Here is a 72,089-nt window from a genome sequence, read left to right as displayed (position 1 = left end):
TCTCTCCAAAAGAAAAATCCTCAGGAGGAGAAGCAGAAGGGGTGGATTCCTCTGCATGAGAGTCCTCATAAGGGGGGATAGAAAATTCCTGATCAGAAGAGGAATCAGAAGAAATAGAAACCTGATCTGAAGATTCATAATCAGTGCCTTGCCTAGGCCTCTTAGCAGAGGGGGAGGGGTTGGGAACCCCTGATCAAGGTAATTAAATCTTCTGCCATTTTGATAATTTGTTTTTTAGGCATAGGGGCCTGAGCACGTGGCTCATGTGTCATTTTTTTTAGACATAGTAGTTGGTTGTGGCCTTGTTTTTGATGATGGCTTTGGTTTAATATACAAATCTTTAGGCCTGAAAACACCCTCAGCAGCCGGTGCCTGCTCAGCGGCTCCAGACCCATCCAAGGGAGAGACATCCACAGGTTCAATACTTAAAGAATCTCGCAGTATACCGGACTCCGAATGGGTCTCAGTAGAGGCCTGCGACTCAAAAGTAGCAGGCATCAGAGGCTGCGAAAGTGCCTCACTGAGTACCGACGAACCAGCGACTGGCTTAGGAGAAGCTTTGTCATCGGTTTTGGACCTCGACGGTCTGTCTCTGACTTTTTCTTTGCATTTTTTGTGAATTCCAGTAGTCGGATTGCTAACCGACAACATTTCAGGATAGTTAAATCTTGAACCAAAGTATTTAGAAGCAAAAATATACCGACGCTTAATAGTGCGTTGGTTAAATTTAGCATAAAACCGACAGCAAGGCACTTTGTGATCAGGGCCTAGGTAAGGAATACAGTACAAATGAAAATCCTTATGAGGTATTTGCTTCCCACAAGTAATACAATTATTAACTTTTACTGACATCAGTAAGGAGCAAGAAAAAGTTTCCTCAATGGGGTACTTAACTTTAGGTTGAAGACTTCGGTTCTGAAACTCGAAAATTAAAATTTCAGGAATCGGCCGACCGGCACTTGCAAACTGGTTCTACTTCGGACACTAAGCAGCAAGAAAGACTGATTAAAATGGCGTCAGCTGCATGTTTTATACCCCTGACAACCTGACGTCATGGAAGAGGACACACCAAATGATGCAGAACCCAAGACTTTGTTATTCAGGCCGACTGAGGGCAACCTGCCAGCAGATTACCCCAAATGTAATGACTGCAACAGTGAAACACGAAGAACATCCATGAGTAATTCCTTGAACTATTGTATATTTTCTCTAGTTAATTTCCAGATTTTCAGCCTGGTCTCTGTTCACCTTAGAGCCTTCTCTGACTACTTGCAGCTGATTGTAGCAAACAGTAGCTTATGCTGTGGGCCAACTGTTCCACTGGGGATGACTTTGCAAATGTTGATTCTACCCCGTGCCCATTCCTGGGTCTATATTATGACACCAAAATGGCTAAACACCGAACACCATATCAGCGACACATAAAAAGCGAACTAAAAGTTAAGTGAACTGCCAGATCACCGATTTTTTGACTAGGGAAAACAAAATCGCTTGGCCTTCACCATAAATGTGCCCTTTCCCCACTGTAGTGCATTCTTGGAGTTGGTATATTTAGTTAGGGTGGTGGTGGGCACAATCCCTCACATTGTGGAGGGGCAAAGCCCGCACTTTGTAATGTTTGAGCTGGTGTGTGGTGTCTGGTTGGCCTACTGATTTTTTTCCCTAGGAAAAAATTGGTGATCTGGCTTTTCACTTAATTTGTAGTTTGCTCTTTGTGTGTCACTGAAACAGCATTCGGTGTTTAGCCATTTTGGTGTCATAATATAGACCCCTCCATTCCTTACTAGGAGAAAGTCTACCTGAGTTGCACGTTGGCCACTCCTGTATGTGATCCTGTGACTGTCTCTCTTTCTGAACAATGTATTGGCTACTATCAAGCCATTTGCCAGGCAGAGGTCTAGAATGGCATCTTATATTTTCCTTTGTGGACACAGGCAGTCATCATATCATGTTCTGTCTGTCCCAATCTGTGCATTCAAGTCACCCATTATTAAAACCAATTTATGTTGTCCTGTTTTATCTAGCAGGTTCTGCAACTGCTGTCTGAATGCACTCTTGTCCTCACTGTCACAATCCTGCTGTGGGACATAGGCTGAGAGTATGAGTACTGCCCTGTCATTAGGCTGGAATCTGACTGCCATGAGTCTGTCACTGATGACATCCCTTATTGTCTTCTGAAGCCTCTCCCTCACCACAATTCCCATACCATTTCTAGCTTGTCCACCTCCTACCTATGTAGTAGACTTTGTATACCATGCCAAGTGGCTTTGCTGTACTAGTCTTTCATCTTCTCTCCTGGATACACAGGATATTGAGCCTCCTCCTTACCATTATGTCATCCACTTCCAAGCTTCATTCTGCCAGTCAGCCTACACTGAGTGTGGCAAATCTTAGTTCATGTTTGGCAGGTTGATTGGTGTTCTGTCCAGCTTTCACTTAACAAAGCTATCCCAGGTAACCCTTGTTGGGCAACTGGACACCGGCCAGCCAGTAGCTTACTGACCCCAGACTGCTGGGCTTTATGGTAGACACACACTGGCCAACTGGGGCACATACACCACTACCATTATGAGCATGAGTCCCTGGTGCAGGTCAACCCACTTATCACAGGCAAATACCCATGCCCATTTAGTGACATTAGTCAACATAGCCGACTAACCGAGAGCTATATTTTACACCACTGAGTGGCTAGCCCTAAACAGACACAACTGTACTAAGTTTATCATGTTTCACTGTTGTAGTAATAACAGTATAGGAGGATTCCCAAAGCTGAGAAAGATAGAGGGCTAGTATAAAAACAGATCAAGGCAGAGATCAGAATGCCCTGCAGGACTGTAGAGGCAAATCCAACCATGGAGTTGGACAAAATGGGCAAATTATAGTATTTGGTAAACATGTGGACTGAGGACCAAGTGGCAAACTCTACAATTTCCCTGTTAAGGACTCCTCTGAGAAAGGCACTTGTGGTAGCAATAGCTCTGGTGGAGTGAGATTTGATATGGAATGGAACTTGCTTTCCAAGATGCTTATAAGACAAAGCAATACAGCTATAAATCCATTTAGAAATGGTTTGCTGATAGGATTTCCCAGTTTCTTGCTACAAAATGGTTGGATTTCCTGTTTGCCTTGGCTCTGTCCAGGTAGTATCTGTGTTGGCTATGAATATCAAAGGAATTAAAGAATACATTCCTCCCTGTTTTGAGGGTGGGAGAAAAGGCAGGGAAGTGAATGGACTGGTTTAGTGTAAATTTAGAAACCACCTTTGGCATGAAAGAGGGGTTAGTCCTGACAGAAACTCTGTCTTGGTGAAAAATAAGAAACAGTTCAGTGCACATAAGTGCTTTTAGTTCTGAGACCACCTTGCTGATGTGACAGCCACTAAAAACCTGCTTTCCAGGACAGAAATTGAATGTCTGCTGTAACAGGCAGCTCAAAAGGAGGCAGAGTAAGTTTTTCCCAGCATGAAACTGAGATCCGAAGGGGAAGTGGAAGCTTTTCAGGGAGGTCTCAGGTGAATGATGCCTGTATAAACTCTTTCAACAGTGGGTGAGAGTAGAGAGGAGGCACTATGGGATGGCAGGTGCGGATGGCTGAAGAATTAATTTTGATGGATGAGTGAGGTAAACAATCTGATCTCTGCTGTGTTTGGAGAAATATGTTGCTGTTGGCACCATATATAAAAAAAAAAAAAGCTTTCCACTTAGAATTGTATAATTTCCTGGCACCAGGCCTTCTCATGTCTTTCAAAATGTCCAGTATGTCCTTGTCCAAGAAAATGCCTTGAGAAGCAGCTAGTGGATACCCCATGCTGCCGGTCTCAGGGTGTTTAGGTTGAGGTGTATGATGGAGCCCCTGTTTTGTGATAGAAGGTCCACTTGTTTAGGCAATAACCATGATATCTCTGCTCAGGCTGTAAGGGAAAGAAAAAAGAAGTTATGTACTCACCATAACGTTCCATCTGAGTAGATACTTCATTTGTCTGCAACCTGTGGGTGTCGGATCCGATCCGGCAGCTTTTCCAAGCTCCAAGATCCGAGCTCCTATCTCCTCCCCCTACCCATAATCCCCTACTATCAACCACATTACCTCAGATCGTTTTTTTTTGCCTCACCAACTTGAGACAGAAACCAACCCCGAATGATCAGAAAAATTCCCGACAGGTTCGGGGGATGGCAGGGGGGGGTCGGTTGCAGACAAATGAAGTATCTACTCAGATGGAACGTTATGGTGAGTACATAACTTCTTTATCTGAAGTAGTTACTTCATTTGATCTGCAACCTGTGGGACAGACTCCCCAGCTAACCTACAAGAACCTGGGTGGTCCTTACGGAAGGATATTCCGAAGCACCGCGGAGCCAAAAGAAGCCCTACTCCTGGAAATCATATCCAGCTTGTAATGAGAAATGAACGTATGAGATGAGGATCAGGTAGCTGCTGAACAAATATCGTCTACTGGAACCCTAGACCAAAAAGCTGTTGAGGTAGCTACAGATCTTGTGGAATGAGCACGGACGCCAACTGGAGCTGGCTTACCAGACGAAGTGTATCCCAGCATAATGCACTGAGAGATCCAATTTGCTACAGTCACTTTAGCAATTGCCTTGCCCATGGCTGACTTTGCATAAGAAACAAACAACTGGTCCGACTTGCGAAACTCTCTAGTCCTGTGCAAGTAAAAACGCAGTTGTCTGTGTACATCCAATTTGTGCAACGTGTATTCACCTTTGTTGTGAAAATTTGGGAAAAATACAGGAAGATTTATTGATTGATTAATATTTGATTCTGTAGCCACCTTAGGCAAGAAAGACAGATTAGTCCTGAGGGACACTCTATCCTTGTGAAAGATAAGGTACGGAGGTTTGATACACAGAGCTTGCAATTCTGAAACCCTCTTGGCTGAAGTAATAGCCACCAAGAAAGCCGTTTTCCAAGATAAGAACTTCAACGGAACCGAGGCCGCAGGCTCGAAAGGTGGTCTCGTCAAGGCTTGCAAGACCAGAGTGATATCCCATGGGGGAACCACAGTCTTTACAGGTGGTTTCAAAAGAAAAACGCCTCTTAAGAAAGTTTTGCACAACTTTGTAGATGCTAAGGAGCCTATGCCGTCCCCCACATGAAAGTGGGAGATGGCCGCCAACTGCACCTTGACCGTGGAGGCACTTGCTCCCTGCCTAAAATGCAGGGAAAGGAAGTCCAGAATAGTCGGAATAGGGACAGTAAATGGGTCCAAGTCTTTGTCTTTGGCCCAGATGGAGAAACGTTTCCATTTACTGTTGTAAAGTTTTCTGGTAGACGGTTTATGAGCCGCCACCAGAATGGCCTTAACAGAGGATGAGATACCGGGAGTCCTAGCCATTAATGGAACTGGATCAACCAAGCAGCAAGTTTGAGAGTGACCAGGTTTGGGGTATGGCATCTCACTGGATGCGAGATTAGGTCTGGACTGGGATCCAGAATCCATGGAGGAGCCATACTGAGAGACCGCAGAAAGGGGAACCAGATCTGTCGAGGCCAGAATGGGGCTATGAGGATAACTCTGCTCCCCAACTGACAGGCTTTCTGGATGAATTTCATCATGAGTGGGAGGGGGGGATAAGCATAAAGGAGTCCGGGAGGCCAAGCATGGACTAGAGCGTTTCTGGGGGTCTCCCCTCTGGGGGGAACTATCGTGAAGTACTCGCTGCATTTTGTGTTTAAAGGAGAAGCGAAAAGATCGCAGCGAGGCTGACCCCATTTGAGGAAGATCTGCTTCGCAACAGACGGATTCAGAGACCACTCGTATGGAGTGAGGAGCACTCGACTTAGCTTGTCCGCTAATATGTTGGACCGTCCCGGAATGTGCATTGCTATCAGAAAGCGGTTGGTGGAAATCGCCCATTCCCACACTCTCATGGCTTCTCGACACAGGGGATAAGATCTGGTCCCTCCTTGTTTGTTTATATACCAGACTACTGACATGTTGTCCATCTGGATTGCAATAGTCCCCAGGGGAAGAAGGTCGTGGAGAGCTTGCAACGCCAAAAGCACCTCCTCATCTCTAGGACATTGATATGCAATGCGGTCTCTAGGGAAGTCCACGTGCCTTGAACAGATCTGCCTGAACAATGCCCCCCCCAACCGAGGCGAGAAGCGTCCGTGGTCAACGTGGCTTCGACCGGGGGGATCACAAAGGGTCTCCCTTCTCTGAGTTCCTGTGCATGTAACCACCACAGAAGGGAGTCCCTGCACACCCTGCTCAGGGGTATTGGTGTGCTTAATGGGTGGATCGACAGGGACCATTGGACTTGAAGGATCCATTGTAATATGCGCATTCGCAGGCGGGCATGAAGAGAGAGACCGATCGCTGCTGACATAGACCCCAGTGCCCTCAGGACTAACTCTGCCGGAAGAGCAGGGCTCCGAAGAAGGGCTAACACCTGATATGACAAGCTGTTCAGCCTGACTGACGTTAGAACAACTCGGGAGATTCGTGTATCTAACCTGGCCCCTATGAATTCTAGGGCTTGAGTGGGGCACAGGCAGGATTTCTGCTTGTTCACTGAGATGCCTAGGTTGTGGGCCAGAGACAGAGCATAATCTCTCGCCACACAGAGCTGATGCCTGTTGGTCGCGGTGAGGAGCCAGTCGTCTAGGTAGGGAAAGACCTGAATGCCCTGGAGTCTCAGGTGGGCTGCAACCACTGCCATGACCTTGGTGAACACTCTGGGGGCTGAGCTGAGGCTGAATGGAAGAACCCTGAATTGATAATGACTGGCTCCGAGCCGGAAGCGGAGAAACCTCCTGGATCGTCTGTCCATTAAGATGTGGTAATACGCATCCTTGAGGTCTAACGAGCACATCCAGTCGTTCTCCCGCAGAAGGGGGAGAATTGATTGGAGAGTGACCATCCGGAACTTTTCCTTGGGTATGAACAGGTTCAGAGCGGAAAGGTCTAAGATGGGTCTGAGGTCCCCCGTTTTCTTTGGCACCAAAAAGAACCTGGAGTAATAACCCAATCCGGACTGATCTGGGGGGACAGGCTGGATGGCTCTTTTTCTTAGCAGCTTTGAAATCTCCAAAGCCGCTGCCTCCCTCTGATCGGGTGGGACATCGGGGAGATGTCTGGGTTTGGGGGGGAAGGTTTATGAATGGAGTGGAGTATCCTCTGGATATGATCCGGAGCACCCATCAATCTGTTGTAAGGGACTCCCAGTTTGACAGGTGCTCCGACAACCGCCCCCGACTGCCTCCAGAGAGGGACAGTCGGGCAAGCCCTCAGGGCTGTTGCGCGGGTCTGTCCGAGAAAGGTTCTCTAGACCCGAAATTACGCAGCCCCCCTCTGCCTCTGGGCTGGCGTCTACCTTTTTCTCCTCTGCCTCTAGAGGACGAGTGGTCCGCAGCAGGATGGGATTGCTGAGACTTACGGAACCACAGCTTCTTTTGTCCCCTCTGATTCCTGGAGAAGGATCTTTGGGGATTAGAGAAGTGGACTCCGACGGCAGACAGCGTCTTCCCATCCTTTTCGCTTTGGACCAGCGTGTCACGAACAGTTTTGCCAAACAAGGCAGAACCGTCAAAAGGGGCGTTCGCAAAGGACGCCTTGAAGGGATCCATGAAGTCGCAAAGACGGAGCCAGGAGAGACGTCGCAAGACGACCCCGGCTCTGTTAGCTCTAGTGGCTCCCTCCGTTGCATGGGAGAGAAGCCGCATAGATGTATTGGAGATGGATTTTAGAGTGGCCATTCGAGTCTCAAAAACTTTCTTGTCTGGGACCAACATGGACTCCGGGGGGGCTGTAGCGTATTCCTTAATCAAGTCTCGCTGTAGCCTAATGGTATGTGCCATATAGTTCAGTGCCCTTATGGAAAAGGTCGCTGAAGCAAACATCCGCTTCCCAATCCGGTCAAGCGCTCAAGATTCCTTATCCGGCGGGTGAACCGAAGAACTCTCCTGCGCGAGTTCTTTCTTGGTGGCCGCCGCCACCAACATAGCATCAACAGGAGTTCCTTTGGCCCAAGACGGTCTATCTGTGGGTGGGCTGAGGACTTTATCGAGGCGCCTAGGGATTGGCTCCACGGTGTTGGGCTCCTTCCACGCCCTGGTGGTAATTAAGTCCACCAGGGGGTCGGCCGGAGGGGACACCCAGGAGGTAGATGGGCCTGCCTCAAAGGCCTCCAGGAACACGGACTCATCAAGGGAGGGCTTTTGGGCTGACCACCCCCCTCTGATACGCAACATTTCCATGATGTCTCCAAAGGAGACATCTTCAGGGGGTGACCTTGGGGAACCCTCCGTATCATCTAAGTCTGTGTCTGTGGTAACGGACTCGGTGGAGTCCAGGTGCCTCCTTTTGCACAGATGTTTCCGAGGGACCTCCTCGGTGGGGCTGTCCAAAGAGGGCTCATCCACGGGTTGTTGTTCCTCCGCGGGAACTAGCTGGAGGGCTTGGGCAGGCTGTCCCGATGGATGGATGATGGAAGACAGACCCTCATACAGTGGGGGTACGGGTGGATCCGAAGCCCGGGTCGGGGATCTGGAGGACCTCGACAGTACCCTCTCCACTACCTCAAAAGCCAAAGGAAAACCACTCTCGCCAGCCGCTGAGAGCAATCTCCTCGGATCCGAGGAAGGGATCGGGGTCGGAGCCGATGCAGTCGGCGCCGAGGCAGAGGTGTGCTCCGACGCCAACAGCGCCGAAGACACAGCAACTCCCTCGGATCCGACGCTCAGCCCTCGGCCCCGAGAGCTCGGGTCCGACAAGCTCGAAGGTATAGTCGGCGTCAAAGAGACCACAGCTATCGGCGCCGACAATTCCCCGGGTCCGAAAGGGCCTGGATCCGATGACTCCAAGACCCGAAAATGAGTCGGAGAAGGAGTGATAAGGGCAAATATGAGGGCCGCACTCCCCCCCAGAGGGGGGGAGGCAAGAGCATCCCCATCTGCATTTGGGTCTGCAAGAACCGACTCATCATCCGATCCATATCCACTTCGGAGATGCTTCGGGTCGACCTGGATGAAGTGGTAGAGGCAGGCCGGGAGGGCCGCCTCGAAGATCTTGAGGGAGACCTATCCTCCTCCTCCGGTGAGAAACAGGGCGAACGGCGCCAAGAGGAGGGGGATCCAGAGACCCTCGAGGGAGACTTAAGCAGTTTCACTGGCGGAGCCGAAGGATGAGGTTCGGCCCGCCTTTTGTGGGACTTATGTCCTTCCTTATCCTTGTGCCTCTTCTCTCTAAGGGAAGAGGCACTAGTTTCCCCAGAGCTCAAACCCGAAGAGGGAGGTTGAGTCCCGGGTAGATCTAAGGGGATAGAAAGCGCCGAAGCTGCCGAAGCAGCTGGAGCCCGAACGGGAGAGGAAGAAGAAGCTGACTCCTGGGGGAGCTTTCCCGCCAGGATCAGCTTGTTCTTCCTATCCCGAAGTGCCCGGGGGTTAAAGGCCACGCAGATCTGGCAGGCCTCTGACAAATGGGTTGCCCCCAGGCACAAAACGCACTGAGTGTGGCCATCAGCTGGAGAAAGCTTGTGGCCACACTCAGTACATTTAGAAAAAATGGCCTTAGGCCCTTCAGACATTATTCACACACACACACCCAAACACTAGGAGGGGGAGGGGAGTGAAGGTAAGCTAGTGATTAAAATTAACAAAAAGGGACGAAAAACTAGCACAAGAAGTAGAAAAAGGGGCTAACACACACACACAATGACAACTTTGTTTGAAAAAAGTTGGTTTAAAACCAGCAATGATCTCACCCAGTCAGGAGCTCTTCACAGGGAAGCTTATTCAGCTGCGGCAAAAAACGATCTGAGGTAATGTGGTTGGTAGTAGGGGATTATTGGTAGGGGGAGGAGCTAGGAGCTCGGATCTTGGAAAAGCTGCCGGATCGGATCCGAGTTCGGATCCGACACCCACAGGTTGCAGATCAAATGAAGTAACTACTTCAGATGTAATGTTCAGTGAAAAGGGGACAATAAGAATCATGCATGGTCCCTCCTGTCTAATTTTCATCAATACCCCAGAGAAGAGGGATATGGGGGGACATGCATAAAGGAACAGACCTGTCCATTGGAAAGAGAAGGCATTCATCTTCCAGTCCTTTAGATATTTGGCCTTTGTGCAAAATTCTTAAAGATGCTAGCTGTGGTCTGAAGCAACAAGGTCTATTTCTGGCCCTCCCCAAGTTGGGCAGATGAGTTGGGAGATGTTCTTTTTTTAGGATCCAGTCATGAGGGCCCACCTCTAAGCTGTTGAGGTGATCTGCAAAAGAGTTGTTTACCCCTGCAGGTACTGGGCTAAATAATCAAGACTCAAGCTTTGTGCTGTGTCCCATAAGGACATGGTCAAGTGGCACAGAGGGTAAGAGTGCCTACCTGCTTGTTTCTGTACCATGTCACTGTGGTGGTGTCTGTATTAGAAGAGTCCCTGGATTCCAGATTTCATTGAAAGCTAGGATGCCCTTGAGAACACCCCTAATTTCCTTTAGATTTATGTACTTTTTCACAAAATTTTGCTCCCTTGGAGGCTGTTGGCACATGCTCTCCAAGCCAGATCTGAGGGATCTGTGGTTAGAGTCTGAGTTGGTTGAGGGATCCTGAATTCTACCCCTAGTTTCTTAAACTTTTATTTTAGGTGAGGTAGGAGTGGAATTATGTGGCTGAGGAATTGGTTGTGCTGACTCCAAATATTTTTCAAATACCACAGGATCTTTCTCATGTGAAACCTGCAAATAGGAACCATTAAGATGGAAGAACTTATGAACCCCATGGATCTGAGAACGTCCCATGCGGGAATAGACTGGAAAGGAAGAAAATATTGAAAGTAGGTGGTTATAAAAGCTATTTTTCCCCTGTGGAAGAAAATATCTTTGTTTGTCTGTACAGTATGGGTCCCAGAAAGAAAAGTTTTCTAGAGGGAGAGAGACTGGACATATTTTTTCTGTGCAAAGCCATTAGATGCTCCACCCAGAGTCCCCTTGGATCAAGCAATCATCAAGCTAAGGGTATATTTGAATGCTTGTGTTCCTGCTGCATACAATTACTGGAACCAGGCATTTGGTGAAAACCCTGGGTGCATTAGATAAGACAAAATGCAGAGCAGAATGTTTTTAATGATTTCCACCTGAAGTGTGATTTTGCGATAGGAATCTGTAAGCAAGCATTTTTTTTAAATCCAAGGTGAACATGTAGGCTCTTGGATCAAGCATAGTTAGAAGCTTTTGAAAAGTGACTATTTTGAAAATTTGAACCAGAAGAAATTTGTTTAGTTTTAACAAATCTAGAATGGAACTCCATGTTCCTGATTTTCTTGTGACAAGAAAGTGTATTGAGTAATAACCTTTTCCTCTTACATAAGACAGAGAGTACCTCCTTTATGGTGCCTAGATGCAGGTGCAGACCTACCTGGTTGAAAGCTCCTTTCAGTTGATTTGTAGGAAAGGAAGGAATGCCAGGAGGCTTTGGAAGGGAAGCAAAGGACAGCTTGCAACCTGACTTGAAGATACTGAGCACTCATTTGTCTTGTCCCCCCCCCCATTATTGAAGAAAAAAGTTAAACTTCCTCCTAGTCTTAGTGGAGAAGAGGAATGATGGGTAGGAGGTGCTGGGGTGGGACTTGAGGGGGAGGGGACTTGCTTAGTCATGATTGCTCTCTGCAGGGCCTCTGGGGTTTGTGTCCATTAGGCCTGGAACTCGATTCGGGCTACGATCTTTTCTGCTGCCTCAGTAGTCTAGCCCTTCTGAGCCTTTACTCTCTTTGCCTTTGCTGGGAGGGGGGCAGCATATAGTAGGATAGTTCCTGGCTGAATCTGCAGAAAGTCCTTGACAGTCTGCAATGATTAAGCCTTCTCCTGTTTCTTGAAAGCAGCCACTACATTTGGTAGAAACAAAAAGTCCTTGTCTATAGGAGCGTCTAGAATGTCAGACTTAACATAATCAGGAAGGGACTGCTCTTTTAACCAGGCATGTCTACATATAACTGACTCAGAGACAGCTGCCCTGCTAGATGCTTCTACAGCATAATAGCAACAATGTAAAGAGTGCATGCAACCTGAGAAATAGAGTTGTGGATGTCCTGGAGCTCTTTGCAGACAGCCATTTTCTACTACTTCCAGTTGTTTTTCATATGGTCCAAAAGGGTTTGCTGGTACTTAGCTATACAAAAATAGCAGTTGAGAGCTCTCACAGCTAGGACGGCAGAAGTGAAAACATTTTTGACAAAACAATCCAGAGTTCTCTAGTCTTTATCATTAGGCAATGGGTTCCTGAAAGGGTTGTCCTTGGCTCCCTTAAGATGCTGAGTCACCACTTCAAGATCAACAGATGAAATCCTAAACAAGTGTTTGAGGGAGCCCAGAACCCTGTAAAATGGTCTGGATTTCTTACAGTAAGTGGTTGTGAGTGTCATGACAGGAGGTACTGCCAGCCATGCCAGGAGAAGTAGGGCAGTGGATGTGTGATATGTGCCAGCACAGCTAGCTGGAATTTTGTAAATAATTATATGTCAATTATATATCAATCTGATTTGTACAGATGCTTATGGTGAAAATGCATCTGTGAGGTTTGCTTGTGTTAAAATGTATCAACAGTGTGCCCTGCTAGAAGGAAGAGAAATGTACATGCATTATTGTAACGGTTTAAACATATACTTTGTACCAGCATATACTGGAAGTGAAGAGGTTAATTAAATCCAACTGACTTTATGGGTTAAGACATAAAGATATTATCATAAAGTGTTGAATGAAGGCAGAGACACAACGTCTGTAAGAATCCTGGCTTAGTAGCTCTGTAGGAGGAATAGAAGTGCTAAAAGGGTTTTATGACTTCCAGGAGATCTGAGCAAAGCTCTGTGTGTATGGTAACACATAGGTGCTAAACTCCTGTCAACGTCTAGTGTTGGTAATAGCATGGAAAAGAGTCAGACAACCAGATGTGTGTGATGTCATTCTGTAAGCCAAAAATAATATTTAAATATTAGGAAAAGTTTTTGCTCTGCATTCTGTACTGTCTTTGATCTGACAGCAAGGACCAGTCACCCATCCTGTCTTGCAGTAGTAAGTAACTTAATTAGGGAACAGTAATTCTTTTAGATTAGTCAGAAATAGATGGTGAGACTAGCTAAATGCTGTTTTTCTACAACTATGTGAAACTTTCCATCTGTGTTATTTTTAATACCTCCTGTGACTGAACCTCTGGTGTTTACTGTAAATAGATATTTAGTATTTTCATGTACTTTTCATTGCGGCTGGTTCTTTTTAGAAAATACTTAAGCTTTGAGAGTATTTGCATATATTTATTTGGTGATAACTGTGGCCACTCCTGAAAGCCTTGCTGTTTGGTCAGCATTACCATTTGTATTAATATTAATTTCACTCAGTATAACTGGATACCCTTGCAACAGCCACAGGTAGCTGGCTCTGTAGTGCTTGCTGGCAGTGATAACTACCTTAAAGTCTGGGCAGAAGGGGCATAGCTAGTAAACCTGTGCCAGCCTTTCCCAGGTGTGTCTGTGTGTGCAAATGAAATCTCTAAGTGTGTGTTTGTGTCAGGTACTTGGAGCAGGAACACAAAGCACTGGTTTCACAGAAAAAGTGGTGGAGGACTTGGCTTGGGCACTCAGCTGAGGACTTAAATCTACAGCTGTATCAGTGGGGAGTCTTATAGGGGATCTGGAAGGAAACAGATATATAAACCCAGATCCCCGGCTGTGTGTTTCCCGTGTGCTCTTAAGGGAAACTGTGATGGATGCAGAGAGGTCTGCATCTGGAAATACTGAGTGCATCCATTTGTATTCCAAGTGAATGTTCCTCTCCAGTGTCAGTGGTGAGGATTCAGGCTCCTGGATTACTGGCCCTGAGTCACAGTGAGTAAGGCTGCAAAAAATGAGCAAGAAATTACATTATCTACACCTTCCAATACTGGTGGAATGGGCAAAGGTTTGTGATCAGGGAGCTTAAGAAATTCTGTAGTTGTCTTCTTAGACTGAGGGTAATCCTGCACATCCCAATGGAAATTCTCTCTCATCTTATGAAGAATTTCCCAAATATGTGAAGTCCTCAGATGGAGAAGCTGATTCTAGGATTTCCATGGAATCAGAATCAGCGCATGAACCTCTGGACAATTGGTCTACCTAAGCCAATTCATCACTGATGCCCTTTTTCTTTTTCTAAATACAAGATAAGAGACTCTGACCTATGATGAATTGTACTCTTATTAAAGGGAGCACAATTAGGATAATTTGGAACATCATGCTCCAGACCGATGCAAAAAAGGCAAAGTGAGTGAAAGTGCTAATGTGGAAACTGTTTTCCACAATCAAGGAAGATGTTAGTTCTAGTACTAATCTAAGTACACACTATAAAGAGAGAACAGTAAGTTTTCCCCAATGAGACACTTAGATTTAAAGAAGTTATGTGGATTTTGGACCAACCAACTCACTCTACAATATGGATGCTTCAGGCTCCAACCACAAAAAAAAGCTGCAAGATGGAGCTGGTTGAAGACCCTTATATCCAGATGTCCTGACCTCAAGTGCAGAGCATCCACCAGCCCAGAAAAAAGGAGTTAAATTGCAGGTACTCTGTCTCACCAAGGGCTGCCACAAGGAAAACCCATACAGTTATTACTGCAACAGTGAAACATGATGAACATTTATAAGTCCTTTTTCAACTATGTTAGGAACTTTACAAAAAATACAGCATATTATATTGAGATATAAATAATAATACCACCAACTCAATCCCTGAGTATATGTCAAATATATTAGTTGGATAAATTTAGCTCAAACTTCTTCCCTAGTCACTCCCTAGCCTCCCCAACATCATAGGTTCATAGGTAGGTACTAGGCTATCAGCCCTGGGGCCTATACAAGCCCAGCCAAAAAGGTACCCTGGCTTTTGCCACCCAAGAAAATTATTTTCCTGTGCTACTGTCAAGCAGAGCCACAGAGGTGATCCCCGGGGTGAATTTCCTATTTCCCATCCAATCATCAAGATTCTTCTTGAAGAGTGCTAATGAGGAGCTTTGTTTGATATAGATAGGTAGTTTATTCCAGAGTATGGGAAGTCTCTGGGATAGGAATCTATCCCTCTGGCATGTTCTGTTTATTGTGGTGAAAAGATTTAGGTCTCTATCTAGAGCGTGTAGCTCAGAGGGCTTGGGATTTCTTTAAGTGGAGCATGTCCAACAGCTCTGGGTTTGACATAGCTTTGTATGTTAGGCAGAGATCACCTCTGAGTAGGCGATATGCGATGGAGTAAAGCTGAAGTTTTTTGAGATGGTCTGCATAGGGCATCTGTTTGAGGCTGGTAATCCTCTTTCTGAGGTATTTCTGTGGCCTTACCAGTTGTTGTAGATGTCTTGTGAGGTACATACCAAAAGGGGCGTTGTACTCTATAATGGGTCTAATGAGTGATGAGTAGTGAGGAACAATGACCTCTTTTTTTCTGGATGAGAAACATTTTGTGATGAGGTGTGCAACATAGAAGGATTTCCTGACTACTGTGGCGATGTGATTATCAAAGGAGAGACTACTGTCCACCTGTGTCCCAAGGTCTCTTATCACACTTTTGGTGTTAAGTATACTACCGCCTATGTTGTAGTTCATGGGTACAGAGTTTTACCAAAGGGGATGACAGTGCACTTTTTGGCATTGAGCTTGAGGCCATGGCTTTGATACCAGGCATCTGTCTCAGTGAGGCCCTTTTGTAGGATGTCCACATCGTTAGGAGTTTCGATTATGGCTCCTAGTTTGCAGTCATCTATGAACTTTGTTAGCCAAAGACCTTCTGTGTTAGCCTGTACTTCAGAGAAGTAGATACCAAACAGGAGAGGACCCAGAACTGAACCCTGTGGTACTCCACTTGTCACTGGTCTGAAGTCAGATTTGGAGTCTGCTGCTTTCACAGTGTGGGTTCTGTCAGTGAGCCAGTTGGCAACCCATCTTGTGACATAGGGATTTATACCTAGTTTAGTGAGTTTATTTATAATTCCAGAGTGGGGGATGGTGTCAAAAGCCTTGCCAAGATCTAGATAGGTTGTGTGAACCACCTTACCTTTGTCTACGGCTTTGGTGACTGCTTCAAAGAAGCCTATCAGGTTTAGGAGACATGATCTGCCTTTTACAAACCTGAACTAGGTGGGGTCCAGAGTTTGGAGATTACCAATGTCTTTATTTATAAGTTCCATGATGATACGTTCCATGGCCTTGCAGACCAGGCTCATCAGGCTAATGGGGTGGTAGTTCCCGCGGTCCGTGGTGGCTCCCCCCTTGTGGAGTGGGATAACAGTCACTGTGCACCATTCAGCAAGCACAAAGCCTGAGGTGAGGCTATGACTGAACATGGTACTTAGGTGGGGTGCCAGTTTGTTCTGTAGTTTGTGTAGAACGCAGACTGGGATGTTGTCTGGTCCCACAGATGCTGTGTTCCTGGCTTTGGAAAGTGTGGTTTTTACCTGTGCAGCCTTGATTACAGGAACTTTGAATTCTTCCAGTATAGAGAAGGGCTCTTTAGAGGGTGAGAGGGGGGTAAAGTTACCACTGAACCTATCTGCCAGGATGTTGGCAATATCAGTTGGGTCTGTATATTTAGTGCCATTGTGCTGTAACTCAGAGCAGATCGGAGTGTTGCCATTGAGATTCTTGACATAGCTATAGAATGCTTTGTGGTTGTCTTTAGAATCAGTGGCGATATTGTTTTTGTAACTAGCTTTGGAGGATTTTATCAGGGATCGCAGATTCTTACTGAGGCTGACCAGGGAGCTCCACCACTCATGGGATTTTACTCTCTTTTGCAACAGTTTCTTCCTTCTGTTGTACAGTTTGTTTATCGCAGGGGACCACCAGATTGACTTCCTTGTTTTTGGAGGATAGAGTCTTGGTTCTGTTTGGGATAGCACGATCCATGCACTCATGTAAGTGCTTATAAAGTGCAATTGTGTAGGATTCAGTAGTCGTAACTGTATTGTCCATCTGCATGGGTGTCATGAAGTTCACCACTTCTGTCTTAAGAAGCATGAAGTTGGCTTTGGAGAAATTTTTTTACCATGGTTTCCTTAATGGGGGGGGGGGGGGGGCAGGATGTGGATATCTAGGGTAATTAGCTTATGGTCAGATCGGACCAATGAGGCATTGACTTCAGGTGTGGAACACCGGTCATTCATGTTGGTAATGACTAGATCTAGATAAACTCTCACCTCAGAGAATGTATTAGTCTCTTTTTGTAGGTAAAAGCATTAGCAATGTGAGGAATAGACAGTGTGCTAGGGTGTCTCCTTTCCAGCATTAAACACTACCTTACAGACCCATTCCTAAAACTGTTTAACCTCATGCTCCTAAATGGCTTTGTGCCACAGGCATCATGTGTAATCACCCTCTTTCATATGTAGCTCTACCACTGATGCTAGCAACTATAGACATACAAGCCTTACTAACCTTGACTGCAAGTCAAAGGAATCCACCACTATGGACCTCATGTACAAAACCTTTGGGAGCCTAAATTCCATAAACCCCAACCAGTTCAGGACATGAAGGCTAGTTCCTACCTGCTCAACTTAGAACATTTCTCTGAAAAAGTTACTCAAGCTAGAAATGAAGTCAAATCTGTTCATACACTATACCTCTGACACTATTCTACACTTTGGCATAACTGACAAACTAAAAAAAATGGCTGCAGCAATACCATATGCAAGTCAGAGGTATGCTGTGGCACTGGTAAAGTGACATCTGGTCAACAGCTATGAATCATGAATGAAACTGATGCATGAATTAATACACTCAGGCTATGCATTACAGTATATACACTGGCCAAACTGTGCATCAGGCATTACCTTATCCCCACAGACCAGATGGGTGGGAAGGGCACAGTCATCATCATAATTTGCACAGTTAGAATGGGTAAAGTGATAGGTGACAGCAATGCTACTGTAGAGTAAGGATGGAAGCAGTAGTCACTCAGGTGTAGCAAGTTTGGGGGAGTTAGAGATTACAGCCTCCAGTGTCAGTGTGGAAGTTGTATATAATGAACATTGGTCAGGTGTTACACCTGGTCCTGCAGTTTCATTGCTGGATATATTATGTGTGAGGGATGGTTTAACACTTCTAAACTGTGCACAGCAACCCTGATGTGGCTTCTCATATTGGTAATCAACAGAAGGACAGCTTCCATGACTCCAAAGATAGCCACAGCTGTGGAACTGCGATGATCAATATTGAATAGGGATGGTGTGGGCTTGGAAACTAGAGTGGTGGGCTTGGGCAAGTTGAGTGTAGTTGGCCATTATTATAAGACTGGCCATGCTCAGGTGTGGTGGCTGCCATGGCCAGAGATGGCAGTGGTGTAGTCCCTGGAACGGAGTGCACCATCTGTGTAGGCTTAGCCAGTGATTCTCCACCATGCACTGGGCCCTTGCAAGGCCACAGGCAGTTTGACCTGCAGAGATACAACTGACAGTTTTTGCCACGTTTTACAAATGCACCAATGGATGCTATTTTGGCTATCAGTGACATGATTAATCATGTTTCGTCCAAGTTCCTATAAACTATGTCATGCTGTATGTGCTGCAGGCCATCTACCATGAGTGTGTAGCAACTGTGCCTGCATCACTGACCTGCTCACCCACTAACTGATGCCAATATGTGATATTCCAATTAGGGAAAATTCCTTGGGTCACAGCAGCAACAGTCATCAGCAAGTCACCACCTATGATGGGTGTATGCTCATACTCCTGGGTGCCAGCACCTGTGTAGCTTAGGTGGGACAGGATATCCTTTGCTGCCCCTCCACAGTTGTCTGATATGTGTGTGCCCTCTGTTAATGTTATTGACAGCACCACTGTGTCATCTGACTGTGCCATGTGCACATTTCTCCATCAACCAGAAATAAATTACAGGTAGACCTGTCTGTAGATGTCTATGAGACTGTCCAAGTGGCATGGTACATATATAGTGCCATGCCTGTAGTGTACATTTTCAATTGTTTGTAACAGACATGTCTACGAATATGTTTTCTCTATTTTATGTTTTTTTTTCCTCCTCCTTCTAAAGGTCTAGCTGTACTGCAGGAGTCAGAATCTTAGAAGCCCCCTTGATTTGTGTCAGCTAATGTACCTGGAAATGGGTAACCAGCAGTCACCAGGCCTGTCTCTTAGCAGGGAGACAAAGGTCATTCGGTTGAAAGTGACCTGGACAGCTTGTTCATGGGTTCTGTTGCCATCTCATGAGAAGATTGGATGCTTCTCTTCTGAGAGTAGTCCAGAGGTCCCCCAGTCATGTGGCATCAAAGGGAGTGTCCGGTCATGTCCAAGGCACTCACACCATTCAATATAAGGTTCCTCTTGGTGTAGTTTTTTGGAAGACCAACCACCTTTTTGTCTGAGAATCTCTAATATGTCTCCAAAGGAGATGTCATCTGGTGGTGACCTGGGGGACCCTTCTTCATCAAAATCCTCTCCTCCTCTAGAATCTGCTACCCTTCTCAATAGACACTTCATAGACACTGTTCAGAAACTTACACCCTCTAACTCCAACACAAATACCACCTCTACCCCCCAACCCTCACACAATAACATTTTCACCTTTCAACCAGTTCCTACCACTTACATTAAATAACTCCTACTGAAGCTTAAACACTGCTCTCCCTCCTCAGACAATCTCCCACCCACTATTCTCAAACTAGCCACGAATCCATAGCCTACCCAGTATCCCTATTAATCAATAGATCTAATAGAATCCAACAAAAATTACTGCTTCCAAGCAAACCAAATTACAAAAGTTCGAAGCCACCCAGTATTAATATGTTGTAGTTTAATTAAGCAAAGAACAGTACACTCACTTTTCGTTCTCCTTACAATACAAAGAACTTCCTCAGATAAAAATATTAAATAACTGTCAAGTTTAAATACAGTGATTTACAAAACCAGAGCCCATTGGGTGCTTAGTTATCAGGTTAACTTTTCTTTAATTGATTTACTACTTGACTCTTCAGATCCAAACAACAACAACCATTTGTCCGGATTCAAATAATCCCTCTGTCTATATTACTCCCCACATGGGGTGTTTCATATAAGAACAGAAGATATATGTTGTAAAAATTTTTTTCTAAAAATTCTTTAGTATAACGTGATGGAATTACATAATAAAATTACAGAAAAACAATTCATATGTTTACATAAACATCATAAACTATCATATTATAATAAATCATGCTTAAAACTCTATTTGGTAATTCTAAGCTACCCTATCACGTATCTGCAAATCGATTGCATTTCATACCCCAAAAATTGTTTCTGTACTTTCAATAATATATTATAAAAAATGTTAGAAAAAACTTTGTTTAAAAATTCATTGCAATTTAAAAGAGATATTGGTTACTCAATTTGCAATTAAACTATGTTAAATTATTCTATCAACCATCTGCTAGTATTTTACTTAATAAAGCTGTTAATCAACATGTTAAATTCCTCAATTTTAAAATACAGGCCAAAGATGATATCTCGTTTAAACCTGGAAAATGGGCAGTGTCTAATCTTAATTGCCACAATAATTCCAGCCTTTCTAATTTCAACGTAGCTGGTCCTCCTCTCACGTCATGAGGGATGTGATCAAGAACCCTAAAAACAAATTTATGGTCTACCTGTTCATTTATATGTCTGGCCAGGGCATTTTCTAGTTTGTTCCTACTTACACTATATACATGTTCATATATCCGTTCCCTTAGCCTTCTGTCGGTTTTACCCACATAGAAGGCCGGGCATTCCGAACATTTTGCCAAATAGACTACTTGTTTACTTTGGCAGTCAAACTTATAGTTAGTTGAAAATTTCCTGCCTCTCAGTTCAAAACTTGTACCCACATCTATATATTTACAATAGTTACACATTTTGGCATTTGAACATGCCTTTCCTTACTGAATACGGGTATTTTTGTCCTTCCAGAATTTGTCTGAGATTAGCACCCCTCCCAAATATAAAGTTTGGTTGTTTTTCCAGTTTGTCACGTAATAATGTATCCTGCATAATTATGCCCCAATTTTTCTTGATTAACATTATTATTTCTATTGCATTGATACTGTATTGAAAAATAAAACTACACGGATTATACTCTCTCGTCCTCACTGGTATAATTTCCTGAACTGTACTTTCTCCTGTCAAAAGTGGGCGGTAAAATCCCGAATCCCTTTTACTTTGTACTTCCTCTATTAGATCTTGTACTAGGGATGTGGGATAACCCCTTTGTAAAAATGACTGATACAAAAACCCATATTCCCTAATAAATTCGTCCAGCCTAGAGGTCATTCTAGCTGCTCTTACTAATTGGCCTTTGACTACTGATCTCTTTTATGATAGTGGGTGATTACTTGTAAAATGAAGGAATGTATTAGAGTATGTAGGCTTACGAAAATTTTGGGATGTCAAACACTTGTTGTTTCTATCTTTCTTCAGATGTACATCCAAGTAAGAAATATTATCCTTGGAAAATGACGATGTAAATCTTAAAAAATTAGTAGTTGAATTTAAATATGTCATAAATTCTTGGGCATCCAATTCCTCCCCTTCAAATAAAATAAAAATATCATCCAAGAATCTTGTATAATATTTTATTTTTGGATGCCATTGTGTACTTGATAATACATACTCTCTTTCCCAATGTGCCATGACCAGGTTGGCAAAACTAGCCCCACATGGTGGACCCATGGCTACACCTACTTTTTGCTGGTAATATTTGCCATTAAAAGTAATAAAATTGTAGGATAATACTATATCCAACAAGTCTTCCACTAGTTTTAGTTCATCGTGTGGGGCTGCCCTGTCCCTAAGTAAGGAGAGGGTGCGATCTGAACCTTGGTCATGTGGGATACAAGGGTAAAGATCCCTGACATCTACAGTCAGGAAATTATATTTCCCATTAAAAGGTATTTTGTTAATACCTGTTAAGAATGACCAAGAATCTTTGCATATTTGTTCTTCCAAAATTACATATTTCTTTAGCAGTGATTTTTTTGGATTCTGTCAGTTTGTTTCTGTGTTTGGACTACTTGGTTTGTTTGTTTTCACTGACATGGCAGAACCAATATTAACTTCCACACAACAAACGTCCCCAAAAGATAATACATCAACGTTATCGCTAACAGCATTAGTAGACCTGTTGTCCCAGAAGACAGATTCACTATCCCAACATTTGGATGCTATTCCTGACACACAGGAGAAAAGACAGGTATATGATTTAGCACCTGTAAGTACAACAGGAACAGTGATTCTGAGAGGAGACCAGGGTTCTACTATGTCGAGTACTGTTCCATTAAACCAGCGAGTGATCCCACAGCAGAGTAGTGCCACAGGGTCAGCAAATACTTCGAGCTGCCCCTTGCCTTTGGTGAATCAACAACAACCTGCTCATAACCCCTCTAGGCTCATTGAACCCCCCGATGTTAGTGCTTGTACGAGCAGACCATTTCTGTTTATTCATGGCGAAGCAGCTAAAACACAGGAGGAACCGGCTGGAGGGAAAGTGTGTCTTACCTCAAAACTACATTTGTTTGACCAAAAATTATTGAAACTTCGAAAGTTGCAGTTGCAGCAAGCTTACTTCCGGGAATGCATTAACCTTAAAATCGTACCGAAGGGTCTAAGAGTTTAGCAGTATCCAACAGGTTTATAGGATGGCTCACCTTTCCACCAAGACCTGTTACTACTGTTTGACCAGCATGGCAAGGAGGTATTGGAACTCTTTTGTAAACATTATTAGAAGGATATAGATTGTCTGATAGGAGAAACTAATGCCTTGGACTTATCGATCAAAGCAGACATGGACTTTGATGGCTATCATTTTGACTTTGACCGTATTTTTTCAAGTATTGACTTACACTTGGAAAATACAGTCAATTAAATTAAGGAAATTAAATAGAGACATCTCGGCATACCGGGAGGGGACAGCTTATCCGAAACCTCCACAGTCACAAGCCCAACACCTGATAGGTCGTAATCAGGGGTTGCAGGATTTACCAATGGAAGGGGAGGTGTCGGAAGGGTCACTAACGAGGATTAACAATATGGCAATCAGAGAACCAGAACGAAGGAGCGAAAGGTTAGCTAACAACAGAAGTATCAGTACTAACAACCAACAACTGAGAAATAGTGAAAATTTTCAGAACCGAGTCCTGAATCATACTCCCCGGAGAGGGAACAAGGTACTGAACAAACAGAACAAATGGAGCAACAACAAAGGGAGACAAGTGAGATGGTAAATATCTGTGTAGACAGTGAACAACCAACTTGTAAGGTACTTGTTAACTCAACCAATGACTTCAAAATCTATAATTTTTCCAGTTTAGATATAGCCCCCGAATTAACAGAGATATTATCAAAGGATTACACTTTTGTACCATCAGCACGGGCGGATATAGCAACCGTCCTGATTGACTTAAAAATGTTTGTACGACAATTGAATTTATGTGTATTAATGGGCAATAGTAACATAATGAAAGGCCCATATAGTATACTTAGTACTTATAACCCACCTTTGCACTCACTGTTGAGTTTGTTTGAACATATTTGTGAACTGGACATACGAGATAGTTTACGAAACACAAAGAGACACAGGTTAAACAAACTGAATGTCAACAAAAATGAGCTATTTTTATTGAAACTACTAAGGGAAGCACCAGTACGAGTAATGCAACCCGATAAGGGAGGGGGGCTAGTGATTATGGATATGTTGGACTATTCTGAGAGGATGCAAAAATGATAAATAGTGGCACATATGTAGAAGTGTCAAGAAATGAAGTAAATTTAGCTTATGTAAAAGTAAGAAATTTCTATATGATATGTTTTTGGAAGCAAGGATAGAAGTGAATTTAATTACTTATCAATGATAGCACCAAAAATACCTTGCCTTTTTGGCATCCTGAAAATCCATAAGAACTTGTATGACCCCCCAATGCTCCCCTTACTAGATGCTAGGGATAGTATTACCTATGCTTGCTTGAAAGTAGTGGATGAAATTTTAAAGAAATATGTAATTTTGGAAGAACAAATATGCAAAGATTCTTGGTCATTCTTAACAGGTATTAACAAAATACCTTTTAATGGGAAATATAATTTCCTGACTGTAGATGTCAGGGATCTTTACCCTTCCATCCCACATGACCAGAGTTCGGATTGCAGCCTCTCCTTACTTAGGGACAGGGCAGCGGGATCTTTACCCTTCCATCCCACATGACCAGGGTTCGGATCGCACCCTCTCCTTACTTAGGGACAGGGCAGCCCCACATGATGAACTAAGACTAGTGGAAGACTTGTTGGATATAGTATTATCCTACAATTTTATTACTTTTAATGGCAAATATTACCAGCAAAAAGTAGGAGTAGCCATGGGTTCACCATGTGGGGCTAGTTTTGCCAACCTGGTCATGGCACATTGGGAAAGAGAGTATGTATTATCAAGTACACAATGGCATCCAAAAATAAAATATTACACAAGATTCTTGGATGATATTTTTATTTTATTTGAAGGGGAGGAATTGGATGCCCAAGAATGTATGACATATTTAAATTCAACTACTAATTTTTTTAAGATTCACATTGTCATTTTCCAAGGATAATATTTCTTACTTGGATGTACATCTGAAGAAAAATAGAACAACAAGTGTTTGACATCCCAAATTTTTCGTAAGCCTACATACTCTAATACATTCCTTCATTTTACAAGTAATCACCTACTATCACAAAAGAGATCAGTAGTCAAAGGCCAATTAGTAAGAGCAGCTAGAATGACCTCTAGGCTGGATGAATTTATTAGGGAATGTGGGTTTTTGTATCAGTCATTTTTACAAAGGGGTTATCCCACATCCCTAGCACAAGATCTAATAGAGGAAGTACAAAGTAAAAGGGATTCGGGATTTTACCGCCCACTTTTGGCAGGAGAAAGTACAGTTCAGGATATTATACCAGTGAGGACGAGAGAGTATAATCCGTGTAGTTTTATTTTTCAATACAGTATCAATGCAATAGAAATAATGTTAATCAAGAAAAATTGGGGCATAATTATGCAGGATACATTATTACGTGACAAACTGGAAAAACAACCAAGCTTTATATTTAGGAGGGGTGCTAACCTTGAACAAATTCCGGAAGGACAAAAATACCTGTATTCAGTAAGGAAAGGCATGCTCAAATGCCAAATGTGTAACTATTGTAAATATATAGATGTGGGTTCAAGTTTTGAACTGAGAGGCAGGAGATTTTCAACTAACTATAAGTTTGACTGCCAAAGTAAAGTAGTATATTTGGCAAAATGTTCGGAATGCCCAGCCTTCTATGTGGGTAAAACCAACAGAAGGCTAAGGAAACGGATATATGAACATGTATATAGTATAAGTAGGAACAAACTAGAAAATGCCCTGGCCAGACATATAAATGAACAGGTAGACCATAAATTTGTTTTTAGGGTTATTGATCACATCCCTTGTGAGGTGAGAGGAGGACCAGCTACGTTGAAATTAGAAAGGCTGGAATTATTGTGGCAATTAAGATTAGACGCTGCCCATTTTCCAGGTTTAAACGAGATATCATCTTTGGCCTGTATTTTAAAATTGAGGAATTTAACACATTGATTAACAGCTTTATTAAGTAAAATACTAGCAGATGGTTGATAGAATAATTTAACATAGTTTAAATGCAAATTGAGTAACCAATATCTCTTAAATTGCAGTGAATTTTTAAACAAAGTTTTTTTCTAACATTTTTTATAGGATATTATTGAAAGTACAGAAACAATTTCTGGGGTATGAAATGCAATCGATTTGCAGATACGTGATAGGGTAGCTTAGAATTACCAAATAGAGTTTTAAGCATGATTTATTATAATATGATAGTTTATGATGTTAGATTTACACCAAATCCAGCTAGAACTCCAAAAAGAAAAAGGCCCAGGCCTATCCTTAGGAAACGGACCACAGACTATGGTTCATCCACTGATGACTCATCATCCTGCACTGACAGTGATATACACTTAGCATCAGATTCACCGACCCCCAAAAGGACACAGGGGTTTGTCCCTTTAGGACAAAATATAAACGAGGGGGGAGGGAGCACAGGAAAAATCAACAACATTCAAAGTCTGTTGAAACTAGTAACGCAGAAATAAACAAGAATGCAAATGCAAATGTTCTAAATTTATCAGACTTTGTCTTGTCACCCACTCATTTGTCTATTCTCAATAAAGATCTTACTTTTATTCCTGGTTTTGTGGTATCTGAGGATGTCCTGGCACAAGGCGTTATGTCTTTTTGCAGAATTCTTAATCTTAAGCTACAGTTTGGCAATGTGGATGGTAATTACAATACTGACAAATTTTTATATCACAAATCTAGATATCTACCTCCCATGCATCCCATTGTACACCAGTTTCAGAGCAGCATTCTCAAAGATCTGCGCTATTCTAACTCTGACATTCGATTCAAACCTAATAACATATCATTGAGTGAGAAACAGACAATTTTCGAATTACAACAACAGGGACATAGTAATCATTTTTGCCGACAAAGGTGGGGCAGTAGTAGTCATAAACTAGTCAGACTATGATAAGGAGGCTAAGAGACAACTTTCGGACAGATGCTATTATGCTGAAATGTCAATCAACCCCACTTTTAGATTTAAGAAACAGATTGATGACTTTTTGTCCATTGCTAGGGATGAAGGTATCATTACAGCCAATGTGTTGCAGCAGCGGACTCTGCTAATCAATACATCTATTTTTTACCCAAGATACACAAGGATCCAGTTAATCCACCAGGTAGACCTATTGTGTCAGGTAGGGGATACATCACGGAACCACTATCCATATTTCTGACCAAATATCTGAAGCCTTTATTGTCACAGGTTCATTTCTGTTTACAGGACACTAGTGAATTTCTACAAATCATTTCTGACACACAGTTGGAACCGGGTTGGCTAATGCGCACACGATGTCAGTGCCCTATATACCAACATTCCACACAAGGTAGGTTTGGAAGCTCTGGCCCATTGGTTAAATGTGGCATGTTTATATGAACCAGATTTCAATACTTTTTTGGTTGGTCTTGCAGAACATGTCCTCGCCAATAACGTCTTCTTTTATCAGGATACTTGCTATTGGCAGACCAAGGGGATAGCAATGGGGGCATCCTTTGCCCCCATTTATGCTGACCTCTTCATGGCCTTCATAGAAGATCAAATCATTTATGACAACAGCCACAACATATATTTGGATGAAACTGACATATGGAGACGTTACCTGGATGACTGCTGGATGGTATGGAGGGCAGATGTGGAGTATTTAACTGAATTCATTTCTTACCTGAATGACAACAAATGGGGTTTACATTTTACAGCAAACTATCATGTAAGTACCATTACCTTTCTTGATGTTTTGATCAATAGACAACCTGATCATACTTTAAGCACACAGGTCTTAAGGAAGTACCCCGAATACAACACTGTCCTCCATGCATCGAGCTTTCATCCACCTCACATTGCTAGAAACATCCCGAAATCTCAATTTATACGTATGAGACAGATTTGTTCCCATGAAGCTTCTTTTCAAGAACACAGACGGGACCTGACCAACAGATTTAGATCCAGGGGATACCAGATGGGACATGTTCTGCAAGCCAGCAACTGGGCCAACACATTACAAAGGGAGGACTTGTTAACCTACAAATCACGGAACAGGGATGAACCGCAACCTATCAGGTTTGTAACTACTTATGCCAGAAACTCTGATTTATTAATCAACAGCATACATAGATACTGAAACATATTACAATGTGATCAAGAATTAGCTAATATAATACCGGACAGATGCCTTTTTTCATTTCGCAAAGGTAAGAACTTGGCATCTTGTTTCAACCATTACAAACATACACATGACACTGGGCATACTCACTCGCAACAAACCTCCTTGACTGGTGAACCTTTGATTGGTTGCTTCCCATGTGGCCACTGTACCAATTGTGATAAAGTCACCAAGTCTAAACAATTTACAAGTAGAAATTGTGCCATGGTCTATGACATCCAATTTTTTTCTAACTGCAGCACCGATTGGTTAGTCTATTTGGCAACATGCACCTGCGGGTCCCTTTACATTGGACAAACATCCCGTCCCCTCAGGCTTAGAATTTCTGAACATGTAAGTAACATTAAAAATAAAAAAGCTAATAATGCTTTGTATAAACACTGTCTGGCACACAAAACTGTAAAATTCACTTTCATGATTATTGATATAATCACGGGCAATAAATCCAACAAAACCGGATGGCATTCTATTTTAGATTCTGAAGAAAAGAAATGGATTGTAAAACTAGGTGGATTGTTCCCACCTGGTCTTAATGAGCAATTTTGAAAATGAGCCAATGGAGTTGCATTTGTATGTATTTAAAGCGTAGCATTTGACTTTTTTGGTTTACACTGATGAAGGCTGTGGGCCGGATTCACGAAACCTCCGTGTAAGAATTAATATGTCTTACTCGGAGGCTGCAGTTGAACGGTATGACGTCAGCGTGCCATGAATATTCATGAGGGCATGCTGACTCATCCGTAACTCTTACACGGACTGAGTAGGCAAGCAGGGGGCGTGTCCGACTGCCGAGCAGTCTAAAAGTCCACGCCCCTGCAAGGTTTTAAAAAGCATAATGTCAACAGACAAGAGCGAGTCCGCTCAAATGTACTTGCACCCAACACCACACTCCCTGACACTGTAAACCCCCATCAGAGCTATAAAACGGAAAAAATTATTTATTTTTTTAAATCCACGATATAGCTGCCCGTGTTTGCGCGGGTGTGCCCATTGCTTAACCACAGTTAGCAATTGTGACATTGAACAGCATATGAGAACTACTTATGCAAATTAATCCAAATAGCAGTAGCATAATGGTAGAGCGTATGCACAAAGAGAAGGCAATCACGGTTCGAGTCCCACCACTCCCCTTATTTATGTTTTAAATCAGTATTTGAAATAATACCAGACAAATATGATTAAAATTTTAATAAAAGCAGTGACATGGCCAATGTATCAGCGAACAAAATATATATTTTGAAAAGACCCAGATATATAATAGCCTGCCGTTAAGCAACGTTTTACACAGCTAAACACAGGTGCCCATAGTTTCATAGCACTATACCCATCTAAACAGAGGTGCCCATAGTTTAATAGCGCTTTATCCAGCAAAACAGAGTTGCCCATAGTTTAATAGCGCTTCACCCAGCTAAACAGAGTTGCCCATAGTGTAATAGCGCTTTACCCAGCGCAATAGAGTTGCCCAACATTTAAAAACGCTTTACCCAGCGCAATGTGTTTGCATGGACATGCGCGCCGCGCCAACCAGGGCACCGTAGGGCACAGGGGAGCAATGTAGAGCTAAGTTGCTTAAACGCAGCCATACCCCCTAGCCTGTCTAGACAGTATTAAAATAAAAGAATGACAAGGTTTCAACCTTAGACCCTTTGCATCATAATCAAAGTACAGAACCACTAAGCCATGACAACATAGGGGAAACAGCCACTATTAACATACATAAACTTAGGAATGGTAGTTTAACCATTACTAAGCAGGTCTGCAGTCAGCCGAGAATTAATCACAAAAAAGTGTGGGAAATGCGGCATATTTAAGCCCCACAGGCGGGAATACATGCCATAACTGATTGTAGCTCACATCTGCAGTCAGAATGTCTGGTGTTGGAGAGGGAGTGCACTTCCGAGCGCAGAGATGGGGCACCGAGGAGTCCAAATACATGGTTTGGCTCCTAGTCTACTGTCACGAGGCAAGACTCCTGCAGGGCCAGTTCCAAGGGACGGAGTACAAGGCAGAGGCTTGGAACCAGTTAGCTCGTGACCTCACCAGTGCCACAGGTGCTCCCCAGACTGGTGAGCAGGTCCGTCACCACCATGCGGACCTGAAGAGACGAAAGGAGGACCACCTGAACCAGTGGACACAGGAGGCCCATGGGATGCGGGATGACCCACAACTGAGTATGTAGCCATGGAATGCAGTATGTAAGGATTTAAAATGGAGTATGTATAACGGATAGGAATGTCTCAATATCCCTTCATTTACTTTACAGCTGCAGGTGACCGTGTTACGAATCAGCAAGCCTATACTGATAGGCTGCGCCGCCAGGCAGGTTAGTGATTATTCTGCATGTATTGTTATATAAAATATGGGAGAGAGCATGAAAGAAAGTGTTGTAGTCAAATAATACAGCCAAAAAATGGACTGAATAAGTTCTCTGCATGTACTGTCAGATAAAAACGTTACAGAGGCAGAAAAAGAGTGTAGTAACCCATTAAGAAAGGTAACAAATGTCTGGAACAATATCTCTGCAGGCACTGTCATATAAAATAATATGTGAGTGAGCCTGAAAAAAGAGTGTGCTAACCTATTAATAAAGGTATAATATGTCGTGAACATGTCTGCCATATATACCGTTAAAACAAATAAAGGAGTGAGCCTGTGGAAAAGTGTGTAATGTCATTAATAAATGTCTAAAACCCAGAGTGTGTCTGTTTCACTTAGTATGAAATGTTGTTGTACCCTTGCATTATACAAATAGTAATGTGTTAGAAAGTGCTGGCAACCCAGAGTTCTGCAGTCCCATCTAAAGTGGGTGATGGAAGTGCTAGTAGCTGTGAAGTAAATATACAGTCCTCAACAGTCAGTTACTGGCTGGCATGCATAAGTAAATCTGGCACACGAGTAGCATGCGAATATGTTCCCCAGAAATGTAAGTGTGCTTCAATAAATGCAGGGTTCTATACAATTAGAAGTGAAAATGTCATGTGAAAACATCCAGATATGTAGATAAAGAAATATAAATGCAACCATGAAATATGTAGCAGTAACATCTGCATCCTGGACAGTTAGTATGTGAGATATAGGTCAAGTATAGATTGAACTAGCCAAACCCACTACACAACCTAATGCATGGTGGCAAGTGTAATAATACATGTAGGGAATATACACCTGCAGTCACTAGGAATGTAGTGTAGAGTAAAAGTGTTTATAAGATGTTAATGGAGGTTTTTTCTAGACCCTACTGTTTGTGCATAAACCATGCAATTCCACACCTCAATGGGTATGTGTAATCTTAAATATTTGTCAGGATATAAGTCCTATTGTTCCATAAATATCTGCACTCATGTTGATGCATGTGCCCTGTTCAAACACCACGTTCATGGTGGCCTGTTGCTACCAATCATCCCTGCATGTGGTTGGAATAACCACTGTTGTTCAATATATGCATGTGTTATGTTTGCTGTTCAACTGTTGGAACTGTGGTGTGTTGGGTTAATGGGCATATTACTGCATGCTGTTACAACTAATCTGGAATGCTGTTGTTTATGTTGTAATGAAACACACCGAATCACAGAACGTATGGGAAGGCCGGTCTCAACGGACCCACCTGTCCCTCCTCAGTTGGCGAGCGCACCTGGCACCAGTGGCTCTGGTGCCCAGCCCGGACTCCCCTCCTCCGTTGGTCCTGTGCCACCTTAGGGTGGAAGTGCTGCAGGGGATGGGGCTCGTCCCCCGTGCAAGCGTGGGCGGAGAAGGGCCACCCATCACCCTTCGAAGGGCTGTGGTGCATACGGAGATCCAGCGTTCAGTCACTGATCCCCTATGCCAGCTTGAGGCGTGAGTGGCGTGTCTCACAGGTGAGCCTGCCCATCCTACTCAGCCCCCAGCACAGCCACCCCTGGGGCTGTGAAGGTGAGGTGGTGACTGCCCATGAGTGGGGATCTCAGTTCCACTGTTACCATCTGTGGGCTCATGGGCTTGCGATTTCCAAACAACCTTCCCTGTCAATTGTGTTCACCCACCCCATGTGTCAAATTCTGCCCCTGTATGCGTCTTGTTTGTCTTATCTGTTTACCTCCCCAACCTACCTCCCCAAATATACCTATTTCCCCTACCTCACTTACCACTCTCACCTGGAAAAAAAAAAAAAGGGGGCAATCTGTACCCGAAAACAAATTACGCCCCATACATAGCTTCCCATTTTGCATACATGTCCATAGGACATGTACACCGATAATTCTAATTGGCAGTGCAACAAACTATGTTGTCCTCACCCCTCTCTCAGGGGTGGAAGGTCTCAAAACTCACTCCAAATTTTCAACATATTCACAGCTGTTGCTGTTAAAGAAATGGGCAGCTATGGGCCTTCCCTACACCCTTCCTGCACATCCCGAGCTTGTTTTCCTACTGTCTGTCCCTCTCTGTGCCCCCTTTTTTCACCACTTTCCTATCTCCCCATTTTCTTTTCTTTAAAAGAAATTAGCGCTGGGGTTAGCCGGAGTAAGCACTTTTAAGCAGTAGTCAGCGGGGGTGCGCGAGTGTGAGTTTGTATGCGCTTAGCTAAGCATTGCTAAGTGTCGCACAAACCCGCGCCAACCCACTTACAACTGCTTAAAAGTGCCTTAGTCACTCTGTATGACAAGGCCCTTGTATTGCTCAGCAGCAAAATAAAAATACCCTTGTCAGTCTCGAACCCGGGACCTTGGACTCACCAAGATATACAATAACTTAGTGCTGAAAGCAATTGATCATGCATTACCATGAGTGAATGTAAAGGGAAATAGGAATGGCATAACACTAATCTTGTTCTGTGGGCCTTAACCAGCAGGTGTTGTTGAATTGCATGACATGACTGTGAAAAGAGAATCATCCATGCTAGTAGGGAATAAGGTTACAGTAGCAGTTTACAAACCCCACACAGTATCAGAGCAGGATACACACTGGCATATTAGCATAGATCACAGGCCAGACCTCCCAACAGTGACTGCTCTACAGTGATGACCCTGATTTGTAAACAAATGTTAGCTGTGCCCCTCTGACTCCCTGTAAAATGTACTAACAGTAGGCAGAAATGTGTTGAATCTCACTTAATAACAAATGTCAATAAGTGAGAGTAGACACTGCTTGCACATCAGAAAATGTGTAGTAATAGAAATGCTCTGAATCACCCAAAGTCTGAACTGCAAAATGTCTGAACTATATCACAGGTGTATCCCAGTTATATGTACCTTTCCCTGAGGCTGTTCAAATATATACGTGAGAGTATCTGAGGCCTGGAAGAGTCAGAAACACACAGGCATATCAGCTTGTCTGCTGTTACACACTCTGCAAATAGCTGTAGAATGAATCCCACAAGCATGCCCTTATGTAGAAGTACAACACAGAAATAGCAAAGGATGTAGCCATGTACTGCTAGCAACCACCTGTGACAATGCCATTGTTCAGGTGCTGAAAAGACTGCTGTGGTACACGGTCAAAGAATACTAGGCTGACCTCTGTCTACCATCTGGATATGTCCACAGGTGGGAGATAGACTACAAGCCTTCATAGACTTACAGGTACACAGCAACTCTGCATGTTCAGTAAGATAAACATCACACGATAATAAATAATGCACACTGAAGTTCTGCACCCCTACCCAAAGGTACTATATACCCGTGTAGTCAGGCACAACCAAGGGTGTAGGTAGGCATACACAGTACAGAAATATGTCCAGTTGTCCTGAGCAGACTGTGCTAATGCCAACACAAACCACAAACTGTTCAGATGTAACGTACTAATGACAGTATAGCAGTTCACAAACAGTGCATGTGCCTGATATTCATAATTGGTAGTACAACATACTTAGATGTCCTCACCACTCTCTCAGGGGTGGAAGGATTCAAATATCCCATCTAATGTATTGCATATGCACAGCTGTTGCTGGTAAAGAAATGGGCAGCTATGGACCTTCTCCTCACCCATCGTGTACATCCCAAGCTAGTTTCCCTACTGTCTTCCCCTCTTTGAGCACCCTTTATCACCACATTCCTATCTCCCTATTTACTTTTCTGTCAAAGACATGAGCGTGGGGGTTAGCGGGAGTGAGCACTTGTAAACAGTAGTAAGCGGGTTTGCACCAGTGTGCGCATGTGTGCGCCTAGCTTAGCATTGCTAAGATATGATAAGCTACGCCAAGCTTAGCTTACTATTGCTAACATAAAATAAGCTAAGCTAAGCTTAGTATTGCTAAAATACAATAAGCTAAGCGTTGCTTAGCATCGTTAAGCGTCGAGCAAACCCATGCCAACTCGCTTACAACTGCTTAAAAGTGCCTTTGTCACTCTGTATGACAAAGCCCTCGTATTGCTCAGCAGCAAAATAAAATACCCTTGTCAGTCTCAAACCCCACACCTTGGACTCACCAGTCTGCATGATGTACCACTAAGCCACAGCAGATGTACAATAACTTGGTGCTGAAAGAAATATAACATGCATTACAAGGAGTGCATGTAAAGGGAAAATAGGAAAGCCATAGGAATACATTGCAATAAAGAAATATAACATGCACTACAAGGAATGAATGTAAAGGGAAAATAGGAAAGCCATAGGAATACACTGCAATAAAGAAATATGACATGCATTACAAGGAGTGAATGTAAAGGGAAAATAGGAAAGCCATAGGAATACATTGCAATAAAGAAATATAACATGCATTACAAGGAGTGAATGTAAAGGGAAAATAGGAAAGCCGTAGGAATACATTGCAATAACTACTGTTGTATGCCAGTTAATTCCCTAATTCCAAAAGAAAGTACATACTCCCATGTATCCAGTGTTAGCATTAGGAGGTGTGAGTAAACTTACACACTGAGAAGAGTGTACTGGAAGAAGCAACAGTCAGGTTTTAGTACAACATGCATTTCACTGGCTACAACCCAGCTTCAGATATGAGACATATACCAACCTTCTGACTGACACAACAGTGTCCACAGCAAACAAGCATGGTCCCCACCTTGCAAAACTGAAAGGCCTACGCCTACCTAACCTATCATTTTATAGCAGTGTCCTGAAATCACAGTGAGAACTGCAATTACCACACAGCAGGCTGCATGCAATCACTAAATGGTGGGCACCAAATGGTGCAGAGGCCATCACATGCACATGTGCAGATACCTACAAAAGCAGCCTGTACTTGCTGTCCACACATGCAATAATATCATTGCAGCAACTGGAGAGAGAGAGAGAGAGAGAGAGAGCGACAGAGACAGACAAACAGAGGCAGTTGGAGACCAACCCAATAAATAGCAACAAACAGAGGCAGTTGGAGACACCAACCAACCAAAACAAAAAAAAACAAAAAAAACACAGGCAGTGGAAGACACCAACCTAAACAAATAAAAAAAAAACATCAACAGGTACAACAGACTGAGGTGAGAAATACAAAGGTAAGGTATATAACACAGATGTATTTGCTGGCATCCAAATGATGTGTCTGAAGGGTACTCTACATTCTGTGAACACTCCTTAAGTGGTAGCAGTCCGTATCTATATGTATATACAGATGTGCATAGGGCAAGGGACATACTGCAACTGTTAGTGAAGGCTGGACATATATATGTATTTGAAGGTTGCTATGTGCACATATCTATGTAGGTTGTAGTGTGTGGCATTGAAAACAGCAAGTAGTGCAGGTATATGTCATGTGGTGGTTAAATGCTGTGGGACTGAGTTACAGACAGTGAGGTCTGCTACGGCTATACGGCCTGAGAACAGCGAAATGCATTCTGCACAACACTGTGCAATATTATTACATAATTGTATGTCTCACAACTGTTCCATAATTGATATTCCCACCATGAAAGGTGGGCAGTATATGTGCATGTATATGTACAGCAGTGGCTGTTTACAAGTATGTGTATATACATATATATATATATATATATATATATATATATATGCATGTGTAATATATATATATATATATATATATATAGATATATATATATATATATATATATATATAGATATATACATATATATAGATATATACATATATAGAGAGATATATAGATATATACAGATATATATGGATATCTATGGATATATATAGTATATATAGATATGTATATATAGAGTGATATATAAATATATATATATATATATATATATATATATATATATATAGTGAGAGAGGGAGACACAGGGTCAGACGTATTGCAACAGGTGCCTGGTGACCAAGGCAAGGACTGAACACCAGTGTTGATACTGCAGTGCCATACCCCATTCCAAAACACTTTACCCACTAACTGCCAGATAGGTGGTTGCCTGACTAACACTGAAGGTGTCAGAAGGGAACATGGGACACAGGTGGACAGTAGCCTCCCCTTTGATATTCACAGTGCCACACTAGTCTTGTAATCTGTCTATGTGGTACGTGTCATCACAAACGATGTGTCATGTTTGGAAATATAGGTCAGTGTTCCCCTGTACTCATCACAATGTCCCATGTGGTATGGTATGTACCTCACATGACAACTACAGTAAGAGGAAAGGCCACAGACATACCTCACAAAGGGTAATACTGCCCTGAAACACATACCCTATGCAGACTGACTCACATAACCACAGCTACAGTGCGTTGCATACCGTGCACCCAGAGGTTACCTCTGCCGAACATACAAAGGTATGCCACACCCACAGCAGTCAGACAACCACCATGTCAACACCTCACAATCCCACCGGGATACACGGCCCAGGTCCCTAATCCCCGTAACCTCACTAAACAGCACATGCCTGAGGAATAGGCTCCTATTGGCAAATATGCCATACTCTGGTGTAAACCACCCAGCATGAACAAACAAGGCTCCTCAGTAGCAGATGTCAGACATACCCCTGATGATTGTCTGGGGGATAGGTAACACGCCCTGGGAATCCCCTCTGTGTATCCGGTTGACAGAAGGAAGTAAAATCTAATTACATGTGTGTCAATGGCCAGGGTAGCATATGGCTAGGCTGCTGTAGGCCCCAGGGACAACAGCGTATTACCTACTTATGACACAATGCACACAGACATGTACACAGTGCAATACCTGCTATCTGAGGTGGAATGAGTGTGACAGTGAATGTGTGCAAGGTCTGTAACGGTGTGATAGCTAAGTGTGAGATTGTTTCTGTCATGGTGGTTTGTGTCCTAAGTGTGAGGCCAGAGAAAGATGTGTCAGTTATTGGGATGCAGACATAGTAGGATGGTATATGTTGTGACGTAGTTCCTTGTGTACGACTGTGGTGTCCCATCATAGGCTGAAGCAATACATGTATGCTCAGTAAGTGGTACTGCTGGTGAATCCAGCCGACAGTTGAATTGTTGTACCACCTGAAGCTGTAGGCCTAAACAGCACAGTATGGTGTATGTTCACATTCCCTGGTAACACTGTCTTGTGTGTTTCCTGTAGTCTGCACAGATTAAATTCCTCAGGCATAGGTATCTGTAAGTAGGGGCACACAGTACTGTAAGGTACACAGGAAATGCTCATCTGTGTCAGCATACATTTCTGTGTTGTATGAATGTCTGATGTGTGTGTAATGATGCCTGTACCATGTCCGCAATCACATGTGTGATGCAGGGTTTGCGTGTGTACCTAGCAACATGTATACTCTGTTACAGCAGTATGCCAGCTATATTAACAACTGTGCACATATGTTAGGTACGCGTATGGCATCAACGACTAGGGCGGGTTACTGGTAATACTGTAACTGTACTTCACATTCATTGCAATGGATGACATATTTCTGCATGCATTAGCTTGATATGTACCCCCTGGCAAGGCTGTGCATTGGATCCCAAACAGTGAGCTGAGTACTGGTGTATACTGGTGTGTCATATGGAGTGTGGCAGGCACTGTCAGCCAGTTGTGGGCTGAGTACTGATATGTGGTATTGAATGTGTGTATCCTCTGATAGATGAACAGATGCTATATATGGCAGTTAACTGATATCTGTACTGTATAATGTTAAGTGTGCCACATGACTTGCTCACACATATCATTTACTTGTCTTCCAGGCTTATGGCTCATCACAGGAATCCCTGCTACACAGCTGCAGAGGAACAGGAAATCCACCACAGCCTGGTTCAGCACTATACCCTGCTGTTTTCCAGGGCCAGCCAGCGCCAGCAGGAGCGTACTGCACTGTGGCCAGAACTTGTTCGTCGGTTAAATGACATAGGCATGCATAACCAGACATATGAGCAGGTACACCATCACTGCAGTGATTTAATTAGACATGTCCGGCGGCGTGCGTCTGATATCCGCAGACAACAGCTTGCCACAGGTGGTGGGATGGCCATACTCCCCCCCCCTCACCAGAGTGGAGGAACTGCTGCTAAGGGTAGTGGCTCCTGGCCTACAGCAGCAACAACATCACACATGTGTCATCATGGAGGCCAGGAGCCACCCAGCATGGTGACATGGAGCATGCAGGTAACATGCCATAGCTGTAGACTACTGTTACCAGTATTGTTAGATTATGCATGTGTGAGATGTGTACTGTGTTTAGCAGTTGTGCTGCCTATTGTGTGCAATACTGACAATTTGAATAGTATCTGTACACCTATGCCTGTTCTACTGTAGTTTAGCACACTCACAGTAGCAATGCCACAGTTGTGGCCACTGACAAACTGTGTCATATTCTTGCAGGTCCCTCTGGTGTGACAGCAGGGCAGACGTTACATGCTGGTGAGTGTGTTAACACTTTAAACTTGGTATTGAACTGTGCATAGGTGAGGTGTAGGCCATGTACACATAACACACCTACACATAATGCATGCTGTGCACGTTTGCTGTGAGACGTGAAACATCTCAGTAATGTCAGTAGCTGCCTCAATCACATGCAATGCACAGAGCATCAGACACAAATGTGGCAACACTGTACTGCACATTGGATAGGCATAGTTGACACACATGTACACAACATAACACGTTTGTCATACGCAGTACACCTCAACATGCTACACATAGTGTAACCGGACACCCGCTGCCAGGTCACACCAGTATCCCACATGTCATCCACACACCACACATAATATACCTGAGGGGTAGGGGCCTAGCATGGGGCTGTGCAACACTCCTCAACACATAACCAAGCCAAAAAACACATAAAAATCGACAAAACTACTTACTATAAAACACTACAGGAAAAACACTCTCACAGCCCTCAAAAATTCTGGGCATCAATTAACAACCTATTACACCCTGGAAAACCTACCACTCCTGCCCCTATACTACCAAACAATCTACATAACATCCCCACCCACTTTAACAAATACTTTACTGAAACCATCCAAGCCCTAGCCAATACCCAAACAACTAGCTCTCACACATTAACTACAGCCCCCACCCCCTCCAACTCAGATGATAATACACATAGTTTCTCCCTAGAACCAGTCAGTACTACAATTATTACCAAACTACTCAAAAAACTGAAGTCAACAACCCCAGCAGTAGACAAAATACCAGCAGAATTCCTACAAATTACTGCAGATGCCATAGCCTATCCTGTATCCATTCTCATCAACAGATCTATAACTGAATCCAAAGTACCTAAATCATGGAAAATATCACACATAATACCATTACATAAAGGGGGACAATCCCTTGAACTTAGTAACTACCGCCCTATTGCAATACTATCACCCCTATCAAAGATTCTAGAGAGAGTAGTCCACTCACAACTAATGAAATTTCTGCTTCACAACAATCTATTATCACAATCCCAACATGGATTCAGACCTTCACACAGTACTACCACAGCATTGCTATCCTTCACAAACAATATTAATACCCACAGAAACAACAGCCCGTTTGTATCCTAAATATTCCTAGACCTATCCAAAGCCTTTGATATGGTGAACCACAGTCTACTACTAGAAAAACTTGCCACTCTTAACATAAACGCTTCCACCTTATCCTGGTTCAGTAGCTATTTATCTAACCGACAGCAAGCTGTTCTCTGGGAAAACCACCTATCACCCCTACTCCCAATAACCATTGGTGTACCACAAGGATGCATCCTTGGCCCACTATTATTCTCATTATTTACTAATGACATAGGATCATCCCTGCCCTCTACCTCAATAGTCCAATACGCAGATGACACCACTATAATAAGTGCCGCAAGCACCCTTGATAAACTCCAAATTATAACCCAAAATAACTTTACCCTTGCCGAAGAATGGTTCACTAACATCAAACTGCTGCTTAACCCAAAGAAAACTCAACTTATTCTTTTTAGCCCAAGTAGATTCCCCCCCACAAACAATAACTTTTCAATAATATCCAAAGACAATACTACCATTACTCCTACACCTCACACCAAGCTCTTAGGAGTAGTAATTGATAATAAACTTAAATATGACATCCATATTTCTCAAACAATCAAGTCAATAAAAAGATAGGACTCCCTTACAGAAACCACAGCTACATGACCAGACACACAAAAGCCACCATAGCTAGAACTCATATGTTATCTATACTTCTGTATGCCTAACCAATCTTAAACAACCTTCACCAAGCAGAGCTTTCTAAGATTGAATCATGCTACAACAAAATTGCCAAATTTGCTAATGAGGCCACGCATAGGTCCCATCACTGCCAATCCCTCCGACAACTCAACTGGCTTGAATTACCCCAAATCCTTCTGCTCAACCAACTCACCACTGTCCATAAGCTCTACTACCTTCCTTTGAAAACCCCTGCCTTGCAACAAGTAATTCAACACTATACTCCCTCCAGAAACCTAAGATCAGCACAACAAAACCACATAATGGTCACCAAGCACAAAAATGAAGCTGGCAAATTACTCTACGCCTGCTGCATCGCAAAAACCTGGAACCTTCTACCCAATCACCTAACCTCAACATCCTCACCTTACCTCTTCAAAAAATACATCAAATCAGATTTTATGCAAAACTGGTTATGTTCATGTCTTCCCCCAGGCTAGACCTAATAATTCACTACTATCAATACTCACTCAAATAAACACCATTGTTCTCAACCACTAATAAGCTTAATGACACAAAGCTGTAAAACAAATTATGCTCTACTGTCTTACCCCTTTTGCACAAATTTTAGAAGATACTCCAATATAACTCATATGAAACTACTGTTTTATCTGAATTCAACCAACATACTGTACTCTGAGTTGAAATATCCTGTACCTTGCAAATATTACCACTGTAAGGAAACTAACTGTAACTGTCTGCATGAATACTGACTTATATTATACTAATGTTAACTAATGTTTTGTATAACTGGAAATGTTAACCAATATAATGTACTGTCATATTCGTGGAGCTTTTCTCCCCGAGCCTCCGCTGAAAATGGATCTGTGTCCAGTCGGACTTTCCCGGTAAACAAATGTAAAATAAAAATAAAATAACACAGTCATGTTAGGCAATACTCCCTATTGGGCACCTCACACACCCTTGTGCAACATGGCTGTGTAATTGTGAACTTAGCCACAGCACTGTGGTTGAGGTACAGCATGCTAGGCAGTGGTCTAGCACACTTTAGTGGCCTTGAGTGACCACATGATACATGGCTAATGGTACTACACCCCATACTGTTATAATGGCCATGTCCAGGATTGGTATCCCATCACGTATACATGCACCACTCATCCCATGTGTGTACATAGCATGCATGTGCTACACCTGTGTCCACAATTATCTGCTACAGACACAGACACTGCAATCAGACATGGAAATCCATTTGACACACAGATAACACATGCAGCCATGGTATGTATACCTGTGTGTGATGGTGCACAGGACATTGCAGAGCTTATAATACTTGCACAGAAATGTGTCCTTGTACACATTGTGTTCCAGGGTGTAGGCAATCACTGAACATGTACACCCATGCACCACAGCCATGTACACTGTCATTAACTATGGCTGTCTACACTCACACTGCATGGACTTGATCAACACTTATTCTGCATCCTGACATGTGTGACATGACTATTTGCCTTGTGATACTGTCACCCACCTTCAACCAGTATTGAGTATGATTTGGTTTCTGTTGTGTGTGTGTATCTGCTGTAGTGAGGAGTGTGCATGTGTTCCTGTGTGCATGTGTTCATGTGTGCATGTGCAGACCATAACTTGTGCTTCTTGTCTTCCTCTCACAGGTGCTGAGGTAGGGGTTGGCGAAAGCAGCAGGCGACCTGAAGCCACTGCCATGGATAGTGGTGATGATGACACATGTATTTTGGCACAGGGAGATTTGACGGGGTCTGTCGTTGGTCCGCCAATCGACAGTACACAGCGGTCAACCCCATCTATGTGCACACTCATACTGCCATTACATCGCTCACCACCAACGGCCATAGGGGAGGGACAGCATACAGTTGGCATTAACTAGGAGAGTGTGGTACCCATGGCACTTGCATCCCCTCACAGTAGCCATAGCCATAGACCCGGATCGGTACCACATAGGCGGAGGTCCAGGGGTTCTCAAGGGAGCACCACTGGATGTATTGCCCCTGGCAGGCGTGCTCTCACAGGTCTTAGGCGACCACTATGTTCCAGGCTGTAATGCAGGCTCAGGCACGTATGGAACAGTACACCAGGCAGGGACTTAGGGCGCAGAGGGCACATTACACCACTATCAATGACAGCATCCGTGACCTTGCCGGTGCCATCCGGACGTACACAGAGGTCACTGATAGATGTTGGGGGGAGACAATAGATGCCCTCCACAACATGTCTTCCTCGAGCCAGGACCGTGCAGGACGGTTGCGACGTCGACATGGACGCATGCCAGCAACAGCTGGCAGTGGTCGCGGACAGCCCACAGTTCACAGCCGCTCCCGTAGTGGCAGTACCGGGCTGGCCTGTCCGTTGTCCATCCCAGTAGACCACGTGCACGTGGCTCTGGCCAGTCCCAGCAGGGACATGGGTCCAGTCGTCATACCTCTGCCTCTGATGACAGTACCCAGTCAGGGTTGGTACCCGATACTGTCCGTAGCACCCCTGCCAGGCACAGATACTGTGTCCGTGGCCGGAGACAGTGATCTGTACAGCCAAGCAGGTACAGTCTGTGGCTGTCCCACAAACCACCGTATATGGCAGTCACATGGTGGAGCTGTGTGCATGCAGACACACACACATTAACCAAACAAATCGGGCTCACACATACATTACATCAACATTGGCCCATGCTGTACTGTTGTCCCTCACACACACACACACACACACACACACACACACACACACACACACGTCGATTGGATGGGTCAATGTCAGGCTCTGGCAAACAACAAAACGCCCTGTGCATATGATGATACATGTGCCGCCTCCTGTCATCTGCATTATCGACAGAGGGACAGGCTAACATGGTGCTGATGCACAGGGTGACACTATAGCAGTGTAGCAATAATAGCAAGTTGTCAACAAGTAAGTGTAACTACGTCCTTGTAGGTATATCTGAGCAGACATTATGCATCAAAGCTCTGTTTGTCAATGTAGCACTGTTTACACCACTGTTAGGTCTGAGTATGTATTATCCACCCATGTGTCACTTGGCTGATGTGTGATGTGTTGCCAGCATGTGTTAGTGAGTGGACAGTAAGTGTGTGATGTGTGCAGTACAGATTAGCAAGTGTACATCTGTGAACATGGTGGGTGCGCACTGTCTGGATGTACGTGCATAGTGGACACATGGGACGTGTGGCATACCCTGTCGTACACATTGTTAACATCTCATTGCATCTTTCAATGGCCAGTATGCATTCTACTACAGTTATGTAATAACATGGGTAGACGTGTGTATGACATGGGTTGACACTATTCTGAGGGTGATACCGTTAATATCAGTCAATGATTTGCGGTCTGGTAGTATACACAACCTCAACAGCATGACTATAAGCAATCACTGGATGATGTCCTGACAAATGACACACAGTAGTAGGGAACACAGTATCAATTGGATCCTTCCGGTGCTACACTATAACACTAACCAGTGGTGATGACCGCCACTCATTACTGTGACCACACCTGTGTGTCATATAGCCCCCTTAGGTACATGCAGACACACTAGGGATGTGTCCATCCAAATCTGAGAATGCATGGATTGGCCTACAATGCATTCCCTGGATGGGACGCATATCCTACACAAGGGTATCATACAGACAGATACCTGTTGTGTGATAAATGCTGTATAGCAGTATGCCGACTATGGCATAGTCATCCTCATGTACTAAACATACTATCCCGTCAGTACCACACAGGTGGTAGCCCTCAACATGTATGTCGGGTACCATTGTGTACATACAGACCCATGTTATGTCATGTGTTCTTTGGTATCCACATATCCACAGGTATTGTGGAGTCCCAAGGTGTATCACATAAGACATTAGAGGCCTGAATGCATATCCACAAGGCAGTCATACACCTATATAGACTGTCCATTCTTGGCAGACTTTGTTGTGTATGACCATGTCTGACATATACCCCAGGCATATATCCTCACTCACACTACTCTTAAGTAACTGTCATGGGTGTGTGTGCCACAGATGACCTTGGCCACAGAACACGACAGTGGATGGCCGTGTCACATACATACATATGTGACCTACGATCTGAGAAGCAGCGGCACAACCTGTCAATGGAAATAAATGTATTCATGTAGTATACAGGCTTCACACCTATGTACTGATTGAGGGGACATGTACACATATATATTTGCCATGCAAATACCTGATGTCTGCAATGCACTTACTGTTGTCATCATACTATGTCATACCATAGTAAAAGCAAAACCCACACCGCGTTGACCAACAGTGACACACACACAGTCAGCATTTGCAGGATTCAAACCCCTACCTATGTTATGATACTGGAAAGAGATGCATTAACACAGCACTCTATTTGCTTTACTAGCTGGTTTCCCTTCTCCTGCTGTATTTGTAGGATGGTGACATCATCAGACTTTCCAAAGAGGAATGTACCTCTTTCAGTGCGTTTTCAGTGTCTCCAAAAAGGGCACTCCTTTCAAAGACAATTGCACACATACACACACTCACTGTTTGCAGGATTCAAACCCCTACCTAACTATGTTATGATACTAGAGAGAGACGCACTAACACGACGCGCTATTTGCTTTACTGGCTGGTTTCCCTTCTCCTGCAGTATTTGTAGGATGGTGACATCATCAGACTTTCCAAAGAGTAATGTACCTCTTTTAGTGTGTTTTCACAGTCTCCAAAAAGGACACTCCTTTCAAAGACAATTGCGCGCGCGCACACACGCACACACACACACACACACTCACTGTTTGCAGGATTCAAACCCCTACCTAACTATGTTATGATACTAGAGAGTGACGCATTAACACGGGGCGCTATTAGCTTTACTGGCTGGTTTCCTTCTCCTTGCTGCATTTGTAGGATGGTGACATCATCAGACTTTCCAAAGAGGAATGTACCTCTTTCAGTGTGTTTTCACAGTCTCCAAAAAGGGCACTCCTTTCAAAGACAGTTGCACACATACACACTCACTGTTTGCAGGATTCAAACCCCTACCTATGTTATGATACTAGAGAGAGAGACGCACTAACATGGCGCGCTATTTGCTTTACTGGCTGGTTTCCCTTCTCCTGCAGTATTTGTAGGATGGTGACATCATCAGACTTTCCAAAGAAGAATGTACCTCCTTTACTGAGTTTTCCCAGTCTCCAAAAAGGGAACACCTCTCAAAGGAAACTGCACACATACCCCCCCCCCCCCACACACACACAGTTTGCAGGATTCAAACCCATACCTCACTATGTTATGATACTGGAAAGAGACGCATTAACACGGCGCGCTATTTGCTTTACTGTCCGGTTTCCCTTCTCCTGCTGTACTTACAGGATGGTGACATCATCAGACTGGACATGGTGATGTGTGTACACTTTGTTTTATGCCATTCCAGGAATGGTCCATGTGGGTCAGCAGGTGTCAACAGCTTGAACATGACCTCAGTATCCTTGCCTTGTGTGATCTATCTGTGGACACACTGACATTCTGTCATATGTCAACACATATTTATGCACAGCTTCTTGGTTTTGTGGATACTACATGTGTCTGGGATGTTGATAAAGGGCTATTCAAAGTCTATGTGACACATGTGTAGATGTGTTCATTGATGTATGTCCTGGGTGGCTGCCTTGCAAACAGTCTAGCATGTTTGGGAACCATGATCCGCACATGAACATACCACAGTTGGTAGGGTTGTGTGTGTGTCAGCTTCCAATAGCTCTGTTTATGACGGCAACCATGATGGACTCCATGACCTTGCAGATCAGACCTCATAGGCGTACTGGACTTGACTTCCCATGGTGTGTTGTGCACCAACAGTTGTGGGGAGTGCCATATGTAGCTGTGACACATTCAACGGTTCCACATCCTGTGTAGGTGGTGCGGCTCAGCTGACTGTTCAGGTGCATGATCTGTTTGTTCTGTAGTTTGTGCATGACACATATTGGGAATCAATGTATTCCACCTGCTGCCATGCTTTTGGCAGTGGGGTAGCTGCTCATCCATTCTACATGTGATAACTCCTGGTATGATGATGTGGACTATTGTCAGTGGGGGATGGGTATGTACATATGGGCCTGTCTGTCATGATGTCGGCATTGACAATCAGGTACAGTTGGCCCTGACTCAGGACATATATGGGTGTACATTGATATTTATGACATAGCTGAAGGAGGTGTCATGATTCAGTCTGGACTCCTTCTCAGCTCCTCTTTAAAAATACTAACGAACATGAGCACTAATCCCTGTTATACTCTTTTACATGGTTAACACCCTACTGATCCTTTGTGATCAGGCTACAGAATATGTCATGATAATATCCTGGCATGTCCAGGGGTCAGTTTTGTGTGTACACTTCAGTCCAGCTGGTGGATATTGTGATATTGACACAATGTCACATCTGCCTCATGTACACAGATAACCGTCTCCTTCTCCCGACAAACTCAGATATATGTGTGAGATGCACCTATATAGGCATACGGGGAGCTGAACTCTCTCGACCCATGACTGGCACAGTCTATCAGGTGGCGAAGGTAACCACACACACCACATATCAGTCTCACATATCCTCTAGCAACAGCACTCAAACCACATTAGCACACATTGACATACTCGGATGATGTAAATGTACTCTACCTAAGCAGCAGAGAGCTCCAAAGCAGACACACACACACCTGCTACCCCACTACAATACCCACATATCACAAAGTTCACAATGTCAGTATGCCACACATTCACTGCCCTTCGGGCTAAACAACACACCTAATACACTTGTAATAGGCGACACATGTTCAGACACACTGACGTACCACTCACCAGCCCTGACAAGGGAATAAGTCACTTTGGGCTGTCTGTTGGGTGCCAGGATCTGCCGCATAACACAGGCAGTCAGGTCACTCCAAAGCAAGTACAAGAATGGCACCATCATTGTACATGCTGGTGTGTGTAACCTCAGACGTTACTCCCTGGACCACATGACATGATACATGGAGGTACACTCTGATCATGTAGCCCAGGCCAGTATGACCCTGACCTTGTCTAGCATCTTACACCCACCAATTATGATGTCACAGTATACGGACACACATATCACATTTAACAGTTGGCTAACAAATTTGTTTCATTCATTGGGGATACAGTGTCTGTCAGCGTATGGTGACATGCTCAACATGCCACGTAGCTTCACTATGGACAGCTTGCACCTGTCACCCTTGGACTTTGGTATGCTGGCTAAGGCTCTTGCTACCACCAGAATGCCTTTTTTAAGCAGGGCTCAGAAGACAAACCCACCTCCATAGACATTACAGGTTAAATGAAACTAAGTGTAATGCTGCTCAACAACAGTTGTGTTAACCTCATATTGTGGCCACTCAGGACTCTCCCTCAGTATGGAGGAGAGCAATATCTGTGCACTGACAGACACCTGGTTCAGGCTCGATTATGCACACCAGCACTACCAGGTTATGTTTCATACCATGCTGTCTGACAACAAGACTTGGAACAGACAATACAACTAGGGGGAGTATCCATATACATCACAGATACACAGACCTCCAGGTTAGTAGCACTGCACAAAGCATCACAGACAATACATATACAAATACCATTGTGCAATACTGCCTTTCAGTTTGTTGCCTGCTACAGAACACACTCCCAAACTCAGGAACCACATTTGGCTTTTGTGGGAACTATGGAGAATATAAAGGTCTCCACAGACACCATTATATTGTGTGACTTCATATACACACATATTGACTGGGGATACTACTCAAGCCCCGACAACCTCACCCAACAGTCACTACAATTTGTGGACTCATATGCTTTGGCACAACTAGTCAGCACAGCCACAAGGGGGAATACATATTGGACCTGCTCATCACCAACATGGGGACTCTATGTTCCACACCAGCGATATACCCCTCATTGGTAAGGTCAAAACATACATGTATCTCACAGGACATACATATACCCTCCACACACCCATCCTGGGTAATCTTGGTGAACTTCTCATGAGCCAACATCTCACTTCACCAAAGCAAGGTGGTATCCTTCAGAGATCCTGAGACAGTGGCATATACGGCTCACACTGCTGCATCCTTTACATACACATTCTATGGACACCTAGTGGACTGCATGGATTGTGCTATCCCAAATAACAACAAGACCCACTACTACATTGGCAGGGGACCTGTCTGGTAGACCCCAGCCATTAATAAGCTGTACAACGTCAGGAGGATGCTACTACATGATAGAGCACAATCCCAGACTGGGAAGGCATCTGTGATCTGTACTAGCAGACAGCTACAATCACTCATGGACTTTTCTAAGGGCCGCTTCTACCAGACAATTGCACCTGACATGTAGGACTATCACATGGCCTTCTTCACTTATGTCAGGAACCTGGGTGGACACTCACTGATATGCTGTGAGTTACTGCATACTGACTAAACCTACCCTGAACCCACTGGCATTGCCTACATCCTGGCAAACAGGTTCAGTGCAGATGTCTCCCACTCATCCCCCCCTAAGGAGCAACTATCCATCCCAACAGAGTATAACCTCCCTGACTTCACACAGTAACAGGTGAGTGCTGCCCTCCCCAGAGCGTACATCACAGTATCAATGTGACCAGATGGTGTCCCAGCCTGCATCATACACGAGCATCATGACAAACGCAACCCTCATATTACATCACTGTTCAATATCGGAGTTACCACAGGATATGTACCCAAGGAATGGCGTACTGCGACAGTGGTCCTGCTCCACAGAGTTGGTGCCACAACGGACCACAGACAATATTGCCCTATAAGCCTATGTAGCCTGTTCTGCAAAGCTATGGAGCATATTGTCATAGGACTCCTACACATAGACATCGGGAACCTACAGACACTGTGTCCTACTCATTTCAGCATTGTTGTGGGCAGATCTTGCCTCTTGAACCTGTAGATATTCTTTAAATGGCTAACAGGTCCATCGACATAGGGACGGCTGTCCACACAGCCTACCCGAACCTTGCAAAACCATTCAACACAATAACCCACTGGGCCATTATGTATAGGCTCACCAGCGTCAATTTGGACACATATCTCACACAACAGATTGATACCTAGATCAGGGATAGCACCCACATGGTCAGAATTGCAGGTGCCATGTCTGACTATACACCAGTTACACATGGCATCCCACACAGCTTGGTCCTGGGATCCCTCTTGCTCGGTATATATTTGTCTTACGTACAGGCTATCACAGGGGGAATATGGCTGAACATGTTTGCACTTGACTGCAAACTGGGTGCCATGATCAACTCTCCAGCTGCCATATGCATACTCAATCAGGGTCTCACAGAGATGGATGACTGGTGCCTGAGCCATGATCTATTGCTAAATGCCATTAGTTGCATAGTCATCCCCTTTGGGAGTAACAACATGCACACACATTACCACATATGCAGTACTCCATTACATATGGTAGGAGTTGTTAGGGGTTTGGGGACATCGCTTGTTTGTACTGTCGCCTTTAACATTCACGCTGCCAAAGTGGTTGGACACACCTTCTATGTGTGCCACCTTATTCCATATGGTTTCACATCTAGATTGATTGAGGTCATTGTGCCCCTATACTCATCACATCCATGCTTGGTTACAATGCCACATTTGGGGTGTACCTTACCTGACACCTGCAGCAACTGTACTGGCCACAGACGGTCCTCACCAAGCAGATCTAGGGACTCACACAGATGCCCTGCATAGTTCAGATGCAGTAACTCCAGCTCTACTCAGTCGCTTACCACCTACTCAGATATGATGTGTGCCTGTTGTTTACAGCTATACCCAAACCAGAATTACTGGACATGCTCCACCTCAGGATATCCAACTCCCTTGGAGCTACACACTGCAAGGACGTATACCTCTGCAAAGATGTTAATAGGACATTGTGGAGGGACAGATTCTTATCCCAGAGGCTCCACTCACTACAGAATGTAATCCCAGTTTCACATAGGCAGAGCCACCCACTGACCACCTACTGGAGACATCTTGACAACTGTATGGGTGATTGTATATTTACCCCTGGGATATCTTCTGTGTCCCTGCTAGACAGAGGCACACTAGCATAAACGTACATGGGCTATCTTGTGTGACCTATTCACACACACATTGTAGTAATCTGACAGGGTTGCAAATGCCAAACACACTCTGGCTAGACTTGTACATGCCCTAGGGCAGATAGCCTAGTATCGACCTCTGAACCTATGCTAATGTTCAAGATGCACAATGTTTATTGCTGATACTGTTTGCAGGTCTTTATCATCTTTGCTTTACCAGTTTCCATGAAGAACTTCAGTATCTGCAGAACATATTTGATTATGACAGGGTTCCACTATATTATAGATGTGTCTGTTGTCATATAACTGTGTGCACAGGGCGGACTGCTGTATAGTGACAGGTTCCTGGGTTAACACATGCAACTGCCAGATATGCGTGGCCCACTGCTGTACTCAGACACGGCCTAAGTGTGTGAGCATACCCAGTTCTGACATTCCATTTTTTTGTTGCCTGACATTTGTCTCATTTATTCAAGTGTGTGAGCATGCCCAGTGTGACCTTTCAGTATGTTGCTATCTGAGGTCCACTACATTTGCTGATGTGTGCGAACATGACCAATATTAACATTTATACTGTGTGTGTTGGAAGTCAGGTTCTGTTCTCACTGCAGGACTCACCTTTGTGTCATAACTCAACAAGGATTATGCTGTGCCTGCAGGGTTTCCATGGAATACTTTGCATAGACTTATCAACATTCCGTCATACAGGTGGACCACTGCAATACTGTCATGGTTTAGTGGTTCAGTACTTTGGCTATAGTGCACAGAATCCTGGGTTCGAGGCCCATCATTGCTTTATATTTTCATACTGAGCAGACCAGACTGCTTAAGGGCCTGTTAAGCAAATATGAGCATGTTGGCTTTTGTTCAGCTATGCCCTACTTAGACCAGGCTTGTCTGACATTGCTCAATATTCACCAACATTGCTGGACATTGCCCAATATTACTGAACATTGACCACAGTTGTGCTAGTTGGTGTGTGCGAATTTGTTTGCATATACTACATGGTGGTAATTGCTGTTTAGCACTGCTTTATATTGCTTAACACATGGCAATCATGCCTTAGGTGGTGCTGCAGGGTTGCCTATGTCAGATGCACATACTACACTCCCTGCACATGTTTGGAAGTAGGTAGTGTCAACTTTGGCATCCCTTTTACTTTATGTGCGAGTCGGAGAGGGGTATCATTTCCAGAGTTCCTACTGAGCCAGTGTATGTGCTATGCGTTGCCTCTTTGCCAAGGCCAAAGCATACTGGGCATGCCTCCTTCTGCCTACTGAGGCAGGCTCAGGTTGTTCCTCCTCCGAGTCACGCTCTGCCTGTGATGGCCTTGGCAATGGTGGGGGGCTGCTTGGCCCAGGCCTATGCTGGTCCTGCTGCAGCTGTTTTCGCAGGATCATATCATGTAGCATAGCACATACCATGACAATTTGGGTACATGTAGTTGGTAAGTACTGCAAGGCTCCACCAGATGTGTCCAGGCACCGGAACCGTGACTTCAGCATCCCAAACACACGCTCTATTACATTACGTGTTTGTGCGTGTGCCTCATTATGGCGTTCCTGTTCAGGTGTGTGTGTGTTTCTGATGGGTGTCATCAGCCACAGCTCCAGTGCATAGCCAGCATCCCCCACTAGGTGACCATGTGGGATGTCCCCATTGGCAAATGTCTGGTACAGCTGCGTCAGATGCCAGATATGGGAATCATGGTAGCTTCCAGGGCAGCCTGCACACACATTCAGTATTATGCCCTGGGCATCACACATGACCTGGCAGTTGATGGAGGGGAAGCCCTTGCAGTTGAAGTAGACCCTACCCCGCTCACTGGCTGGTGCTTTGATGTGTATGTGCGTGCAGTCTATTGCACCCACTACCTCAGGGTATTCCGCTATTTGCTGGAAGAGACGCATATTGCTGGCCAATACCTCATGGGAATTGGGGAAATATACATGATCACCGACATGTGCTGACATGGCATCCAGGAACTGGTGTAGTACCCTGGATGCTGATGCCTGTGATATCCCCATCATATCACCAGTTGGTCTCTGGAAGGTACCTGTTGCTAATATTCTTAGGCCAACACATACATTGGTTTCCACTGGGATAGGTTCCCCTCTGTTGGTTCTGTGTGTGAGGCATGGCCTGCACAGCTCAACAATTTGCTGCAGGAGGTCTCTGTCCACTCTATAGCACTCCACTATCTCCAGCTCATGTAGCCCCTGGTAGGTTACCTTGGGCCTGTACAATCTTCTCCGTCTCCTCACTGTGGGTTGTCCAGCAGCATTTCCATTGTCACCACCCTCAGCATGTTGCATATGTCGCCTTATAACAGCAATGGCAGCCCCTAACATTTCTTTGTCTCAGTAAAGCTTTTTTCAGTTTTCACTTCTATTAGCTTACTGCAGTGTCTGTTGTGAGAAACATAATGGACTGTTGTTGGCAGAGTTTTAAGTGCTAGGCTGGGCAGGGCTAGTGTACTGCCTGTGTAATTGCCTGATTCTGATTGTTTTCACCTGCTAGCTCTGCTAGTACTCCCTGGTAGCTTCCTACTATTTGTTGTGCTTCCTTTTTCCTTTCTGTTTCCTCAGGGGGGAGCGCCACCCTGAGGAAACATGCTTACACGGACTAAAACTTGCTTATTCGGGTTAAAACGCGCGCACACCAGCGCAAACGTGCTTACAACTCCTTAAACAGCCTTATACATGCTTACTCCGGCTTAAATGCGCGCACTCACGCTTACACGCGCGCACTCTGTCTTACTCGGGTTTACAGGTGCGTACACGCGGGCATACCCGCTCAGCAAGAAACTGTGGTGTTATCCACGGCATACACCTTCCATTTCTTGGCTTTCCCTAGTCTACCTGTTGACACACCTCTTTCCATGATGTCCAAATGACAGCGGACACATGCCATTCTGCTCCAATGAGCTTCACTTCTTTCATACATACCCCCCTCATGATGTCACCTATCTTCTACTCTGTTACTCCCCATATCCTACTCCTACACTCCACTGACTGTGCTCATTTGCTATGTAAACTAGCAATTCACTATCCTAACACTCATTTACATAGGATTGCCTACTAATGCTTGGTTACATGTCTTAGACTGAGCTTCCCCCCTTAGCAACCTCTACTTGGTGGCCATCTTGTCTTCAGCCTGCCATTCCCTTGCATTGTACATTACCACTTTCAATAAAATCCACATTTGTGGGTTTTAATTTGTAGTATTCTGTGTTTTAGAGCGCAGCCCGTTTGCACGGCGCTGCTCTTAAACATCGGAAATCGGAGAAAAAAAATAATTTTTATTTTAATTTTGCATCAGGGAACACTTCCAATGGCCGTATATTTGGCCATTGGCATGCTTCCTGCACTGGATGCAACCTTTATATGGAGCTGTCACGGCTCCGTTTTGCTATTTGCAGAACGGTACTCAGTTGTCAACTGAGTACATTTCTGCAAATAACACTGCTCTTACTAGGACAGGTTCGGGTTTCCTGAATCGCAAATCTACCTCATTTGCATGCTTTTCGCCTGCAATTGAGGTGATTTGCATGTCCCAGCCCTGTCCGTGTAAGAGCCGTTTTAGGAGCTCTCTTACATGCCCCCTACAGGCTGTTCCTGGATCGCTCAATGGACATGATGGCTGCATGGAGTCTTACTCTACTCTTAGTCTCCGTGCAAGCCATCGTGAATCCGGCCCTGTGTTTTCTTACCAGCCGAAACTGGTCTGGTTATATAATCAATAAATGTTATTTCCAGGTCACAGTTTGCTGGCTCAACTTGTTTTTCTGTATCCTATTTGCTTTTTGGAGCCGTGCAATTGTCCTCGTGCAGGAGGTTGATTTTGGGTGTTATAAAGAAAAACTCACCAAAAAGTGGGCTTGCTTTACCGCAACCGAAAATTCTTGATTTCTAATGCTAGGCTCTCCCTGGCACAGGCTCTTCTTCTTCCCTCTCTTCTCTATGCCACCCCAGTCCTAACTAGCATTCAGTCCACTACCCTGGCCAGACTCCAGCAAACATACCACAAGACGGCAAGATTTGTTACAAACTCCCCTTATAACTTACACCATTGCCTTGCTATCAACTTTCTACAATGGCTGGCACTTCCAAAACAACTCCTTCTATCACAACTTCAAATCACTCACTCTATCCTTCTGCCCTGCTCTCTCCTCCATAGTTTCCACCTATACCCCCAAACGCACACTCCGCACCTCAAACCAGAAACTCCTGGACAATTACCAACCAAAGAAAACTATCGGTAAACTACTGTACAAATCCTCTATATCCCAAGCACGGAATAAACTTCCAACACACATACACTCCATTAACCATCCCATACACTTTAAAAAAGAACTCAGACTTCACTTAAACACCAAAACTTGCTTATGTCATGACCCTACCTAACTCCAATACAATCCTTACCCTTATCTTTTTTCAGTTTCTTTCCCTCATGCCTTAACATCTTACTCTACCTCCTGCCACCCCTTCTACCTTATACATGCATTCTCATCTCTCACATCTCACAATTATACTTCTCTTCAAACTTCTACAAATTTCCCTGACAGTTCTATTTCACTGAGGATGTATCACAAAAAAATAAATAACAAAACAAAAAAAATATTGTTTATACATTTTCTGATATGATTTACCTTACTTATTTTATTCATATCCTACACAGTGAATTTCTATGTATTTGTATTGCAGACTACACGTTTATGTATTGTTATGTGAATTGCTATGTATTGCAAACTAAATTTCTATGTATTGTAAACTATTTGTTACTGGAGCTTTTCTCCTCGGGTCTCCACTGAAAATGGGTCTCTGGCCCAGCTGGACTAACCCTGTTAGCAAATGTCAATAAATAAATAAAATAAAATCTGTATTTTCTGTGAGAGACTCCAGTTGGGAGTGCCTGTGTCTCCTTTTAAATGTTCTTTTCTGATGAATCTCCTATGTGGGATGTTAAGGGGAAGTATTGGAAGACGGGGAAGTTCCTCTACAGGAACTGCTTGGAAACTTGATAGAACTGGCTGTCCCTGTGGAGTAGGCCTGATCAACTCAAAACTCAGAGCTGAGAGCTGACAAGGAAAAGGGGACTGGATCTGAAGAATAAGAAGGCGGTTCTCTAGAAAGGGAAAAGGCCCTTCCACTATCTCGAAGGTAGACGGACTTGGGGAACCCATGACCATCTGGGCCAGAGATGAAGCTGTTTGCCCAGGTAGATCTCGACAACTCCCGGATCCGTGCCTCAAGGATGAAACTGAACCTGAACTGTCTAGGGCCTAAGCTCCTAGGGGCAAGGACAAATCTGACAACATCAGAGTCGATCCCAGCCCCACGGATCTGGCACTGACACTTCAGCTCTGGGACCCATTCCAATCTGAGGTTATCAGAGCAGAACTAGTCAGGGATGCCATCAGAGTCGAAGAAGAGTTCTTCCTTGGATCAGACTCCTAACCTCTCGGGGACTTTGGATCCTGGGGCTCTGAAACAACTGGAAATATCTGAGAAGGAGAGAGACAGACAATATCATGGGTTGTCATAGGAAGACTCATGGATCCAATAGGGGATGGAGCCGATATGACCCCCATCTGGATATGAGCTGAGAAATTTTCGCATCATCCTATTTAAATCTGCTTCTGATAAACTTCTGGAGGACCTGCAGGATGTAGTGGATTGTGGTCCTGAATGTATTTTTGGTGTTTGTAACAATGGACAGCGCAGAGTAGGAGAAACTGGCTTAATGACAGTCAAGAAAAAAGAAGTTATGCATTCACCATAATGTTCCATGTTTGTAGTCCATCTCCCCCTTCATTCTTACATATGGGATCGGAGCCGATCCTCGGCTCAGACTCGGCCTATTTACAAGCTGGAAGTCTAGTTGGCTCGTGGCTAGGTAGGTATCCCATGGTGCACCAGTACAATCCCCAGATCTTGTTTGCTGCTGACTAAGAGATAATAACAAATATACAAAAGAAGCCAATACGAAAAGGTCTCCATAAAAAAGGATAATATTTTTCTGTCTCCAGGTACTTCCAGGATGGGGGTAAGGAGGGTGGGTTCGTAAGAATGAAGGGTGAGCTGGACTACAAACATGGAACGTTATGGTGAGTACATAACTTCTTTATGTTCTGTAGTCCTATCTCACCTTCATTCTTACATATGGGACAGTGCCCCTAGCACCTTATTCTTGGGTGGCTCAAGGAAAAATACTCCTGAGTACCGTGGAACCAAATGATGCTCGACCCCTGGAGGTTAAATCCAATTTGTAATGAGTAATAAAAGTGTGAGGGGTAGACATGTTGCTACTGCACAAATATTATCAAGTGGGACCCTGGCTTGAAAGGCTGCAGAGGTAGACTGAGATCTGGTAGAGTGAGCCTTGATTTTAAAGGGTAAAGGTCTACCCTCAGAGTTGTAAACGTAAGCTATACAGCTGGAAATCCAATTAAAGAGTGTTACTTTGGAAACTGGTAAGCCTAATCTGGATTCAGAGAAGGAAATAAATAACTGATCTGATTTCCTTAGTCCGGTGCAAATAAAAACGTAATTGTCTATGGACATCCAGCTGGTGAAACCTGTATTCAGCTGCATTGGAATGATTTGGAAAGAACACCGGACGTTCTATGGATTGATTCAAGGTGGCATAGGAATAGACCTTGGGGACAAAGGAGGGATTAGTATGAAGGGACACCCTGGCTTTGTAAAAAATCAGGAAAGGGGGTTTTACAGACAATGCTTGCAACTCTGACACTCATCTGGCCGATGTGATAGCCACCAGAAACAAAGTCTTCCAAGACAGGAATTTCAAAGAGCATGAATGAGAAGGCTCAAAAGGCAGAGAATTTAATTTGGATAACACAAAATTTAAATTTGATGAGGCAACAGGTTCTTGAAGGGGGGGGTCTTAAAGTGGCACCTTTAAGGAAAGTTTTGCACAGCTTATGCGACATCAGATTAGAATCTTGAAAACCTAGATGAAAATCTGAAATCGCTGCAAATTGAAATCTGATAGTGGCAGCTGCAGATCCTTGGTGAAAAAAGCTCAGACAGGAATTCCAAAACCACTGGAATGGAGGCAGTGTAAGGGTCAACATTCATTTTCTCTGCCCAGATAGAGAATCTTCTCCATTTACTGGAAAATAGTCTCCTAGTGGAAGGTTTATGAGAAGACGTAAGGATATGAGTCACGGAGGGTGAGAAGTCGTGAAGCCTGAGTAGGGATGGAACTGGAGCAGCCACGCTGTCAAATTGAGGGTGTGCATCTCTCGGTGACTCCCCGGTAGCTGCTGCATTTGGCATTCATTGGGCTGGCAAAGAGGTCGCAGCAAGGCTGTCCCTATCTGCGGAAAGTCTGTTCCGCGGTTTCCTGTTTCAGAGACCACTCGTAAGGCATCAGGATTTCCCGTCTGAGCTTGCTGGCTATAATGTTGGTTGTCCCTGGAATGTGCGTTGCCACCAGAAAACACTGGGAAGATATCGCCAATTTCCAAACTTGCATGGCCTCTCGACAGAGTGGGTAAGATCTGGTTCTGCACTGTTTGTTGATATACCATACTACTGACATGGCTGATTGTATTGCAATAGTCCCCAGAGGCAGAAGGTTGTGGAGTGCTTGCAACGCCAGGAGCACTGCCCTCATCTCTAGAACGTTGATATGCAGGTGAGCCTCGTGACCTTGCCATGTGCCTTGGACAGTCCTGCTGAGATAATGCCCCCCCCCACCCTATCTGTGAGGCATCCATGGTCACAGTGGCAACGGGTTGGTGAGGAACAAAGGAAATGCCCGTGGTTAACTGATTATTATCCACCAAAAGAGGTCCTTCTTGCAAGATTCTGTCAGCAGAATGTAATGAGATAATGGTAGGTGCTGAAAAGACCATTGGGACAACAGGAGCCACTGAAGAATTCTCATGTGTAGCCTGGCTAGTGGCACTAGTAATATGGTGGAAGCCATGGTCCCTAAAAGCTGCAGAATAGTCTTGGCTTTGACCTTTCATAAGGGGAAGAGATGCCGAATTTGAAGAACCAGATTCTGTGTCCTTTCGGCAGGAAGAAGAGCCAACATGTCTACTGTGTCCATCTCTACACCTATAAAAATCACAGATTGAGAGGGCAATAAGGCAGATTTTTCCCAATTTATAGAAATTCCCAGCTGGGCACAAAGCTGAATAGTAGTGTCCCTGGTCTGAAGAAGTAAATGCCTGGTGGGGGCGGTCAAGAGCCAGTCTTCCAGAAACGGAAACACCTGGAATCCTCGATGTCTCAGGTGAGCTGTCACTACTGCCATACATTTGATGAACACTCTGGGGGCTGTGGTGAGACCAAAGGGCAGAGCACAAAACTGGTAATGACTGGCTCCCAGCCGGAAGCGTAGATGACTCCTCAACGCCCTGTCCATTTTTATGTGGTGGTAGGCGTCTTGGAGAGCTACTGAGCACATCCAATTGTCTTTCCCTAATAATGGGAGTATAGATTGCAGTGTCACCATCCAGAACTGGTCCTTTTTTACTGATTCGTTCAATCTGTTGAGGTCCAAAATGGGCCTCCAGACCCCTGTACGTTTTGGCACTAAAAAGAATCTGGAGTAAGTTCTGGATCCTATTTGGTCTGCTGGGACGGTTTGAATGACTCTTTTTGACAGCAACTTGTTGACTTCCACAGTTGACTGATCCCCGTGATTGGGTGGAACATCCGGGATCCTCTTGGGAACAAAGGGTGGAAGAGAAAAGGGTATGACATAACCTCTGGTAATAATTCTTTGTACCCACTTGTCTTGAGTGATACCCAGCCAGGCTTCTGGACACAAAGAAATGCTACCCCCAACCGGCCCTAGAGAAGCACAGTTGGGCCCCACATCAGCAGTGCTGGTAAGGCCGGCACCAAAAGGAATCGCAACCTCCCTGGTTTTGCAGACTGCCCCTGCCTCTAGGGTGACGTCTACAATTTCCTCCTCTTTCTCTGCCTCTGAAGGAGGAGTCACCCTGTGCATCCTGGAAAAACCTCTGGGACTTCTTGAACCACATCTTACTGCCCCATCTGACCCTTAGGGTATGGTCTAGAGGGAACAGTAAAACTTACTCCCATGGCAGAGAGTGTTTTTCCTTCTTGCTCGCACCAGTGAGAGTGTCTTTTATCTTGGGTTCAAACAATGAGGAACCGTCAAAGGGGGCATTGGTAAAGGTAGACTTGAACGGTTCTGCAAAGTTACACAAACTCATCCAGGAATAACGCCTTATGGAAATTCCTGAACCCGCTGCTATACTCACTCCATCGGCTGCATACAAAATAAGCCGCATGGAAGAGTTGGTGACAGAGTTCAAGGTGGACAACTGGGCAGACACCTTGTCAGGGACTCCCTCAGTAAATGTACCTTGTAGAGAATCTCTTAACTCTTTAAGGAGATCTCTCTGAAGCCTCATGATGTGAGTAAGGTAGTTCAGCGGTCTAAGGGTAAATGCTGCTGAAGAAAAGATACGCTTCCCGTATCAGTCCATCGTTCGAGACTCCTTATTTGGAGAATGAACAGAAGTCGTCTCAGCTAGCTCCTTCTTAGTGGCCGCTGCCACCACCATGGCATCTACGGGAACACCTTTAGACAAAAAATGCTCCACGGCATCAGGAGTATCCCACACCTTTCGACAAACTAGGTCCATCAGTTCGTCGAAGGGTGGAGACACCCAAGAGGCTGAAGGTTGAGACCCAAAAGCCTTCAGGTACACTGACTCCTCATCAGAAGGGGTGACAATGGGCCAGCCGCACCTCTGTTTAAGGATCTCCAGGATGTCTACGAAGGAGACATCATCAAAGGATGACTTGGGGGACCATTCTGACTCCTCGAGGTCAGTGTCAGAGGTCAGAGACTCATCCTGGGAGTCTACATACTTCCTCTTACATGTTCTCTTCCATGGAGGCTCCTCAGAAGGATATTCCAGGGAGGTCTTGGAAGAGTGGGGACCACCAGCCAGTGGTTCCTGAGGCTGAGGATCTCTGCTGTCCAAGGAGAGAGTAGGAGCTGAGACAGAAGTAGGTGCCTTAGGCGGAAGAGTGTCGGTACCCTTGGTAGGGGCTGACGATCTGGATAGCACACTCCTCATCATCTCAAATGCCGACCTCTCTGGCTCCAAAGACCTCCCTGGCTCCGAGGGGGCCGAGGATGCCATCGGCTCCAAGATAGACATAGGATCCGAACTCATGCTAGCTGACATGCTGAGAGAAGACTCGGAACCGAAGAAGTTTAGTTCCAAGCATCCCTGTCAGTGCTGACCTGGGAGCTTTGGCTCCTAGACACTATGGACGGCGCCGAGAATGTCAGAGCAGAACTTGGCTCCAAAACAGCCACAGGGGGAGCTGGAGCTGAAGGTTCCACCAGTGGTACCAAACACTCTGGCTCCAAAAGACCAGCATGGCTTGGGGGAGGAATGATCAAAGGGGGCTTAACGGACTCAAGTGGCTCTGGAACCAATTGGGTCAGAGCCAACAATAATTTAGATAAGGCAGATGACTCAGCACTACTCTCTCCACATCTTCTTCCGATAAGCTCCTGTAAGACCTGGATGACAGAGTAGGAGAGAGGGATCTCTGCAGTATTGGAGACTTCAATATAGGGGAGACTGGTAGAGAATCCATAGACCGGCTCCGTGAAATGGTCTCAGCTGTCAGCTCTGAAATACTTGGAACTGACCCTGTAATCACAGTACTGCTCTCAGTCAGCACCGAACTCTGTGGAGCTGATGAAACAGTGGACTTATCCGATTTGGTGATTTTAAGAAGTGGTTCCGAGACACCAGCCGGTGCCGAGGAGGGAAGAGCTAGCCAGATCTTCCTCAAAGGAAGGTTTAAGAAGACCTTTTAAGATGAGCTTGTTTTTTCTTTCTTGCAACACCCTAGCACTGAAAGAGTGGCAAAATAAGCAAGTCTCCTGTAAATGGATGGCCCCCAAACAGTAAACACAGTTACTGTGGCCATCCGTTACGGACATCTTCTGTGAGCATTTAATACATTTCTTAAAGCCAGATGGATTATGGTCCTTACTCTCTTTAGACATTCTCACAGAGATGAGCACACACACACACACACACACACACACACACACACACACACACACACACACACACACACACAGAGAAAAGAGGAGAGGGAGGACTAGGTCCTCTAATTTAAACAGGCCTAGCCCTACGGGAAAGAGAAAGACACTACGAGGACTAGGTCCTCTAACTTAAATGGGCCTAGCCCGGGCAGGAAGGAAAACGGAGAAACTAGGTCTAACTAAAACAGACCTAGAGAGTTACAGTAAGCAGAGAAGTTCACACACTCAGACAGGAATACTAAACAAGGGAAACAGAACCTAGTTCTGTTAACAATAGTAACCAATGAAGCAAGCGGGAATCCGCAAAAAACTCAGACTTATGACTAAGGAATAAAACAGAACCTCGTTCTGTTAACAACAATAACAATTCAAAAAAACTGACTTATGCCTACTGACAACACACAGTCTAACAGAGTGCAAAAGGTGCCTACAAATACTAAGTCTAAGAAACACGAAAACCAGCACACAGGATACCAATACTAAGAAGCCAAAGGTCAAAGACTGCACCAAATGGCGCAACTATAAAGACTAACTACACTAAATAGCAAACTACGCTAACTGTATCTAAACAATGATACAATAACAGTTTTTGACTAAAACAGTCCAAAAATTTTTTTTTGAATAAGTATAGTAAATGCAAAACTTAGCCAGAGCCAAAGAGAAGCACAACCGAACTCGTTGACATGGCAAACGAGATCTGGGGATTCTACTGGTGCACCATGGGATACCTACCTAGCCACGAGCCAACTAGAAGACTTCCAGCTTGTAAACAGGCTCGGCTCCGATCCCATATGTAAGAATGAAGTGAGATAGGACTACAGAACATCCAAAAACTGTAGAACTAGAGCAACCACAGTGAAGGAAAACAAACAGCTTTATTAACAAATATCCACGTTCAGTGCTTTCTTCCCCTAAAGTTACAAGGGACTTCCTCAGAACGGGTAGACGTGGTATACACTGCAAAATCTACTTTGTAAACTTCAAATTGTACTGTTACATCTCATCCATATTTAGAATCAAGATTAAAAGCTTCTGCAATCCCTGTATTTCAACACACATAACAAAAAAGGAAGTATTGACTCTAACATTTGTAATATCTGTCAAGATGCTTAATAAACACTTAGACAACTTGGATGTGCTACCCAGCCTGCATAAAGCCTTTACTGTGGCTGTCATGTGTCACTAAGATGATAATGTCAATATCACACCCAACAGTTACTACCCATTGTAAACTATAACACCACAGGTTACGCCCCTAATTTCAAAAGCTAAAAATCATATTGCTAAGAGGTACTGACTGGCTACACACATTCATTGACTTCCAATAAAATAAAAAAAATCACAAAAGATATAAAGTCTAAGCAATTCCTGCAATCCAGCATAACACTACAAACTTAGCATATCGGTTAATGCCTTCTTAGAGTAAAATCTATATATGTTGTTACATACATGATCAACAATTAACTAATTTCATACTCCACATCATGATGTTTTCGCTGGACTCCTTACATTAAATCTGCTTTCAGCCATGGACTCCTGTTTGAACAAACAGTGGGGAAAACATTTCTAGTTGTGTGACTTATCACACAGGAGTGCTTTCTCACATGGCTCTAGTAGAGCTTTGTATGTTGCTACTTTCCCACCTTGCATCAGACTGTCTGGACTATGTATCTGTGACTTGTAGATGTATCTTTTTCTACACAACAGATTATCATCTCATTGAACCATACAACATCTCAGTTCACTTGCTCTTTCTGGCATCTCCTTTATTCAATTATATATTTATTTCCTTTGTTATCCAGGATAGGCCAGCTGGATCTACTGAGGTTCCTTTTTAGTGGCAGTGGAAGCAGAAAAGCTTTAACAATGAAAAAAGTTCAGTCCATGAAATAGTACAGAGATAATATAAAGCAGACTAATAAAACAGATGTCTAACAAAAAATATACAGACAGAAGGTTAGAGAAAAAATAGAAGTTATGTTCTTACCATAACGTTCCATGTTAGTTGTCTTCTTCTCGCCTTCTTCTTGCTGGATGGGTCCGGAGCCGACCTCGGCCCCGACTCGGCCACTCTAAAAGCTCGAGAGTTGGTTCCACCGGCTCGAGGCTCCCCTTATATCCCACAATGCTAGGCGAGAGTTACCTCAGATCTCGTTTGTAAGCTAACCCCAGCTTATAATAGTAACAGAATAACTGTAAAACAGAGTCCACCTCTAACAACAGGAAGAAAGAATGGTGACCTACATTCTGAACTAGGAAATATGCATAATAGCATATGTCTAAGAAAGAGGTGGTAGAAAGAGAGGTCACAATCACAACTCCTCTAGGTCTGTCCAGGCCAGGTGGAAGGAGGGTGGGACGAAGAAGAAGGCGAGAAGAAGACAACTAACATGGAACGTTATGGTAAGAACATAACTTCTATATGTTAAGTTGTCTATCTCGCCTTCATTCTTGCTGGATGGGACCACGTCCCTAGCACCTTGTCCCGGGTGGCCTAACGGAACAGACTCCTGAGAACAGTGGAACCAAAGTTAGCTCTATGCCTAGAAGCTAAATCCAACTTATAATGAAAAATGAAAGTGTGAGGAGTAGCCCAAGTAGCTGCTGCACAAATGGTGTCAATAGGCAGTCTGTCTTGGAAGGCTAAGGAAGTAGCCAAAGCTCTGGTGGAATGAGCCTTAGGTTTATCAGGCAGCTTTTGATGTCTAATTTCATATACAAGGGAAATCAAAGATGTTAGCCATCTGGATAATGATACCTTTGAAACTGAAAGTCCCTTTCTGCTTTCCGCATAGGAGACAAACAGCTGATCAGATTTTCTGAACTGTTTTGTTCTATCCAAGTAGTACCTCAATTGACGGTGAACATCCAGGCAGTGTAATTTTTGTTCAGACCTATTGGAGTATTCTGGAAAAAAGACTGGTAGATCAATGCTTTGATTTAGATTTGACGTCGAGACCACTTTAGGCAAAAAGGACGGGTTAGTTCGTAAGGATACTCTGTCTTTATGAAACAAGAGATAAGGAGGACGACAGCTGAGTGCTTGAAGCTCTGAAACTCTTCTAGCTGATGTAATAGCTACCAGAAAAAGAGTTTTCCATGATAATAATTTTAAAGAACAGGAGACTGCAGGTTCGAAAGGGGGAAGAATCAAAGAAGCAAGAACTAAATTTAGGTCCCAAGGAGAAGGAGGATTTCTTATAGGAGGTCTGAGAAGAAAAACTCCTTTCAAAAAGGCTTTGCAAAGCTTGTGGGACATTAAGGCAGATTCAGAAATACCCACATGAAAGTTAGAAATAGCTGCCAATTGAACTTTATGTGTAGAGGGAGATGAACCTGCATGGAAGAGTTCAGATAGAAAATCAAGGACTAATTGGATGGAAGCAGTGAAAGGATCTATGTCCTTTCCTTGAGCCCAATATGTGAAGCGTTTCCACTTACTCAAATAAATCTTTCGAGTGGAAGATTTATGGGAAGCTATCAAAATATCTCTAACAGAGTGAGATAATTGAGGAAGCCTGGCTAAGGTTGGAACTGGAGGAACCAAGCAGTGAGGTTCAGAGAGGGGAGGGAGCGATGAAACTGACCCGACTGATGGATCAAAAGATCTGGAACTAGGTCCAGATTCCACGGTCGCCCAAGAGAAAACGATGTAGAAAGGGGAACCACACTTGTCGAGGCCAGTAAGGAGCAATGAGGATCAATGAGGCCTTCTGAGCGATAGCTTTCTGTATCACTTGAGAGATCAGTGGGAAAGGAGGAAATGCATACAGAAGTCCCCGGGGCCAAACTTGGACTAGAGCGTCTCTGCTGGGTTGGCCTGGTAAAGGAATAGAGTGAAATATTCTCTGCACTTGCTGTTTTGGGGAGTAGCAAAAAGATCGCAGCAAGGCTGACCCCACTTGAGAAAAATTTCTCTCACTGCAGAGTCTTTCAGAGACCACTCGTGAGGCATGAGTATGGCTCTGCTCAACTTGTCCGCAATTTGATTGGACTTTCCGGGATGTGCATTGCTATCAGAAACCGCTGAGAAGAAATCGCCCATTGCCACAGTCTGAGTGCTTCTCGACACAGGGGATATGACCTGGTTCCGCCTTGTTTGTTGATGTACCACACTACAGACATATTGTCTGTTTGGATTGCAATCGTTCCCAAGGGAAGAGAGTCTTGAAGGGCTTGCAACGCTAAAAGCACTGCTCTCATCTCCAGAACATTTATGTGCAAGTGGCATTCGTTTGGTTGCCATGTGCCCTGGACCGTCCTGCCCTGATAATGCCCCCCCCACCCGATCAGGGAGGCATCCGTTGTCAGAGTAGCAACCGGAGGAGGTGGAACAAAGGGTCTGCCCAACAAGAGCTGAGGGGAAGACATCCACCACATGAGATGATTTTTGCACGCTTGCGTGATTATAATGGTGTGAGACATTGGAAGTTGCTGGTATGACCATTGAGTAAAGAGCATCCATTGAAGGATCCGCATGTGGAATCTGGCTAATGGAAGCAGAGGTATGGCCGCTGCCATAATTCCCAACACTTTCAGAACTAACCTGGCTTTGATTCTGTTGTTGTTGAAAAGGAGTGATACCAGTTTGTGAATGTCTGTTATTCTCTATTTTATTGAAATACCCAGCTTTTGACAAACGCGAAAAGTGTAATCTCTGGCCATCAGAAGGAGATGCTCGGTGGGAGCTGTGAGGAGCCAGTCGTCCAAATATGGAAACACCTGGAATCCTTGTCGTCTCAGGTGAGAAGCTACCACTGCCATGCATTTGGTAAACACCCGGGGGGCAGTAGTGAGACCAAAGGGCAGGGCCCTGAACTGAAAATGACTGGTTCCCAGCCTGAAGCGGAGGAATCTTCTAGAGCGTCTGTTCATTTTTATGTGATAGTACGCATCCCGAAGGTCTATAGAGCACATCCAGTTTCCTTTGCCCAAAAGGGGAAGGATGGATTGCAGCGTGACCATCCGAAATCTTGTTTTCTTGACTGATCTGTTCAAGACACTGAGATCCAAAATTGGTCTCCAGTCCCCTGTTTTCTTTGGAACTAAAAAGAACCTTGAGTAGATTCCGGATCCTTGCTGGTCTGCTGGAACTGGCTGAATTGCTCTTTTGCAAGCAGTTTAGAAATCTACAAAACCGCTAGATCCCTTTCAGCGGATGGATCATCTGTAAGGAATCTTTCTTGACTGTTTTGGAATGCTAAGAAAGGGGATAGAATAGCCTTCGGAAATGATGGACTGTACCCATTTGTCTTGAGTCAGGGATAGCCAGGCTTCTGGGTATAGTGACAATCTTCCCCCGACTGCCTCCGAAGATGGGCAGTCAGGCAACACCTCAGGGATGCTGAAAGGGCTTGTCAGGGAAGGCTTCCCGATTGCCCTGGTTCTGCGGACCCCCCCTGCCCCTAGGGCGACGTCTACCATTGTTATTCCCGCCTCTGCCTCTGGCGGGAAACGACTCTGTGCGCCAGGCGAAGTCCCTTGAGATTGTTTACGGAACCACATCTTTCCACCCTTCTGGCCTTTGGGGTAAGGCCTAGAAGGAGTAGAAAAACGGACTCCGACGGCAGAAAGGGTCTTGTCATCAGTTTCACACCTAGTCAAGGTTTCTTTCACTTGAGGACCAAAGAGGGATGATCCATCAAAAGGGGAGTTAGTGAAAGACGTCTTGAAGGGGTCCGCAAAATTGCATAGCCGCATCCAGGCATGCCTACGTAAGGCCACACCTGTCCCTGCGGCTCTGCTCGCTCCATCAGCCTCATAAGAAAGAAGGCGCATGGAGGAGTTGGTTATGGAGTTAAGGGTAGCCAGCTGCGTGTTCATCTTATCTTGGAAACCCGCAGCTGTAGGGTCCTTTAACATTTCACTCGCTTCCTTGATCAAGTCCCTTTGAAGACGAGTAAAATGGCACAGGTAGTTCAGCTTAACGCATGGTAAATGTCGCTGATGAGAACATCCGCTTCCCGTACCTGTCCATGGACCTAGATTCCTTGTTAGGTGGATGGACAGGTACTGAAGGATCAGCTAGCTCCTTCTTAGTGGCAGCAGCTACCACCATAGCATCCACAGAAACTCCTTTAGTTAAGAACTGTTTGTCTGCTGGTGCGGTTATGAACTTGGAGGGTCTCCTGGGAGTGGGGTCCACTGAATCAGGAGCCGTCCACGCCTTCTTAGCAACCACCTGCATGAGGGGGTCAAAGGGGGGGGACACCCAGGAGGTGGAAGGACGAGAGCCAAATGCCTCAAGATACACAGATTCGTCCTCCGAAGGGTTGAGGGCTGGCCAATTTCCCCTCTGTTTCAGGATCTCTAGAATGTCTGCAAATGAGACATCTTCAGAAGGGGAACGGGGGGAACCCTCAGAATCATCCAAATCTGTGTCTGACGTGATGGACTCAGGTGAGTCAATGTGTTTCCTCTTACACTTCCTCTTCCGAGGGGGCTCTTCTGCCAAATCAGGAGAGGCCTCGGAAGAGGATGAAATCCCCACAGGGGGTTCCTGAGGAGCTGGCTCTCTGCGGTCCAGGATGAGGGAGTGAGTCGACTTAACCTGAGGCACCGTAGAGGGAGGGGCGGACGGAGCCGACTGTGGAGTAGAGCCAGGCTCTAACACACTCCGCATGACCTCGAATGCACCCCTGTCAGGCAGAGCCAGAGGTCCCCGCTCCGAGAAGCTAAGAACCCCCCTCGGCACCGACAGTGATGGCTCCGAGGCCGATGTCGGAGCCGAACTCACCAGCGCCGAAGCACCGAGAGGGAGAGGGGGGTCGGACAAGGGTCCGATGCCACTCACCCCCTCGGAGCCGACGAGGGAAGTCCGGCGCCGAGATTCTTCCAAGGAAGAAATCGGAGCCGACGACGGAGCCGAAGACAATTGTATCGGCTCCGACGCTATCACAGTCTCGGTTCTGACGCGACCCGGCTCAGAGCTCAAGAGAGTCGAAGGAGGAATATGTTGATGGACCGGGGCAGGCATCGACTGATGAGTCGGGCTCTGAAGCATCTGGGCCAGTGCCTCGGACTTAAGAAGTCGACACACTACCCTCTGAAGGTCATGATCTGACAGCCTCGATGACCTAGAGGAGTGAGATCTTTGGCTCCGTTCAGACAGCAGGGGAGATCCTGGAGCCGAATGAACGGAGCCAAGAGACGGTGACCTGGACCTCTTCCTAGTTGTCGGCTCCGAAGGTCTGGTCGGAGCCGACACGGAACTCTACTACCTCGGCTCCGGCCGAGCCGAGGAGCCACAGAAACTGTGGACTGAGACTTATCGGCTCCAGCCGGAGCCGATGAAGGCAAAGGTTGAGAAACCTTAGGTCTCGGCTCAGTTGTCGGAGCCGAAGACCTAGATGCCTTAGAGGGCTTCCTGTTGAAACAGATAGGGAATCCTCTGGCTTGAGTAAGCCTCTCAATATCAATTTATTTTTCTTTCCTGCAGGACCCTGGGGCTGAAGCCATGGCACACAGCACAGGAGTCCTGCAGGTGCAAAGGCCCCAGACAGTAGACACAAGAAGTGTGAGCGTCTGTCAGAGACATTTTCTGACAGCATGCATCACACTTCTTGAATCCGAGACCTTTGCTTCTTTAGACATTTTTAAACAGGTGTAAATAAACACACACACAAACACACTAATTACACCCTGTCAAGTTAAATTATAATAAAAACCACTAACTAGGATTTTAAAATAAAATAATACACACACACTCCACTAGGGAAGAGAAAAGGCCTGTAGGCCCAAGGGAAGAACCTAAAGTTCTTGAGGGAAAAAAACGGAAATTTTTTTAGAAGGGGATAAAAATTTCTCTAAACTAAGGGAAATAGGTAAAAATATTAAAATTAAAGGGGTTTTGAAAGACTAAATTACACAAGAAACAGTCACTTACCAGGAACCGGTAGAAAACCAACCTCGAAGCTGTAGCGGCAAACGAGATCTGAGGTAACTCTCGCCTAGCATTGTGGGATATAAGGGGAGCCTCGAGCCGGTGGAACCAACTCTCGAGCTTTTAGAGTGGCCGAGTCGGAGCCGAGGTCGGCTCCGGACCCATCCAGCAAGAATGAAGGCGAGATAGACAACTTAACATCAAGTATTTAGGAATTTCACAGTATTGTTTGCAACTATGATTATCCTTTGCGATGAAATATGAGAACGTACCTTGATTCTTTAGCACTCTATGGTAGGTGAAGTTGATAATCTGTATTTTAGTCTTCTGTCCATACATACAAACAAATGTTTCAAGCACGGGCATTAATGCCCTTCTAGCTTGCCAATATACCAAAACACTTGTTCCCATAATAAATGTCCAGGCTGTTCTTAAAAATATCTACACTTGTACTTGCTTTAATGTAATTTGGTAGTCTGTTCCAAGCATCAGCTACTCTGTCAGAGAACCAATTAGTACACTTCTCATTCCTACATGATCTTCTACATAGGTTATCTGATGATTCTCAAGTATTTTTTGATAACCCCAAACATTCCCAGAGGTATTTGTCCCTAAATGCCCTATATACCTGAATAAGCTCTCCTCTTAAATATCTGTAAGAGACACTGTACAATTTCAGATATTTTAGTCTTTCATAATAACTTAGATTTTCACATCCATGGATGCCCTTGGTATATTTCTGCTGTACTCTTTCCAGTTTATTCATGCTTGTTTTCCTATAGGGTTTCCATTGCTAACTGAAGCTGGTGAGAGAGTGATTTAGCAGGATGACAATCCCGTAGCAGCTACCTGAACTCTTTTTCATCAGGTTCTTAACTGGCTGGGTAATTTTCTCCACCCATCCATTAGATTGTGAATACTGTGGAATTTTAGTTACATGCCTGAATGGCCGCAGTTGTTCAAACATTTTAAATCCCATACTTTTGCACTGAGGACCACTGTCAGGTATGACAACATTAGACATGCCTTGTACTGACATGATATACCTCAGTGCACTTCTTTTTTCAAGATCACCCAACAGCTCCAAATGTCAGTGACAGCAAAAGCACTAAGTTGCGTAACACTTCTTGAAGCTTTAATTTACCCAGATACAAAATAAAAGCAACTAACATTTCGCCTCACTGCTTTCTTGGTTAAAACCATCTAATTCAATTAAAGCTTACATAATGAAAATAAATAGCTTACAGCATAATAACAGAATAATAACAATGCATTATATTAATTATAATATAATAAGATAATGCATTCCCTTGTAGAAACAGTACTAAAAACAAACTCTATTAGAATAAATTAACCCTTCTAACAAATAAAAATATAATAAAACATTTATAACAAAAATGTCATTTTAAGCCCCCAAAGAGTACTTTAAAAAGTAGCATTTAAACAGTTTCTAGAAGAGAGTTAGAAAAATTCAGGCCACTTATCAAGCCACTGCTCGTAATATTTGTTAATTAGAACACTTCAGTGTACTTGGAAGAGTAATCCATGGAAATTAGAAGCATGGCACGGAAACAAATCGGTCTCCAGTCTATTCTATTTTTGTACAGGTACTGTGTAGGGTAGCAGCTTTTCTAATGATTGCTATCAAAGTTCATATTGTACATCACAGTTATGCACAACCTTTACTACCTGTGCTAGTGTTCTGGCCAGTAAATAATGCATTTTGTTTTCTTGCACTTCACTTTTCTAAGACATGGCTCAGTTTTTTCTCTGATAATCTGTGTGTGTATTACTGTTTAAGAAAGCATTTCTCTGTGAAGCTTTCCAGAATGACACAGCATGTACATTTTTGTAATTTTGCATGCCTACCTGTTATACTGATTCACAGGACCTACTGACTCATCCCACCACAACAACTGCTGTCCATTCCCCAAAACTAAGGGATTTGCCTTTCATTCCCTTTGCTTCAGTCCAGCAAGGAAAAGAAACTAGCCAACCTGTTATACTGATTCACAGTTGGGAATCTGCCCTATCTGCTGCTGACCTACTGACTCATCCCACCACAACAACTGCTGTCCATTCCCCAAAACTAAGGAATTGCACCTTTTCATTCCCTTTGCTTCAGTCCAGCAAGGAAAAGAAACTAGCCAACCTGTTATACTGATTCACAGTTGGGAATCTGCCCTATCTGCTGCTGACCTACTGACTCATCCCACCACAACAACTGCTGTCCATTCCCAAAACTAAGGAATTGCACCTTTTCATTCCCTTTGCTTCAGTCCAGCAAGGAAAAGAAACTAGCCAACCTGTTATACTGATTCACAGTTGGGAATCTGCCCTATCTGCTGCTGACCTACTGACTCATCCCACCACAACAACTGCTGTCCATTCCCCAAAACTAAGGAATTGCACCTTTTCATTCCCTTTGCTTCAGTCCAGCAAGGAAAAGAAACTAGCCAACCTGTTATACTGATTCACAGTTGGGAATCTGCCCTATCTGCTGCTGACCTACTGACTCATCCCACCACAACAACTGCTGTCCATTCCCCAAAACTAAGGAATTGCACCTTTTCATTCCCTTTGCTTCAGTCCAGCAAGGAAAAGAAAGTATGTTATTTTAACCTACAGGCAATACAACTACTATTTCTTGTATTTATACCT

This window comes from Protopterus annectens, chromosome 2.part2 (genome assembly GCF_019279795.1).
Source record: "Protopterus annectens isolate FY-2018-M chromosome 2.part2, PAN1.0, whole genome shotgun sequence".
Taxonomy (NCBI): domain Eukaryota; kingdom Metazoa; phylum Chordata; order Ceratodontiformes; family Protopteridae; genus Protopterus; species Protopterus annectens.
This window is presented reverse-complemented; position numbering follows the sequence as displayed.